The 71,907-nt window shown below is 45.1% G+C and overlaps 1 protein-coding gene and 1 long non-coding RNA gene across 3 annotated transcripts; both read right to left on the bottom strand.

The window, feature by feature from the left end:
- Nucleotides 1–40,459: 40,459 nt before the first annotated feature.
- Nucleotides 40,460–43,039, bottom strand: LOC116784429 (cystatin-like). Its single transcript, XM_032683038.1, has 3 exons — nucleotides 42,537–43,039; nucleotides 41,935–42,048; nucleotides 40,460–40,860 (listed from the first exon to the last, which is right to left on the bottom strand). The coding sequence occupies exons 1-3, from the start codon at nucleotides 42,768–42,770 to the stop codon at nucleotides 40,783–40,785; spliced, it is 426 nt and encodes a 141-aa protein (XP_032538929.1). The 5' UTR covers nucleotides 42,771–43,039; the 3' UTR covers nucleotides 40,460–40,782.
- On the bottom strand, nucleotides 43,038–70,280 carry LOC116784430. Of its 2 annotated transcripts, XR_004356072.1 has the most exons (5): nucleotides 70,026–70,280; nucleotides 69,087–69,539; nucleotides 68,873–68,971; nucleotides 51,291–51,352; nucleotides 43,038–44,542 (listed from the first exon to the last, which is right to left on the bottom strand). It is a non-coding gene; the product is annotated as an uncharacterized LOC116784430 (long non-coding RNA). The 2 variants fall into 2 exon arrangements; XR_004356071.1 differs by having other exon boundaries at nucleotides 69,087–70,280.
- Nucleotides 70,281–71,907: the final 1,627 nt, after the last annotated feature.

Here is a 71,907-nt window from a genome sequence, read left to right as displayed (position 1 = left end):
CTTCAGAGACTCTGCCCAAGTTGTGCCTAGAGGTGGATTCCCCAAATGGAGGATGAAAAGGACGACATCATAAACTTAGTGCAGTTGCTTCCTCTTGGAGGAAGGTCCCCTGGCTTTCCCAGACAAAAATTCCACTGTACAGCCCAAGCTACACAGCCACTTGTTTCTGGACTTCCAGGTTGGTGCCAACATCATCACACTCCACAACCTGTCACGAGTGTCCCTAGGTCCCCAGCTTTCCAATGATAGATTAGAGCAGTAACATCCTTTAGGTCTTTAATCTCAGTACATGCATCACCACAGGCACATCCTTGGAGGTTCACTCCAACATAAGTCAGATGACAACTTGATCCATTGCAAAATTATGGCTGAGTTAGATGATCATTCCCCCCTTCACTTGGGTACATTCATTGTTCCTTGTAGGATGCCTTCTTATTTATCAGTTTTGCAATTTCTTTGTCAAAATCCTCCTCTACCATTTCAAGGTCAAATGTTTCCTAGTATCATGGAAGGTTTTTGGGTTCAATTAGAGATGAATTGTTCATCAGAAAGATGTCAGAAAAACTTATTGTTTCCAATGGCAAGATAAGTCTAACCAGTCCTAATTGAAATCCATTTGCTCTATATCCCAGTTATGCTCACAATTGGTGTTACAAATATGTGCAGCCTGACAGATGCGTTTCTATTAGGCTCTGTGCAACCTCCATTTGCATGGTAATGAAGCCTTCCAATGGCACTCTCCCAGGTGAGATGGGAGATGAAGTCCTTTCATCAGCACCATTGCTCGTATCTCATGATCAGCAGTGTTTGTCAGGAATGAAAAAGCTCCAGGTGAGCCATGCCTCAGCACAGAGCTAGGACCTGCCACCACCACTGACAGAACAAGCTGCTGCCAAGTCTGCTTGTGAATTAACCACCCCAAAATTATTTTAGGATATACTAATTTAACTCCTGTTACTGTAATATTAGACAATTTTGCCATCCTCTGTGCTTTTATGTCCCAGCATGCTGAGTTTTCTGTAAATGGCTCTAGACTTTGATTTCTGTAAAATAAGAATTATCCTGGTGCCACATATCAATGTTAAAGGCTTTGTAGCAGGGCCTCTAGCTGCATGGAAAACATCTCTAGCATCACTGTGAAGGGGACTATTTTAAGAAAAAGACCAAACCAATAATAATACACTTCTGCATTAACCTCCACCTCCCAGGTGTGGGCTTTTTTTTTAAAAAAAAAAAAAACAAAGAAAGCAACACAGGCATCTCATTAAGTCTCTATTTCAAACCTAAATTGGCTTCTCAGTTGATTCCTGGTTAACTGATACAATCAGGGACACAGATGAGACATATTAAACACTTAGAAGTTGTCAGACAAGTAGTTCTGACAGTACTTCAGTAAGGGTGGAAAGAGTAAATCCTGCATCCTGGGAAAGGTCTTACATTTTGGGAAAGCCTTTCACTTTCATTGTGACAGCTCCTGCCGGGTTCAAGTTGCTAATAGCTACACTGTCTATCCAGCTGTCTGCAGCAGGGGCTGGGGAGTGACCTTAACCTTTCTGATTATGTGCACGTATGAACATGGGGGAGCCCCTCAAATCCCCTTGAGTCAGCATCACTTCCAACCTCTGCTTCTGAATTTTTTCCCAGGTTTGCCTGTAGCAGATAGTCCAGCACATATCTCCTAGGGCAGGACTCAGCTGTTGCCTTTTGACACAGTCACATTTATCTGTTGTGTGTAACTATGACCTCCATGTCCCTGACAGCACTACCTACAACCTGGTGCTTTTCATTATGGGGCTAGATATTCCAGTTATTTGTGACTTTTCCCAGTGTTCTGTAACCTGGGTAAGTTTTGCTTGGTGAGCCTTCTTCAGAAAGTTGTCTTGCAGAGGCCTTCAGCCAAAATGGTTTTGTTGGTTTGTGATGGGGTTAATAGCGGGTCTATTAGCTCCCAGGATGGAGATATCGACTGGGAAAACTTTCGAGTGTATCCTTGATGATAAGGAAGTCAGTACGCAGCCCTGATGGAGAAAACAAAGGCAGGCTGTAAAGTTGGTAGGCCTAGGATGTGGGAACTGCAATAAGGCCTTGAGCTTTGCCAAATGTATCGCCCATAGATCCTAGCCAATGAAAACGCTGTTGCTTGCTTACCTAAAATAAGGATACTGCTTGCTGCTAACAAAGGGTATAAAAAGCAGATGAAAGAATAAAGAAGAGGACATCTTTCCTGCACATAACTGACTCCTTGTATCCTTATCGGCCGTCACGACTCTACACTGACATATGGTGACCCTCGACGTGATACTGCAATAGTGACCATCGGGCGACGGATGGTGGTGACGGAGCTTGGCGTAGCTGAGAGCAGTGAGGGAACTGCCTGGTCCAGACCTGAGAACTACTGACACCTGGAAAAGGTGAGCCGCCAAGAACAAAGACTGTGATAATGGGGAATCAGATGTCTAAAGAGGAAAAGTTGGTGCTGTCCACTTGGAAGCACTTCCTAAAGTGTAAAGGTGTAACTGTTGAAGATTATGATTTGCAACGTTTGCTGCTATGGTGTCGAAAGCAAGGTTTTGAAGCTAACACATCAGTTGCATTTAGAGTAAAGACTTGGGAGAATGTGGGGGATAAACTGTGGAAAGAGGTTTATAAGGGTGCTAAGAGTGCTAAGGAAGTAGGTTTGCCTGCCACCTGGCATATATTAGTTGAAACTTTAAAAGACTGGCTTAGTGAACAAGTTTCGGAAGGTATTCAGTTGCCTGAAACAGAGCCTCTGTCAGATACAGAAGGACTCAAAAGGGAGGAGGGAACTTCAGTTGCTGCAGCATCGCTGCCTGCTACCTCCCTCTCTGACAATGAACTGCTTGCTTTAGCAGATAAAAAAGAAACAGTGTGGCGTTTGGATACACATACAAAAAAATCTACCAAGAGTCCGGCTCTAAAAACCCCAAAAGGTTCGAAAGTTCACTATCCTGCACCCCCCAAGCCAGTTAAAACTCCTTGTAAATACAAATCCCCTACTGCGATAGTCCCTTACCGGTATAAGACACCTATGGAACTTGTAGAGGAATTTAAAGCTAAGCAAAGGCAAGTGTCCTCTGTTCCTCTGCCAGAGGAGGAGGAGGACAAGGACACTGATGAAAACAATGAGGATGCCCCCCCAGCAGATGATGCAGACAGGGAGGAAGCTGAAAATGCCTCCGTCCGTAGTCGAGCCTTACAACCTGTACATAAGGGGTCTCAGAGCCGAAAGACACGAACGCTATCTGATCCATGGACTTTGCCGGCAGTCACCACTGTCACAGTCATGCCACGTCATCCTAGAAGGTTTTGGGAGATGGTGCGTGTACAAGCTGCAAAAAGGGGGGAATGGGAGTTGCTAGACAAGATCGGACACCCCTCACAAGCTATGAAGGATGTTGCCTTTGTTCCAGAAATAGAGCCAGGAGTAGAAGCTTATCCTGTTTTTAAGGCAGCTCCTAACTCTGGCAAGCAAGATGAACATTATGTATTTGCTTGGAAAGCTATTCAGGATTTGCAAATGTATGTGGCAAAATATGGTGTGAATTCTTCTGAAGTTATGCGTGTGATTTGTGCAATTAATGCTGATTTGCTCGCTCCTTATGATATTGACCATCTAGCTCAAGTTTTATTTGAACCTGTATAATACGAAGTGTTTAGTTCTAACTGGCAAAAACAGGCAGAAAGAGCAGCTACGGAGAATATGAGACTCCCTCCAGGGGACCCCAGACTAGGTGTAGGAGTGGAAGCCTTATTGGGAAAAAATTGTTTTAGTAGCCCTGATTTACAGGCCCAGTGGGATCCTATTGTGTTACAACAATGTCAGCAGGTGGGAATGTTAGCTCTGACTAAAACTATGGAGCTTGCTTCCCCTCGTCCTAGATATACAACAGTGAAACAGGAACCAAGGGAACCTTTTTTACAGTTTGTTGAACGTATTGCAGTTTCATTGGAAAAGCAAGTGGATGATGAAGTCCTGTGTCAGGCTCTCCTAAAGCAGTTAGCAAAAGATAATGCAAACAAAAATTGTCAGAAAATTATAGATGCATTGCCAGGAGACACGTCTGTGGCTGATATGGTATCTGCATGTTCCAAAGTGGGTAATATACATCACCAGATGACTGCCCTTGCTGCAATTTTGCATCCTACCCCGCGATGCTATAACTGTAATAGAGAAGGACACCTTAAGGCTAACTGCCCTGATAAAAGCAACAGGGAAAAGCCAAAGGTTTTACCTAATCCTCCTGTTATTCATTTTAACTGTTGTGGGAAGCTAGGACACTTTGCTAAACAATGTCGCTCTAAGTTTCATGCCAATGGACAGCCTCTTCAGGGAAACGGGAAAGCCAGTGCAAGGAGGAGGCGCGCTCAGACACAAGTACCTTCACTGCCACAGTACAACCCGTATGCACCCCCCCTGAGGCTCCCCCCTGCTACCAGCTCACGGGGAAAACCACCAGAGCAGCCAGTATGGATGTATCCACCTCTGCAACAGTAACAATTTCTTCTACAGATATTGTCAAGGTTCCCTTAGTTGTTAAGGGACCTATCCGACGTGGACTGAGTGCTTTGTTAATCGGGTGCTCAAGTAGCACAATTTCTGGGATAATTGTACATGTTGGGGTAATTGATGCAAACTATACAGGACAAATCTATGCCATGGTCTCTACCCCCTACCCTCCTGTTACTATTCCAAAAGGAACTCGAATTGCTCAACTTGTGCCTTTTGTGAGTTGTGTTCCCAGGACAGAGAACCGGGAGAGACATGCTGGAGGATTTAGATCAACAAGACCTCTGCAAGTATTTTGGTCACAGACTATCTCACACAAACATCCACAGATGACTTGCGAACTGCGTAATGGGAAAGTCTCGACTTCTGCTGTTAAGGTGACTGGATTACTCGATACCGGTGCTGATATAAGCATCATCTCCATGTATAATTGGCCAAGCTCTTGGCCTCTGGTGTCCTCTGATTCAGGTGTTGTGGGGTTGAGGGGAACTACACAGTGTTACATTGCAGTTCATTTCATCCTGATTTGTAATCCTGAAGGGCAGACTGTGACTGTAAGACCATATGTCACTCCCGTCCCTCTAACTCTGTGGGGAAGGGATTGTCTGGCTCAATGGGGAGTCAAAATTACCATGGATTTTTAACTGGGGCCACTGTGCTTTTGCAGGGCGATAAACAGCCTACCTTGGCACTTACATGGTTAACTGACACTCCAGTGTGGGTACCTCAGTGGCCCCTGTCCAGAGAAAAGTTACAGGCCCTGCAGGATCTGGTCCAAGAGCAATTGGCTGCTGGCCACATTGAGCCATCATTCAGTCCCTGGAACACACCTGTTTTTGTTATACAAAAGAAATCTGGGAAATGGAGATTTTTACAGGATTTAAGAAAAGTCAATGCTATCATGGCACCGATGGGAGCTCTGCAGACAGGACTCCCATCACCCACAATGATACCCCTCGACTGGCCGATAATAGTAATTGATCTAAAAGATTGTTTTTTCACAATTCCTCTAGCTGAGGCTGACAAAGAAAAATTTGCTTTTACAGTACCCTCTGTCAATAATGCAGAACCTGCAAAGCAATATCAGTGGAAGGTTTTGCCTCAGGGGATGAAAAATTCACACACTATTTGCCAGTGGTATGTTGCAAAGGCTTTAACTTCTGTGAGAATCCAGTTCCCAAAATGTTACTGTTTCCATTTTATGGATGATATTCTGTTCTCCACCGAGCAAAAAGAAACATTGTCTGCGGTTGCAAATGCAGCTAAAGAATCGCTTCAGTCTTTTGGCCTTGTCGTTGCACCAGAGAAAATACAAACTGCAGAACCTTGGAAATATCTGGGCTTTCTTGTCACTAAAAGAACAGTAAGGCCTCAGCCTATTCAGTTACAATTGCCTATCAATACCCTAACTGATGTTCAAAAATTAGCAGGTTCGTTAAATTGGTTACGCCCTTATTTGGGGTTGACAAATTCGCAACTGCAACCTCTTTTTGCACTGCTCAAATATTCCACAGATCCATTGGAACCACGATCCTTAACTCAGGAAGCAGTTCAAATCATTCGGCAGGTAGAAACATTGTTAACAGAACGATTTGTTTCTCGCATTGATTTGTCTCAAGTTGTTCAGTTTTTTGTTCTCATAGATCAGAACTTCCCCTGTGGGATCCTTGTTCAGTGGAACGAGGCCTGGGACGATCCTCTACACATTCTTGAGTGGTTGTTTTTACCCTCAAGATCTCAGAAAACAGCACCTGGCCTGTTTGAGCTTCTTGCTGAGATTATCATGAAAGCACGAAAATGGTGCATTGAATTAATTGGCAGAGATCCTCGTTGTATTGTTTTACCTGTACAATCTTGGTATTTTGAGTGGTGTTTGAATCACAAATATGAATTGCAAGCTGCTATGGCAGATTTTCAGGGACAAATTGCTTATCATTTACCTTCACACCCTTTACTGAAATTTTTTAGTGAAGTACCTGTTGGACAAAAGCTGCTGTCATCTACGGAACCAGTGGAAGGACTCACTCTTTTTACAGATGGTTCGGGGAAAACAGGAAAAGCTGCTGTGGTCTGGTATACATCCACAGGATGGCAACGTGAACTTGTTCAACAAGCTGGGTCTCCACAAGTTGTGGAACTCCATGCTGTTCCTTTGGCATTTCAACTTTTTCCTCAGCCTTTTAATCTTGTTACAGATTCGGCTTATGTGGCGGGACTTGTACAGCGTTTAGATCAAGTAGTTCTTTCTGATTGTGATGATCATCTTCTCTTTCAGGTTTTGTTAACATTGTGTCTCATACTGCTCCTTACTTTGTTTTTCATATTCGCAGTCACACCTCACTGCCTGGATTTTTTACTGAGGGTAATGCTCGAGCAGACTCTCTTGTAGCACCTGCGCAGATCGGGCCTGTTCCAGAGAAGTGACAACAGGCTCTCCTCTCACATCAATTTTTTCACCAAGGCAGTACTGCTCTTAAGTGACAGTTTGGCATTACACAATCCCTTGCTCGTTCTGTTGTGGCTGCCTGTCCTGATTGCCAGGGTCAGAATGTCCCTGTCTATTATGGAACCAATCCTAGAGGATTGCAAGCTTTACAGGTATGGCAAAGTGATGTTACTCATGTCCCAGAATTCGGACGTCTCAAATTTGTGCACGTTTCTGTTGATACATATTCTCATGCTGTTTGTGCTCATACAGGTGAGCATGCTCTTGATGTGATTCGTCATTTTCAATGAGCTTTTGCTACCCTTGGTGTCCCATTGCAGCTGAAGACTGACAATGGCCCTGCCTATAGCTCTCAGAAATTTCAAACCTTTTTGAATGACTGGGGAGTGTCTCATGTTACTGGCATCCCTCACTCTCCTACGGGGCAAGCTATTGTAGAACGCATGCATGGCTCTCTGAAGCGTCTGCTTCAGAAACAGAAAGGGGGAATGCATGGTGAGCCCCCTCAAGCCCGTTTAGATAAAGCTGTTTATGTTTTAAATTTTTTGAGTTTTCCCCTGGATTCTCATTTTCCTGCTCTCTTTTTGCATTTTTCCTCATTAGTGTCATGTCAACCCGTGACCGCTCCTGCTCCCATTCAGGTATGGGACCTGGTGTCTGGACAGTGGTCCGGCCCTCATCAACTGATAACCTGGGGAAAGGGTTATGTTTGTATCTCTGCAGATGATGGACCGCAGTGGGTTCCTGCTCAGTGCGTGCGTCCTTTTTTGCCTCGGGGGAACCGGCAGTGATGATTCCTACATGGAACAGCTCAAACGACTCAGCCCGTGGAACAGCCACAACGTCTGGGTGACCCTGATGAAAGCATTGAACCAGACTACCTTCTGTGCCTCCTTGGCGAAACCAGAGCTACCTTTTCACACATGCCTTGTTGGGACACCTGTAAATAACTCTGATGCAGTGAAACTTGTTTCTAATGTTACACGATTACCTGATGTAGCAACAAAGGCTTGTAATGCTTCTGCACGGAGCTGCATCGCAAATGTAAATGATTGGCTTGTTAAGCTACCAGTAGGCATTGCACCACAAGAGCTAGATATTTTGGATACCTTAACTGCTGCTACTTGCTTTTATTTTGATTATACAGGTGCGACACTGCTGGTTAATAAGTACAGTAAGGGCGATGATGCTTCTGCTACCACAGAAACTCTTTCACAAGACTTGCCTCCAGATATGCCCTTTTACCAGAATGCATCTGCTTGGTGTTTATATACGCACAAGCAACCCTCACCTAGTGTAACAGTTGCTCGACAACTCCCTAAAGGATACTTTTTGATTTGTGGCAATCGGGCATGGCCAAGTATTCCGGCGAAAGCCACTGGGGGGCCCTGTACCTTTAGTAAATTAGGCTTGCTTACCCCCACAGAAAAGCTTTTGTTGAATCATTCCCATCTCTACAGTCATGTTTTGACCAAACGGTCACTGGTCCTTGACTCTAAATGTCGGGACAAGTTAACTTTGTGGGGTCAGGTGTCTATTGTGTCTGCCTCTCTGTTTTTGCCACAAGTTGCCTCAGCAAAAGCGTTAAAGCAAATCAACGCCTTGGCGTGCTGGGTGACCAAACAAGCAAATTTGACCTCAGATACTTTGTATAAGCTTGCCAGGGATGTAGATAGTGCACAACATGCTACACTGCAGAATCGTGCTGCTATTGATTTTTTGCTATTAGCAAACGGACATGGTTGTCAGGAATTTGAAGGCATGTGTTGTTTAAATATCTCAGATCACTCTGAATCCATCTACAGACAAATTGCCATGCTTCAGGACAAACGAAGAAGATCACACGGGAAACTGGGTTCTTCGGCCTGGAAGGCTGGTTGTCTAATGGGAGCATTTCAGGTTGGTTACTGTCCTTACTCAAGACGGGAGTCTTAGTTTTGATAATAGTCGTGGTTGTGCTGGTAATGTTACCATGTACTGTGTTGTGTTTGCAAAGGGCCCTGAAAAAGACGACACAGGGAATATTTCTTGCACAATTACAGAAAGGGGGAATTGATGGGGTTAATAGCGGGTCTATTAGCTCCCAGGATGGAGATATCGACTGGGAAAAGTTTCGGGTGTATCCTTGATGATAAGGAAGTCAGCACACAGCCCTAATGGAGAAAACAAAGACAGGCTGTAAAGTTGGTAGGCCTAGGATGTGGGAACTGCAATAAAGCCTTGAGTTTTGCCAAATGTATCGCCCATAGGTCCTAGCCAATGAAAACGCTGTTGCTTGCTTACCTAAAATAAGGATACTGCTTGCTGCTAACAAAGGGTATAAAAAGCAGATGAAAGAATAAAGAAGAGGACATCTTTCCTGCACATAACTGACTCCTTGTATCCTTATCGGCCGTCACGACTCTACACTGACAGATTTGGATAAAAAGATGAAACTACTTTTTTTAAAAGGCTCCTAGATCTTCTTTGGGCAGTTCTCATGAATGCATGGTGGCAACTATCAGGGTGGGCTCAGGGGGAATACTTGAAATTGATCTTACTCCCACTGAACTCCTGGGTCATCCAGAGTATGCTGAAGCTGCATGAACAGGATTGCTGGGTCAAGAGGCAGTCATGCCATCTCTGGGAACAGTACCTTAAACCACACAGGCAGCTGGGACATGGGCTTTCCTTCTGAGAATATCCCATTAAAAATGTTCTTTTTTTCCTGTGAGTAATTTTATTTTAAATATGTAACCACAATACAAATAATGATGTTGTAGATATTTTTGTGCTACCTGTAACCCTCCTCCTTCAGTGTTTTGGGATGGTTCCTGTATCACCAAGGGGGCAATTTGCATGCTAAGCTAGGTCTTAACATATCTAAAAATACATGTAGCATTTATCTTGGGTAAAATATTTCATCATTTCTGGTTCTAGCCTGTTTTTTCAGCATCCCAGCAAAACAAACATGTCATAATGGTAATTAGAAGAGTGGGCAGAAGACTAGAAATAATAATGTGCCTATTTAACCAAGCTCTGGTGGGCTCTAACCCCAGTGTCCCAGTAAGCAGGGTTTTGACACTGCACAGCACCGTTCATCTGCCTGTCTACCTTCTTATGACTCATAATGAAGCTCCTGCCCAATTTAAAGCTCATCAGACATGATTTGAACTCCAAAAGGTAATTAAATTCCTCCAAGTTGTATTAAAATCACTGGCTGGATAGAGAGATGCAAACAGAGCTCATTCTCTGAGGGGAAACTGCCAGGAAGAGCTCAGCAGTTTTCATGATTGCTGGCAGGTCTGTGGGCACAAGGGTTCCCAAAGGCCCCCAGCACATGTGGAGTGTGGGTCCAGCCTCTTGTCAGCAGGGGAGGTTATTGCTGAGGTTATTGCTGAGGTGATGTTCAAGCCAGTGGGAAACCAGGCTATGTTTCTTGTGCTGCTGCATTGGATGGGGAGGACATACAATGGTCACAGACAAGGGGCTCTGCCAAGCTGGATATTTCCCTGGGCACTGCTCATGCCTCCAGTTGTTTTTTCCAGGAATATTCTAGGCACAGTTCACCTTGTGCGTTCAGTATCCCATGGTAACCCTCTCTTCTCCAGACCTCCTTTACACCTAAACTATCTCCATCACTATATTTCCAGGCTGATCCCTCCTAACCTGCTTATCCATGGCTTCCTTGCACAAAAAGTGTGATAGACTTGTCCTCATTGGCATTTGTTGAAGCATCTCCTAAAAGATTCTCCTGAGATGAGCACAGAGGAGCTGTACAGCATGACCAAGGGCTAACAGTAACCCCCACCCACAGCCGTAACAATGATGTTCTCCAATAACTTCTTCAGTCCTTCTCTAATGATTCCAAACACCAGATTTGTTTTTCCAGCACAGGTGGTATTTATCCAGTCATCTGTTGTCACAACTTTCATGGCACAGGTGCTGTTAACCTGTGTTTCCTGCATCTGAGATTGTTCAGAAGACCATGTCCCAGCTGTTTGCTTCCCGGTGCCTGGTAGTTCATCTGGGCTCACTATTCCTAAGCATTCTCACTATTTAATTACATTAAGCTAAATAGAGGTAAGGGTGTGCTGAATCCCCTTTCCCCAGACGGTGATTGAATTTTGCTGATGTCATAAAAGGATTTGTTCCTATGTTGTTTTCTGTAACAGCAAGTAGTTCCCATTTAATAGTAAGTAATTGATTTACCATGTTTGTCTGGGGCTTTTTTTTTTTTAAGTGATTGATTTACTTAGTCATTGCAATTACAGTAAATCAGCTAACTAAAAGCAATGCCAAATAATTAATTTATTTAGTATTTAAATATTAGAAATTGCCATGAATCACTGCAAATTACTCACAGACAAGGTAAATCTCCTTATCACTTGCAGGAAATGGGGTGATTAATTTTCAAATGTTATTTATATGTGCTGATTTTGGTGCTTTGCCACTGCTGTTCCACCTACTGAGCAATCCACAAGAAAATCCAGTTACTGAGGCTGATCTCAAAGTACTGAGTCCCCTGGTGTTCCCCTTCCAGACTCTTCTCAGCTGCTCGAGGCTGAGTTATGTCCCCGAAAGGTGTAAAGGGGGGGACAAAAAAAAACCCCTAATGGCCCTTGATGTAGGAGTCTGAACACCTTGCTAACAGGTTTAATCTCTCATTTGAGGATTTTCTGTTGTCTCTGAAGGCTATTTCTGTTGTTTCACCGACATGAAGCATGAATTTTCCAGCAATGTTTCCCCTACGCGACCATTTCTCTGAGGAGAGGAGAAACCCTGTTTGAACATAGGACCTTTGAGATCTCTCACCTACTATTAAATCTGGTGGAAACTGGAAAAATAGTAAAAAAGTGATAAAGAGTAAGGGCAACAGGCACCAACACAAAAAATCACAGTACCCTTGTTTCTATAGGAAACCATGCGAATAAATAGGTTTCATTCCTTTCGTTTACTAAGGTGCTGAAGTATCTCTGTGCTGGTGAGGATGGGATTAACAGTGTGTACTGCTCTGAAAGTGCTTCATTCCTAGCAACCTATCTGTAGTTGCCACACCTGCACAGCCAACATAAAAAATCTTGCACTAGGTTGTGATGAAGCAAAGCTGCGGCGGCATGGGAAGAGGGGTAGCACATAGAGAGCAGACCTTGGGATCCTTTATGTGAGGTGCTTCAAAGTCCAGAGGCACAAGGGATGCTGCCCTGGCCCAGGACATTAAGGCTCTTGAAAGAAAATATGCTGGTTCCATCAACACAATCAATGCAATCAGTGAAAACTCCACCAAGCTGCCCATGGCATGCACCTGCTTGCTATAAGCTGGCTCAGCTTCCCAGTGTCCTTGGTTCCTGCAGCTAGAAAAACAGGATTGAAACCTCCAAAACAGCCTGATTCACAGGAATATCTCTCCCCAGGCAAACAGGACCAACACTATGCACAGCTAGTAGGATCTTCTTGTGCCTCAAGAGAAGCCAGACCTCCTTCAGTCTGTGTTGCAACAGTCTCTTTCCTCTGGAAACTCAGTGCTGAGGATAGTAAAAATTTAACCTAAACTGATTCAACAGGACAAAACAGTGGGCTCTTGGGAGTCCTCCTTCCTCCCTCTCAGTCCTTTCTGTGTTTATTTTGAAGCATTAGTGAAATATCCTTGTCTTCTTGTCACAGCCCCTGTGGGATCAAAGGAAGTAGAGAGGAAAGGGCTCTGGAGAATCACAGCTCAGATTTACAAGCTCAACCCTAAAAAGCACTCAGAAAATTGCTCAACTGTGGGAAACGACTGGATGGTAGGCCTTGAATTTGAGCAGTTGCAACTGTGAAGTTGCAAAGAATGTAAACAATCCAGAATGAGAAAGCAGATAAGGAGGAAAAACTACTGTAAATAACAGGTGCTGGTTTTGAGATTTGCCAGAATACGAAGTGTGAACCACCTATCAAAAGATGAGTCTAGACGCATGAACAGAAGTACCAATGGTAGGTTGACATGTATATGGCCTGATGTATGTGTTCCAATAGTAGGTTGACATGCACATGGTGTGATGTATGTTTACATAAAAGTACCAATAACAGGTTGACATATGTGTTGTATGAAAAGCATAAATATCTGTAACCTGTTGCAATAAAGTTGCCTTGTGCCTTTCCCTGCTTAATTGCTGTCTGAACGCATTCCTGACTGCAGCACTCAACTATAAAGCATGCTTTCAAAGAATCATAGAATCCTAGAATGGTTTGGGTTCAAAGGTGTAGGAGTTGGGTTTCAGGGTGCCGAACAGCGCCCTGGGAGGTGTAGTTTCTATGTACTCCCACATACATGAGCAGTAAGAGAACCCATGGTGATTGGTCAAGAGTCACGTGTTACTTTGAACCCATGCATATATAAGGTGTTGGTTGATTTAAATAAACAGATTTTGCCTCAGCACCCCCCAAGGAGCTGACCAGGTCCGTGATTCGTTCATGTATTACAATAATACACAATACAAAGGGACTTTAAAAGATCTTCTAGTTCCAACCCCCCCATCATGGACAGGGATGCCATTTACTAGATCAGGTTGCTGATCCATCCAGCCTGGCCTTGAACACTTCTTGAGAGAAGATGATACAGCTGACTTTGAACATACACACAGGGATTATAATCCAAGGCAGGAGTCCACAGATGTTCCTTTCGCCAAGATTTGGGTCACACTTCAGAGTGGCTTTGGAGCTTGCAAGACAGATGCTTTTCATACAACACTGGACAGGAATATAACTCATGGTGACAAAGGGGACCTCATTCTGTCAAGGATTTGAAGTTTTCAGTGCCAACCCCTTCACATCACAGGACCAACACCTTTTTTTTGTATCTTATTTTCTGCTTATGTTAGGATTTTTTTTCATCAAGTCAGTGGTTAAACATGAAAATAGAAGTTTAGAGACATGAGATAACTCCATCCTTGGAAATATTAAAAACTTGAACAAATTCAGCCATGAGCAACCTGCTTCTCCTGGTCTTGCTCTGAGCAGTGGGTACAGACAAGAGTCCTCCGGAGGTCCTTTCTAGTCTACGTTATTCAGTGCTTCACTTGCTTGTGTTACATATTAAATCCATTCTGCCTGAAAAGGCCTGTAGTCAGTGTGTCTTAATGATGTCTCTAAAACTTCATATCATACGCAAGACCTACAAAATTTCTTCCTCTTCATTCCATTCCTGGTGTGCTTATGTGGGTGTTGAAAATCCAGACTCATAACTTCACTTCAGAATGTTTAATTAACTCTAACTGAACCATTCTCATTTTCTCACTGGTCTCACTCACTCCATAAATTGGCTGAATGCCATCACAGGAAAGATGCTCAAGACAGGACATTGTGTGCCTGAAAAAATTCTAGTAGAAATGCTGCCTGGATCCCTTGTTTTTCCCCACCTTCTCCCCAGCCTTTAAAAGCTAGAGGGAACTTGTTTTCTCTGTCTTCACCAAAGCTTAAGACTGTAATGGAAAGAGTGACCTCACATTTAGCCCAAAAACATGTCTAATCCAGCACTGGGAATACAGATGACTCAGAAAAAGTATAAAAATAAGACAAACATGCAGCAATACTCCCCACAAACCTCTCTCAACCTCCAGAGCCAGAAGTATCATTTTTGTGCTCGACCACCCACAGGGAACTTCGCTTCCCTCTATTCATCCAATACCGATTCAAACCCATGTGTACCACATTTTATCCAGGACACTATCAGCCCCCAAAGCCCTATCCCAGAAGTTTTGCTCTCAGGCACAGTCTCAGGATAGAGGGAGATTTCCTGAGCAGTAACACATAACCAATAATGCCGTAACATTTATTTTTGCATTGCTTGCAATGCCTACATCCAAAATTAAGAAGAGTATTCAGATCCCTCCCTATCCAGAATAATCTTAATATTTCCAACAAATACCAAAATGTTTCTCTAAGTTCAGTGAAACACTGAAGGAATGGGGAATAGATTATTTACTTTGCACAATCATTTTTTCTCATTTTTTTTTAAAAAAAGGGAAGATGTTTGGAATGAATGTTTCATTTCCAAATACCAAGAGGGAAATTTTCTTCGTATCTTACTTATTTTGCTTCTGATATGGTATCATAGGTTTACTTGTTCTAAAAATCCAAGCAGGAATTTCTCTTTCCCCTGCTTCACTGTAAAAGAAAGACGTTAAACAAGGGAGGGGGAAGGGGTGATTCACACCCACAAAAGAACTGTCCGACAGAGAGCATTCCAAGCTGATGCCCCTCTCTAAGGCCGGGGGGGGGGGGGGGGAGGGGGGGAGAGGGGGGGCGTCTGATGAGGTTTTTTTTCCTCCTCTCCTTTGAAATGGGGGCACTTCACTTTCGCCTTGGCTCGGGCGAGATGTGTGTTGGACAGCCTCTGGGGTCGTTTGGTTCTCGGCTTGGTCATCTGGCTGTTTTCTGGCCCCAGCTTCTCTGCACCCTGTTCTGCCCCAGCCTGGACCTGCTTGGACTTCATCAGAGAGGTCTGACCCATCTACAGAGGAACTTTTTGGGGAGGAGCTCGGCCTTTTCCCTCCTCCGCTCCCGTGTTTGGCAGTGGTTTGTGCTCATCGACGAAGGGGGGGAAAATCCCGGCCACAGCCAGCCGCAGACAGCGTGAGTTTCATGGGAAGAATCTGTCTTCTTTTCCCTTTTCCCCTTCCCCTTCTCAGTGTGGGAGAATCTCCATTTCGGCTCCTCCCGCGCTCCGGGGCCTTCACGCATGACCGCCAGAGCCCAACAGCGCCCCCTTACGGCCACCAGAGAGCAACTGCAGGCTCTGCTCCTTCAGTGATCCAACAGCGCCCCCTACTGGCCCTGGTTAAGAATTGTGCCAAAAGGTGGAAAGTATTTTCCCCTTTTGAGGGGGATATTTTTTGGGTACAGGATTATTGTTTTAGTTGTTTTTGTGGTTTTTTTGTTGTTCTGCCAATAGACATATATCCTTTAATAAAGGGCTGTTATTTTTTCCTTTTTCCATACTTCCTCGATTGGAGCCTCTTAACTTTGGATCTACAATTGCTTAGAGGGAGGAGTTTGGTCTTCCTCATAACTCATCCTCCTTAGCAAAACACTTCAGTCTCATTAAACATAGACATATGGTAAGCTTGGCAGAACCAAAAGAAGTTCACCAAGTGTGGTAGTATTGATGAATTTACTTTTCACCTGGGGAAAAAAGTTCTATCTGCAAAACTGTGGCAGAGCTTTGCTCCAAGAAGCCCCCACTGGCTTCTGTTACCTTTGCTCCATGCATAGCTCCCCTTTCTCCCTCTACTTCATTTATAATCCACAAGACACTCCTTCAAAAGCTTTCCAGACCATCTTCCATCTGCCTTCTCACCAGGTGGTCATAAATCAGCTGCTTCCTTGACATTCCCTGCTCTGGTGGGTCTTTCTTCCACCATGCTTGCCTTGTTTTTCTGCTCCTCCTCAGCTTACCTTCAAGTAAATTTCCCTTCATCATAGTCCAATTTTCAGTCCTGTAGGACAGAAGAAGAAAAAACACAAGGTGAAAAAAAATTCAATGACCTGTACATATTTTCCAGGGTAGATGAGGAATGGGTTGTTAATGAAAATGAGGGGTAAAATTGTAACAAACGCAGGGTAAGTTTTGCCTTTCTTTTTTTTTTTTTTTTTAGTTGGAAGTCCTTCTAGCTTGAAGGTAAGAATAATAATTTCATTATTTCTGAAAAGACCTGGCAGGGGTCCAGGCCCAGAATTTGATGGTGTTGAGAACTGAGGCAGGCATGAAAGAGTTATTTCTCCCATGAGGAGCTTTTCTTTTCATCACATCCCTGATCATGAAACAAGCTTTTGGGTTTCATTTACAAGACCACTACTGGATTGTGCCAGGCAAAGGAGAAAGCATTTCCAAACTATTGGTACCACTGAGATTCCTTCATCCCCCAGAAATGAAGCAGGATGGCTCTTTTGTCTGTCTCCACAGCATGTGTCCCAGTGTAACTGGGCACTTGGTGCATCTCATGTGCACTTGTTCTCCAGGTATTTCAGTGCCAGTTCTTCAGATGAGGTGAGCAGGACACTGGTTCATGTTTCCCAGCAGCTATGAGGCTTACAGTCCTCTAGGAAATGTCCAGGTATCATATTTGTTTCTTTGCTTCTGTTCGTAACCCTTTCTGCACAGTCCCATGTACAAAGCTGATGGAGAGGGGGGAAGACACATGCCAGCTCTTGAAATTCCACCACCTCTTCCTTCCTGACTTGATGAAACAGTTAACAAAATACATGGGCTGTTACACCCCCACCACTCTCTGACAACACTATTTGATATCCACAATTAATCTCAGGAGGAGCTTGTTGCCCACAGAGATTTCATTTAATGAAGCTTCACTTCTTCCCTGGATACCAAGAGAAGACAACCTTATTGCAAGTATGGTGCAGTTATGGTGGAACCTTCACAGAACCAAGAAATATGAACGCTGAAACTCAGAAATCTTAGCAGGTTTACGGTCCCATGGAGCCCACGAATGTACGAACATATACTAGTTACACCTACAACAGTATCAGCCCAGTCCAGCCCACAACCGTCTCCATCAACAGACTTGAGTTTAGATATACATTCCAGTGATGTGTAGCTGGTGATGCAGACTTGAGCTTAGAAATACATTCCACTGATGTGTAGCTGGTGAGGCAGAGTATCCCTCTGGGATGCCAGCTCAGCCCAATGGAGCTCCAAAGGGCTGAGGCTGAACAGCAGATGAAGCTTGGGATGGGACAGCTGCTGAAGTTTTGTGTCCTTGCTCAAACACCACACTGCAAACCTCCTTGGCTTGACAGCCAACATGCTGTCTGTGCAGCTGGTGTCCTGGCTCCATCCCCGGTCACAGCCAGAACTTTCCAAGTCAGAGAAAGACTCTGTGAAGTCCTATTTCTCTATTGCCTGCTCTAGTCTCTGCTATACCCCTTTGATTCTCTAGCTCAGACCTTTCTGCACTTCTGTCCTTTCATCACAGATATCCCCATGCTTTGTTCATCAGCCCTAGACAGGGAGGGAGGAGGAACACGTTTCACAGACTAACATTTGGGAAATCCTTTCTTCCTTCATCCCACGCTGGACTGAACATTATAATGGGGCATGTTTAGAGTTCTTGTGGAAGGTTTTCATCGTAAGAGACCGTTTGCTCTCTATAGTACTCAGGACCACAGTAAGCATAAGTCACATCTGCATACACTCAAAATCCTTACTAAGCATCAGTTCGCTCTGCAGCAGTCACCCTTGTTCTGTTCATGTCAACTGATCTGTGAAATAAATGTCCTGGGTGCAGAGCTGGTTATACTGCATTTTCAGCCTCAAAACCCAGAGGGCAAGTAAGAGGAACCCAGATTTATCACCTTCTACAAGACAATGAGTTTTGTGCCCATCTTAGAATTTTGGGAATTATCTCCTGCTTCTTGAACTCGCAAGCTTGACAATGCTATGGTAAAACAAAGCAGATTTAAAAAATTCAGTGTTCCAAGTTCTTTCCATCATCTGTCACTCACTGTTACCCCAGAGAGCCGAGAAACTGAGATGAATGTCTTTGCTGGAGTTATCCCACACAGATTAGTAAAGTGGGACTTCTCTCCTGCATGCGGATTGACTTCAATTCACCCCAGCTCTGTTTCAATGAGCCTTGTCCAAAGGCAGCCACCAGCCGTGCTCTGGGAAAAAGGAGGTATGATTAACTGATGCTTTTGGCAACAGTCCTGCAATGAAGGTACAAAGAATGAGCCAAGGGCCAGGAGACACGGTGCTCTCATATATACATATTTGTGTGTGTGTGTTTGGGCAAGCAAACTTCAAACAGTGGCTGCCATTAGGACTTTGCAGAAGAAGAAAGCCTACAGCAATAAACATTTAGGAAACCGCTGTTTGACAATCTGTTTTCAGATAAAGTTCCTTCTAACCTGAGTCCAACCTTGGACTTCCCAAAACCCAGGTTCCCCATCTGTCTAGCATTGACTCTTAAAAATTGTCAAAAACAGAGTAGGAGCTAGAAGAATATGTGGTTTCATTCAGATCCTAAAAGAATGAATTGGCTGTGCTTTTTAAGGGGAAAAAACCCAAACCAGTATCACCAGGGAGGTGATTCTGCCTCCCTATTCCCCAATATATTGTTTGACTGTATTTTCCTCCAGACATCAAGATTATCTGGGACTAGAGCACTTGTCCTTTGAGGAGACACTGAAGGAGCTGGGTTTGTTCAACCTGGTGAAGACATGGCTTAAGGGTACTAACAGCGCACCCCCAGTACCTGCTAGGAGGTTATCAAGGAGACAGAGCCCCACTTCATGTTGGTCCATGGAAACAACAGGAACAAGTTGAAATTATAGATTCTAGCTGGATATAAGGAAAAATACTTTATTATAAGGACAGTCAAGCACTGGAATGGGTTGTCCAGAGAGTTGGTCAACTTTCAGTTTATGGAGAACCTCAAGTCCCAACAGGACAAAGCCCAAAGCACCCTGGTTTGAATTCACTATTGACCCATTCTGGACTACAGACCCCCAGAGGTTTCCACCAATCTGAATGTGTGACATGCTAACTTCACTGCTCTTCCATTTTTTCTGGGGTTTTTTGTGTGTGTGTGCTTGTGTGTGTGCGTGTCTGTGTTTTTCTCTCTGCCTATGGCTAGGTTCCTAGAGGGTGATCATTATAAGTCAAGAGCTGGACCGACAGCTCTGTGAAGAAAGAAAAAGAAGAAATATTTGTTTATTGTTGCTGCAGCTGAAACCACATTGGAACACACTTCTCCTCTCTTGGATAATTTAAGTAGTAAAGAGGCTGCATCAGGTACACAAACTGGTGAGTTAGTGAGCAAGTTGCTGTCATATGGATTTGTACTATTGGTACTCACATTCTCCAATTACCTGCTGCAGGTGGGCACAGTGCTGTTTAAAAAAGACATCACTACAAAGTCAAGCACCGAGAATACCAATTTTGAAGCGCTGAGAGACTTTGTGTTGAATTACAGTGTAAATCCAGATAGGAACACTCCTGAGAGTGCTTACTTCCCCCTAATAAAGTAATTATGGCTGTGATTGATGAGTTGATGAATTCTGCTAATAAGACTGAAACAACTTTTGCTAAGTATGTTCATCTCAGGCATCTCATCATCCTATGTACCGTCCAGAGTGTTATGACCTGGAGCAAAGGCAAGCTGTACACTACTGCTCAGCCAAAGTGCTTGACTTGCACGAAGCCAGGAAAACAGAAAAGAGGGAAAATAATGCTCATTCTACTGGAACAAGACCAGAGAGAACAGGCAGAAAAAAGAGTCCCTTAAAGATGGGGGTGGCCCCAGAAAAGCTTAGAGTGGGTTTGGTTGAGGGTGCCACATTAAAGACATGCCCATGTATTTTCAGCTGAGGGGGCTTTGCCACTCTTCATCCCAGGACGTACGTCCAGGGCCACTACTCAGCCAAGCTCTGCAAGGACAAAGACATGCCTAAGAGGTGGAGAAGTTGCCCACACCAAGCACCTCTCCACCACAGCATGGAAGTCCTGACACACCCACAGTGGCAAAACACAGCCCCAGAGTCATGCTTCCCAGTGTTCATCACCCCTCATGGGCAGGGAGCGCACAGAAGAAGCCTCCCAAGGCTGGCAATGTCATAGAGCACATAATGGTTTTAAACTGAAGCAGGGTCAACTTAGATTAGAAAGAATTAAGTTTTTTATTATTAAGGTCAGGCTGGACAGGGCTCTGAGCAACCTGGTTTCATTGAGGATGTCCCTGCTCTTTGCAGGGGTTTTGGGCTAGGTGGTCTTTAGAAGTCCTTTCCAACCCAAACTCTTCCACGATTCCATAATGAAGTGACTTGCTGGGAAAACTTCCCTTGATAAAAATCATCTCTCTTTGCGGCAAGAGTGAAATATCACTAGGAATGAATTCTCACCATTATAAATTATCTGCAAACATCTTCAGTGACACATCCTTTGGTAGTTGGCTGCTTCAGCACAGTCTGCTGTAAACATCCTCCACATGTGCAGCTCAGAGCCTGGCTTCTGCTCTCCGATCAGTGCAATTTCCCAGGCCAACACACACTGCAAATCCTGAAATCAAACAGATCACTTGCAACTGGATTTCTGTGGAATAGTTATGCTTAAATTGGCTTTTTGTGAGTATTCAGCCCAGTCGTATTCCAGCTTTTGCAGGAAATGAGTGAAAAATGATTCCTGATATGTTCAAATGAAATTCAGCTTTTGGACACTTGCAGGAAGAAAGCAGAGACAGCTGAGCCGCTCAGGAGCACCCTAGCACACTTGAATCCAGTGCTGCAGTCCAGTGTTGAAGGGAACTACAGCTCTCTGAAGGACATCAGAGGTAGGACAAAGCAGATCTGCGTAACTGCAGCTATGAGAATAACCATAACGTCACAGATCAGTGATGTTGATCCCCATCCACAGGCAACAAGAACACCATCACTGACTGATGAGGAAAATCAACCAAACCCCAGCCCTTTGGCACGTGGAGCTGCTAAGATTTTAACCTCCACACATGGGTGCCACAGTCGTCGAGGAAAGGAAGATGCAACAGCCAGGTTTCGCACAGAGCAGTAGCTCAAAGCTATCGTGACTTTATTCTGGGGTGCTAGCTCTATTTATAGGGTCATGTGGGAAGGTTCTAGAAATCGGGGAGGAGCATGAGACAGGCAGGAACAACAACCAATCGTGAGAGGAAGGAGGGAACAGAGGATTAGCAGGAGCCAATGAGGGGAACATCTGCAATGCAGCAACTCACAACCAATCAAAAAATCAGGGATAAACGTGAGGGAGAAATTACAATACCATTTGGTATAAACCAGGGTATAATAAATATTTAACTAATATTAACAACTTGAATCAGTCTCCATTAAGTCAACAGTCTCTGTCTTCATAAATCCATGCTGGGCATCTTCAAAGCATGTCCTCCTCGGCTGCTGCCTCAGCCACAACCTCCTGCATCTGCTTCTTCCATTTCACAAACTTCTCCCTTTCTTTGTCCATGCTCTCCACAGATGGGAAGTAGCATATTGTTCACAGTTGCAGCTCCTGGTTTTGGTGTTACACACACATTAGACGGTGTGAATATGGGTAATGCCGCATACATGAAAAGAGGAACCTGTCAGACATATGTTGTGCAGCCAGCTGTGGGAGGTGAGTTTATAATTCAAAACCCTAGATAGCTCAGGCAATAAAATACCCAGGGTTTGTTTTTTTTAATCTGAAGATTCATATGTAATCTTAAATGGAAGAAAGCCTTTTTTATCTTCACAGAGGATGACTGCACAGCAAAGGGGCTACAGCAAGAAAGAGTTTGGGGCTGAAAAACAGAAAGATGACCTGCACTACTTACAGCTTTTTTATCTGCACCCATGCTTCCCCTCCTTCTCCAGCCTTGGGGTTTTCCTGCTGAGCTCTGCAGGAGCAAAAGCTTGGGTCTGAGCTTTATTGTTACTGCCCTATTCTCCCCTGAGGAGGCGATCAAAATGCACATCTCCGGCTTGACTTTTGGACTTCTCCTTATGGCAAGCTCAAGGGAAGTCACACTGTTCTCAACTTAGCAGTGCTGCAGGAAGGATGCACCATGGAGGCACCCATGAAAGCGAGTGGTGCAAAAAGCTGAAGCAGCACTCAGTTGGAAACATTGTACAGGGACAGAAACCACCAGGCTGGATGTGGGTACATGAGGGATGAGCAATGGCAGAGGAGCAAGGAAAGGTGCAAAAGTGTGGTACTGTGGGAGGAAAGCCAGAAGAAGCTCAGGGCTGTATGACAAGCTGCAAGAGCAGAACAACACATGCCTTTATTTGGCTGTGGAAGGTCCCCATGCACATGCACATCCATGACCTGCTATTGGGAGGCTGGATGATACAATTTGCAGTGAAAATGTAATTCATCAGGTGCAGGAAAGAAAAAGTACACGCAATAAATTTGATGGAATGGGGGTTTGAAGGTGCTGCCATGAATCACAAATTGTATTAAATTTGTTCAGTAGAAATGGGTAGCTCAGAGTAGTTCAGATGTTTCATTTCGCCTTTTCTTTATGCATATGCATCCATTCTTCTCTTTAAATGGAGACTTTTATTTCATATTTTAAAGGAATAATAGAAGGAATTTAATGACTTGAAGGTTATATGAACTATTTTATAATGAGCCAGGTGTTGCAAAAAGAGAGAAGCAGGATTTTCTTTCCTTATGGCTGTTAATTTTATCTGTGAACACAGGCACTTTTTCAAACCCAGATATCGTACGTCCAGGGATACCCTTAGCTGACTGCTGCAGGACTCTCCTCTTTTAACACCAGAGTAAGAACAGAAAACCATCCCTCATGAGGTCAATGGCAGACATTTCCCAGGGACACTGAAGAAGCCAAAACTGTTCCTCAAAACATAAAGCACTTATTTAATCTCAGCAGTGACCTCAGCACACTAGATTCCCCACAGCAACAGGGACCACAGCCATGAAGGACTCTGTCTTACAAAAAAAATGTCTGGTTTGTGACAGTAAGCACTGGTGCATGAAGCTTTTAAAGACAGAGCAGCAATCCCTCAGAAGGAGGAATGCTGCATGACAGCCAGAGGCAGAACAAAATCTCATTGCCTGCTCATCAGTATGGGTCTACTTTCTATGAGCTAATGCTGGTTCAGGTAATAATTGAAGGAAGTTGGAACGACAGCAAAGCCTTTCTGCCTCTTCCTCCCCTCACAAAGTAAAAAAGTTTATGAATTATGGGATGTCTGTTTGTAACAAAAATGGCACTCGAGGTTTGTGATCATCTCAACAGAACTTTCATTTTAAAATGTAATTAAACAGAAAAGTTTTATGATTGCTAATAATTTATTTGCAATTAAAATATCAAAGATGTTTTTCATTTCAATGTCTCACTTCAGAACAAAAAGCAATTGCAAACCATCTGACTTCTCCAAAGGCCTGGAAGGAACAATGCTTTCAAACCCATCTCAGCTGATACCCTGACTACATTCTGCAATGGGGGGAATTCAGAACACCATCATCCAAAGGCTGAATGTTTTTATTAAGATGATAATTAAATAACATGAAATCAATACTGAACCATTAAACTTCTGCCTCCAAGAAGACTTTTGTCAGATCCAACCTACAGGTGGCTGGGAGTTCACTCCTCAAACACATCTGCACTCAACTGTGCTATGGTATTTCCACATCGGCTACAGAGACAACCTTCCCACTGAGAGATACAAGGAAGTACATAGAAGCAGTGCATTTTCCCTTTGTTGCACTGCCAATGCTCCTGGGCTTGCAATAATCTGCCGTCTGCTACAGCTCCCTCCTCTGGGATGTGAGTCACTCAGTGTCAGTTCGACACTTGCATATAGCATTACTCAACTTCCCTCCTGAACAACATGAGAGGAACATCTAGGTTTTCCCCAAGCCAGTGATTCACAATCACATCTCTCCTGCTGGAGCTGCTCAGGAGCGACACGGAGCCAAAAAGGAGCAGAGAGGGAAAATCAAGAGGTGTGAATGTTGTGAATTCCCGATGGGTTGTGTTTTCCAGGGGTCCAGATTGCAAAGTAATTTCTCCCCATAAGCTAGAAGCACAGTTGAGATAAGGAGGATGTGTTCAGGAGAAAAAGCCAATGTCAGAGAGCTTGAACTACACTGCCATTTTTCAACAACTTCATCTGATAGTCTCCAGAATCCATCAGAAAAAACATATCAACTCCAGATCTCCTCTGCACAAACCTCTTTAAGATTTCTGCCAACTGTCAGCATGTCTGGCTCATGAAGGAGAAGCAGAAAAACTTTGAAGCAAAGAGATCAAGCGATCCAACTCCCTAAACATTTAACTTCTCTGATTAAACACTCAAGGCTGAGGCTCTGAGGGTGAAGCAGCCAATTAAACATCCAATCCCAGCAGCCTGTCAGGGAGGTGTCACTCCCAGTTGGTCTTGATTGCCAGTATTTGGAGCCAACAAAAGGAAAGAAAGGCCTCTGAAAAGCAAGGCAGAAAATAATAGTCAGATGGGGAGGAAGCAAGGAGGATATAGGCAGGAAATGGCATGCTGGCAGCAGCCTGTCCTCTCTACCTGTCTGCACAGGGATGTAAAAAATGGGGGTAGAGTAATACTGGCTCCTGCTGTAAGGGGATCGCCAGCCCTCTCAAGCAGCAGGAGATGTGGCAGGAGATGCCAGTGCTTGGCTTGCCCTGATTTTCATTCCTGCTTTCACCCCCAAAGTAGTCAGGCTTGTGGCACTTGTTGCCACTGCCCCTGTCACTTTGTCAGGCTGCAGCCTTAAGCCCTGAACCCCCAGCTCCCAGCACCCCCGAGACTCGGCTGTGCAGCAGAGAGCAGATCTGCATCCCTGGCCAAAGACCTGCAACAACTGAGAGACATCCATCCTGGTATTACCCTCACACTCACATGGCTCTGCCCCAAAATATTTGCGTGGATGCATTTTGTGTACATCTTCTACAGGTGCCAAGAGGATGGAACCAAGCTCTTCTCGGTGATGCTGAAGAATCGGATGAGAGGCAACAGGCAGAAACTGGAACTCAGGAAGTTCCACGTGAACATGGGGAAGAACTTTGTTACTGTGCAGGTGACCAAGCACTGGAACAGACTGCCCAGAGAGGTTGTGGAATCTCCCTCACTGAAATATTCAAGAACTGTCTGGACACAATCATGTGCAATTGTTAGAGGATGACCCTGCTCGAGCAAGGAGACTGGACCAAATGACCCACTGCTGGCCCCTTCCAACCTGACCCATTCTGTGATTTCATATGTTTGCCCTTCTAAGATATGCCTGGGTCCTGGTAGCTCTGGCCAGTCTACCAGAGATCCGTGTGTGCCTCACACCCCTCGTGGTGCTGCTGAACTTACATGATCCAAGCCATCTGCATGCACAGCAAAAACAGTGTGGCCAAGCCTTGCTTTGCTGTCCTTATAATCTCTTCAACAGCATCTCCTGACTGGAGGGACCTCCACAAAACCATACTAGTATCCAAGCCAGGTCAGAAGGAAGGTGAATCCTCACTGGCTCTTATTGGTTCCTCACTATTCAAACTTCCTTAGAGCAAATTTTCAAAAAGCACAAAAGAGGTAACAAATTTGGGCAATGAATTGCACACTCGCATGTGCACAGCAGATGCTGGTAATTTGTTGAGTGGAAAACTTTTAAGTAAAACAAAACTGCAAATGAAAAAAATACATTCCTGCATCTGTTTATGGAAAATAAAGGTCCTATCCTGCCTGAAATGATTATTTATTTTAAGAGGAATGAATAAAGCCTATCTTACAATCATTTTTTAACTCACTGAGAGTTAAGAAAGTTTAAACAGGGAAATAAGGGAAGCATCTCAGCATTGTATCATCAGATATTCATTGAAAATTGCCCAGGCATCAGCAGCACTGTCTTGGTTTTATAGACAATGTGTACTAGGAGGCGAGACCTCTGATGGAAGAGAAAACCCCTCCCTCAAAGTTACTGTAAATTTCAAATTATGAGATGTTCGAGTAAAGTGTAGAAACGAATAACAGTTTACTAAAATGGAGAACAAAACAAAACAACCAAACAAGAACAGAGAAAATGTCACCCAAAAATCACTCTCTCACTTCTGTGCCGCCGAGGCAGCAACCGCAGGCAGTCTTGATGTGGTCACGTCCTGGTGGTGAGGTGGCCCCCATGCGGAAGCAACAACAATGGTGGCAGGCGGTGGGAAGCCGGCAGGGCCCCCATGGTGGTTGGTGGCGGCAGGCAGCACCAAAGCACTGGCAGCCAAGCAAGGTCCCCCCCCGTGGCAGCTGGTCGCGGCAGATGGCGGGAAGCCAGCAGGTCAGAGCAGCGGGTGGTGTTTGGGGACCTCCTGGGTTCCACGGCAGGAGCGAGAGAGAGCAAACCAGAAGTGCTGGGGCTCTTTTATTCCTCTCAGTTCTTGCAGGAGCCCTGCTCCAGGGATCCCGCCCCAGTTCCCGCGGTGTTTTCGCTTCAGAGGTCCCATCTCCTCTGCCACCCGCCGGTGCCCCTCTGTGGCTGATACCTTAGCGCCAGCCCCCCCAAAGCCATGTGGTGGCATGCAGAAATTCAACAAGAAAAATCTAAACCACAAGCACTACCTAACAAAAAGAATCCTAAAATTTCAACTCTACAGGTGTGTTTGTTTCAAGGAAACTTAATGTCATTATATTTCAATGTTTCTTTCAAGAACTTCATACATAAACATAGCATTTTGTACACTACCATGGAGATACATAGGCAGAAAGACACTGATGCTGTACAGCACAATTAATTTTTCCAAGCAATAAAATGACCCATGTGTCATAAGGGTCAGATTGTCAGATCGAGAGAGTTAGGAAATGTTCCTCTGCAAAAACTGAAAATTGCTTGTATTATTAGGATGAGGCAGTTTATTCTCCAGTTGCTAGAACAAATTTAAAAGTTACATACTGACAAAATTGCCACAACAAATAAGAGTTCAGCTCCTGTGTAACCACAGCAGTGAACATTTATATCCACCAGTAGGTCTCAAATGGGTTTAGTATTGTTACTTTGTGTAGGCCATCTAGTCCAACTCCCTGCAATGAGCAGAGACATTTCCAACTAGACCAGGTTGCTCAGAGCCCCATCCAGCCCGACTTCAAATTATTATCACAATTTTATAGACTAGGGAAACTGAGGCACAGAAAGATGAAGGAACTTGCCCAAGATCACCCAAAAGGCCAGCAGCAGAGACAGAAAATGAAACTAAGTCGTTTAAGATCCAACCCTGGTTTCTGTTTCTGGGACACTGTTCCCTAGGAAGCAGCTTGGCTCCCTGTTGCCTCCACAAAGGCTCTCTGCCAAGCTGAGAATACCCACAGGACAACCTTGCCAAGGGGTAGACCTAAGCACCAACAAGTGACCTCATAAAACCTGCAGTGGACCCAACCGTTCCACCTGCAGCAGATGGAGATGCATGGACCTGCATTCTTGCCTTCTGGGTGAATGAGAAGTAGTTGAATGTTGGTGTCCAGAATTTCATCCTGACGGTGACAAATTCTGAACAACCACTAGGACTCTGAGAGAGCAGAAGAACATGGCAGTCGCACAACAGCCTGAAGCCTGCAACAGAAAAACCACAGCATCAACTATCACATCTTTAAAACGTGGCATTCACAGTTAGAGACATAGATGGATGCAGGCTGCCAGACTTCTTTGGAGTTCTCTGGTGCCACACCATGCTCCAAGCACAGCCAGCTTGAGTAGGTTTCTCATGGACCTGCCTGGTTGGGTTCTGAATATCTCCAAGGATGGAGATCTCCCAGCCTCTACAGGCAAGCTGTTGCAGTGGTTGGCCAACCTCATGGGGAAATCCAGTCTCATTGCACTCCAGTCTATGCCATATCTCTCTCATCTTCTCACCATGCATTGCTGTGAAGAGCCCAGACCCATGCTCTATGTGACCTCTTTGTAGTACTCGGAGTCTGCTCTTAGGTCCTCTTGTACCATCCATTCTTCAGGCTAGGCCTCACAGGGGAAGTGCTCCAGCCCCACTACCTCTCCTGTGTGCATGGCCTGGGGCACCCAGGAAACATGCAGAAGACACACAATTCTTCCTCTGCACAAAAGGGGTGAGCCAGGATTTGTCCTGCTCCATGAACACCGCTGTGCATGCAATCAATTTCCTCCTGACCCATCCACCACCCCACTGTCCCAGTTACTCTGCAGCAGCCAGATTAATGTGGAACATGTTTCCCTCTAGGATCAGCAATTCATCTTTCCTTGGTAGCCTCTAAGCTCCTGCCAAAATGCTTTGTTCAAGCCTGCAGGGCTGGGAGTTTAGAGAGATGTTGCTTCAGCTCTAGCACAGCTCAGTAAATGTGATTTTTGCAATTGCCAGTAAAAGGCCACAAGCTTTCTACTGCCCTTTCTATTGCCCTGTGCAAGGAGTCAGGGCATGCTAATACAAGAAGAAATGCACTAATAATAATAATAATACCATTTTGTGACATTTGGGTTACTAAGGTTTTATGAAGGACTATAAACAAATACAGTTCAGACAACAGTTTGTGCATCCTTGCAAGAGTGGCTGCAGTCAGTCAGGGAGAAAAAGTGGTACTGCCACCCCTGCTTCAACCTGTGCCAAGTTTGTATAAACATCCCCAGAACCTCCTTTTTCATCCCTCACAGCACAATGGCAGGGTCTAAATCTTAGTCACCCATGGTGGCTGGGAGCATCCCAGGTTGAAAAAGCAAATTCTCACATAAAATACCTGAAACGTCCCTCCAGATAAGGTGTTATCTTAATACACAGATGGCTTCTGCCTTGAAAGTTACTGGTACCTGTGTTTGGCTCTGCTTTGCAAGGGAAAGGCAAGAGCTTAGGAGAACCAAGTAACCAGAGACCATCTGTAGGAGTAGGTACCCTTTCGGAAGAATTTGTAACAAGAAGGTAGAACTTGTTTTTTGCTTAAGGAAGCTTTCCTGCCTGGAATGAGGCATCTTTCCCAGAGACAGTTTTAGATGTTTCTCCTCCTACATTCCAGAGAAGTTGACTCCCCAGGTACAAGAGAAGGTAAGTTCTTGCAGATATGTCTGAAGGCCCCACAGTGGGGGAGACTGGGGACGACAAACCCCTGAGAAGAACAGGGGGTGTGTCTTTTCTCCGGCCCAGCGCTTGTCGCTGGTGCAGGGGTTTTTTTCCTTTGTAAGTTTTTTAGTGTTCTGGTCTCCAAAATAAACATTTTTGAATTCTTTCCACTGCCTTGGCATTTTTGGGGGATACCTGCATATATCTTACTTTACACCATCCTTTGACATCTTTCATTCTCAAAACCGTTAGGTTTTGGTGCAGTCTGAAGGTCTTACCCACTTTTTATGGTACTTTATAATAATAAAAATTGAACATACCAGCAAAACTGACCTACACTAACACTAAACTCATTAAAAGTAAGACATATGGTAAAAGTTAAGTTACTTCTGAGATTAACTCCAGTTAGTGAATTAAATGTTCTCTCAGATCTCAAAATCCTCCAAAAATGGCAGCTGGTAAACAAATTCAAAAAAGGACAAAAACTCTCACATGGGTGTGAAAAAAACACTTCTCTGCTTTGGCAATGGTCTTAGAGCACAGAATTAGCTCTGACTGTGTTAAGCCATTCTGATCTTAAGCACAGTCGTGACCAACTCAGTCACTAAGCACAGAAACCATGAGGTTTTTTTCAATCTCACTGTTGTTTTCTCCTTAAATCAAAGAATAGAAAAAAATAATCATGAGTTTGTCTGCTCATTGAAGCTTTCTTTCCAAACCCAGTAACTGAGGGTTGAGATGCAGCTGGTGACAAGACCACCCTCAGTATAAACTTTCAGCTGTTTAGTAGCTGTTTAGTAGCTGTTTTCCTTCCAGGGAAATAAGAGATTTAGCCTTTCACCTCCCAAGGAGGTGTTGAAGAGAGAGGACCTTGTGCAGAGCTCTCTGGGGACTCCAAAACCAGTTTTCCAAAAAGCCCACAGGAGTGCTTGGAGGGGACATCCTGGCTCCCCCAGACACTGCCCTTGTAGCACCTTGTAGCACAGCTGGCACTGTGTCATCAAGAGCCCTTCATCCCTTACTCAACATCTTGCATTCACTCACATGCCACTTCATTAAATTTTGTCTGGCTGTTAGCAGAAAAGTAGGAATTTAGCCATGCCTGACCTGGACACAGCCAGGACCATCCCCAGGACACTGAGCCAAGCACTCCCAATTACTATTTGCACTTTTGTAATCTTTACCATTTGATACAAGACAATTTGCAGTCTTCCCAGTCTTGCCTCAAAGAGGGGACTTTCACCCTCAAAGGGAAGAAATGAGCTCTTAATTGATGGCACAATATCCCAGGAGTAAGTAAGCAAGCAGCAAGCAAACAAAAAGCAATCTCGATTTTCATTTCTTCTGCACACTGATACCAATTATACCATATATCACATCATATGCATTGCCACAACATAGCCTTTTATATCTGCTTGAGTTGCCAGCTATTTAATCTCAGCCTACCTTTAAAAAAAGGCCTGTAGAAAATGAGATGCTTGCTTTATGTTGAGGTAGTTAAGGGAGCTAATTTCAATTCCAAAGAAAAGAAGATTCATGCAGGTTAATAAACTGAGGGGTCCAGGAGCTAACTAGAGTAACACTCTTGTTCTGTTTTAATAATTCAGGGGATAGTCCCAGGTATTTACATAAATTGAATTCTCCAGACCTTATCTAATTTCTGGGCAATAATTTCTGGTGGTGGGGAGGACATTTACCACTAATTTATGAAATGCACTTACAACTTTTGGTGGCTTTGCACACGGCCCTGAAACATATTTGGGGCAGCATAAAGACAGTTCGCACTTGGTGCTTGTTTGCCAGGAATAAATGCCACTGTGATCAAAAAAGGGTGGTTTCAGTATCTGTAGAGCAAATGGTTTACCTTCACATTGTAGGGTCTGCCTGTGTTCAGGAGCTCCAGTATTTACAAGCAATACAGTGGCACGTGTCAGCAGCTGTTCTTGGGAAAGCCATGCAAAGTTCTACAAAATACAATAGACTGCATTTCAATTAGGCCAGAGATCTGAAAAATCACTAAATTATGATAACATCCAGTTTCTGCTTCTGTTTTTATGGCATTATATTGAAAAATCGCTGATTATTTCATCAGCAGAAGTTAGTATTTTCCTATCTGATCCTGGTTTTCCTGAGGAGCTAAATATAATGAGATATCTTCAGTGTAACATATTGAGCAGAGCTCAGGAAAGTTCATAGCCCTTCTCTACAAATATTTATGTTGGTATGTGTATAAAATTCGTAGCAGCCACAAATACAATTCATCAGTCTTTTTATTAGACTGCTTCTCCAAGCACCTGCCAGGTATGAGGGTGGTGGAGGATCAGTGGTCGAGCATGTTCATATTTCAATATCCCAGTTCCCACACTTTGCTTACACAGCCCAGGACCTCTGCTGGCAGGGACACAGCCAGAAGCTCTGCAACTATTTTCATCACAACTGGGCTATTTAGAAAAACACATTTTCTATTACAAAATGAATAGAAATCACATAGCAACAATCTTTACCATGATCTCAAAGAACACTCCCCACCTAAGGGCAGATAGGTTTGGGTTTGCTCTTCACACCTACGGAAACAGCTTTATTATTCTCAGGAGGACAAGAAGATGGGATAAAATTAGAGTTAACTTCCTTCAGTTTACAGACCACTGGACACAAAATACTGAGAAGATATCTGTTGGCAACAAAAATACCCAGGCAAAGAGCTGCAAAAATGTGCTGATCCTGCAGGAGAGCATCTGTTTGGGACATCCAGGATTCTGAGGGATTGACAGAGGTAATCCCCTCAGTCCCCCTTACTGACTAGGGGACACTGATCTGTCCCTCTAGTGTCCTTCTGCCTGGGTGATCAAAGCAACATGTGGCTCCAAGCGGGCTGTGTCAGATCTTCCTCCAGCAGACACCTAAAAGGAGATGGACCTGCTTGGATAAGGAACAGGGCTGTGGCAGATGTCTGGCTCTGCCTTGCTTTTGCTTAGGATAAGAAGCCAGTCTGTCTTCCATCCATAGCCCCGTCTTGTATCTCCTTGTGAGACGGTGACCCCCTGTGGAAAGCTTTTAGGTTACACGTTACACATATGAGGCTACAAGAGTTGAGAAAGGAAGACTTTACTTAGCCTCAGGTATCCGGGGGACCCAGGGACCACTTCTCCCTGCTGGAAATTCATCCAATACTTTTGCTTGCCCTGCTTCTCCCTGCTAACTCTGCCACATGCAGCACATCTTCTCTTCCAGTCCTGGGAGACACAAGTGCAATGGTCAGACAACATCTGTGTTTCAGGAGGGCTTGTGAAACAGTATCTTCCACAAGAAGACACAAATGCCTCAGTAAAATGCAGATGGTAAAGATCAAGGCCAAGAAAGAGCAGCCCAGTGTCAGAATTGGGGTCACATGTGCAGCTTATGTGCTGGTTTCAGACACCATCATGCAGGACCTTCTCCAATGGTAGGTGTTCCCCCAACATTCCCTATAAAAACAAAATTTAAAAGAATAAAACTAAATATATAAACCTTGTTTGCCTGTGTCAAGGTCCAGTCTATGCTTCTCTGTTGGCTAAAGCAGGGTTTTGCAGTACTCTGCTCCCCTTGCAGCAGGTATTTTGGCTCCACAGGGAAGTTCCAAAGGAGCTTGGACAAAGCACTGAGGGGCACTACACCAGGAGTATATACAGACCTTTATATGGGGCATGCCCTCTCCCAGCAGTGGATACCAAACTCAGGATTCAAAGAAAGGCCCAGAAATCTTCTGTGACTTCAGGGGGATTTGGGAGCCCATCACAGTGCAAGCATTTGCAGACAGCATTTGCTGCATGTGCTTTGGGCAGTGTCAAGGTAAAGGAACAGTGTGTCTGTGCATTGGATTCACTGACAGGCATCATCTCTGAGACTGGCCCCTGCTCTCCAGCTCAACATGGTCTTGCTGGCACCAGGAGGGGACAGGATACTCACCAGGTGCTGCAGCCCTTTCACGGGACTCCTCTCTGCAGCACCTGGGCAAACACTGCTCCTTTAAAGTGCTTAAAGGACAATTGGAGTGTTACAAATTTCTCCAATCCTCTTCTAAAAAAGAATAAAAAATTAAAAATTAAAAAAACAAAACAAAGAAAAAACCAACCAAACAAAAAAACCCCAAACACACCAAACAAAACCACTAAGGCTGGCATATAGCTTACAGCCAGGCCCAGAGGCAGGCTTGTTCCCAGGCAAGTCACTTTAGCACACAGTATTGCCTCAGACTGAAAATTGTCTTCCATACCAGGTTCTGCCATGAGCATTGCGCCCAGGATGGGCAAGGATGCCATAGAGTCACAGCTTTGCACCATCCCAGCACAACACAGTGCTGACTGGAAGCGCTCTGGTGTGGGGAGGCGATGTCCTCACCTTCCTTTCTCCCCTCCTAGCCCAGACACAGTGAAGCACTGAGTGCTTTGCCCCTTCTGAGGACAAAAAGGCTAATTTCAGTGCACTCAGTATAAAATGTAGTAGGTATCTGAAATGTGACCAAAACATGTCAGTCTGGGGCCAGTGTTTAATTTCTCACTCACTACTCACTCTCATTACTTCCTGATCAAGCTGGTTCTGCTGATAGCCAGAGGATGTTCAGTGGAGCATCTGAAAACCTGTTGGGCATTTCTGCTCCCACCTTGTCCCCCCATTATCAGTTGAGAAGCTCTGTGGTTAGTACTGAGGTGGAAAAAATTGGTTTGCAGTAGCCACAGCTCTTCCCTGGTGAATACTACCCTGTCAGACCCAAGTACAGACCAGCCCCTCTTCCTACAAGTCCTGACTGCATATCAGCCTGTCCCACAGTGGGTAAACACCATGCTGGCTCCCCCCATGCAGGCCCAGGCACAGTGGGCCCCAATGACATCTGCGTGGAGAATTAAGTATTTAGCTCTGCCCTCCTGTGCTACAGACTGAGTTTATCTACAGCAGCTGCTTCCACCAGTGGGTGCAGACTATGGGCTTTCTTTATTCTCATTAAAGGTGGTAATCAGAGGGCCCAAATGAGATTTTTCTCAGATTTGTGCTGGATTGATCAAACAGTGCCTGTGCTCCTTTTCCTCTAGCTGAACTCTGCTGCTCCTTGCTTTACTAGCATAAACATCTGCAAGAAGCATTTCCTACATTTGGGACAGAGTAGTTTAAACAGCACAGAGCAAAAAAGCTTCTTACTGGTTCTCCAATTTCCTAGCAAACTGAGATCTCAGAGAGTTATGTCCAAAAGCCTCTGAGCAAGCCAGCTGGACAAAAAGCATGTCAGAGCTGTAGAAACATCATGTTTCATTATTCTCTCAATATTTCACAGAAGAAATCATTTTCACTGAACCATCTGTGCAGGAGACACACAAAATGTCAGGTTGAATAGGAAAAACATTTCCATCTATGTTCTCTTCCTAACACAGAAAACAGTGAAAAGACCTGCTGTTCGGCAAGGAAAAACAGGTAATTAAAAATCTACAGTCATCTTAAAAAGTCCCATGAGTTTTATCAAGGGAAGGTCAGTGTAATTAGCCAACCTGTCCAATGAAGCCATGCTCATAGGCCCAAAACTAATTTCATTGTATAGGCTATTGTGTGAGGGAAGGTTGTTCCTGAAGAGTTCCCACACATTCCCTCTGGAACCAGCCCTGTGATGTCCAAGCTCACCAAATTGTACCTCTGCACAGGCAGAGCTTGGTACATCCAGCTTCATCTGCATAAGCTGCAACATGGTATGTGAAGAGCATCTTTCCCAATGGCTCTGGTGCCCCCTCTCCTCTGGATGTACTCAGAACTGCATGACTGCATTTGGAAACCAAAGTCACCCAGAAAGCCAAGCCAATATTTTCTTCAGCCTCTTCCTCTTTAGCACAGTTTGTTCTTCCAGATTGTCTGGCCATCAGCAAGCTAAGGCCAGGTTCACTAACCATAGAAGTCTCCTAGTGCTCCTGTGTGGGAAAATCACTGTGCTTTTGGCCTTTGGCACCCAGAAGGAGGAAATTCCCCGTGTAGCTGCTTGGGATGAATCCTGGCACAGCTTGTCTTGCACCTTGATAAACCCAGGACTACAACAGCGATGGAGAAAACAGCAGTGAAGAGACATGATCCCCAGCCCTGCAACTGTTGCAGCTGCCATGTGACAGAGGGTGGTGCTTCATTTTCCTCTCTGCCATGTAGCAACCTGCAGCTTGGCAGAACTCATCACTGCACCAACTCAATCAGGAGAAGACAGAGGGTTGAAAACATTCAGAGAGAAGTGGTCCATGCTTCCCTCATCACTAATGAAGGCATGGGAGTCCTCTAAGAACAACACCAGTAACCTCACTGCCCACCCCACAATCAAGGGTGGGCAATGTTACTGGGAACACTGGAGGATGGAGTTTCACTGATGTTAACACCACAGGCTTTAAGCCATTTTTAGCCACTTCTGGCACGTGGAGACAGTAACTTTCTTCCAGGGATGCCTGGGATTCTCTCCTTGGCCCCACAAGAAGGGAAGAAACTAGTACTCACTGGACAAATGGAGGGACTTCACCTAGGACAAGGGAGACGGGAACTTCACCTGATAGAACTCTTTTCTTGCTAACTTTTATATTCAAGATATAAAATCAATCCCTGACCAGGCCTGAGTCCCAGTTTCTTCTGCAGCTGGATGCTTAGAAAAAAAAAAATGGTGGAGATGGCACAGCACAAGGTATAATGTTTCTCAGCTAGTGAGGAGAGACAGTGTCTCTCAACGAGGCATGGTATGATGAGGGCATCATGAGTCACTGGTGTTTTTTCTCCAGCTGGAAGCAGAGAAAGGTTTCCCCATCATCAGCCCTAGGCTCACATATGCCCACATCCACCTCCAGGAAGGTTAGAAATAGCCCAGCACATACCCCAAGATCATCCACCAGCTTATCATGGGGACAAGCAGCTGAGCTTCTCCTTTTCTTCCCTGCTGCAAAATCTTACAGCAGGAGCCCACCAGCTCACAGATGTTGAGCAATGCCATACAAGTGAGTGACACAGAAGAGAGGCTTTAGCATGTGTCACCTCAAAGCCCCTGGTCCAGCCCCAGGGTCTGCTGTCCCAATGAGCCATGACCCATGCCAGAGGGGAACATCAGGGAGCGATTTGCATTGTGGAGCCTGGAGGTTGGCTACTCTCCTCACTCCAGAAGAATCCTCCTCACTCTTTCTTGCTAAGCCTGGGTCTGTGATGCCTGGAGAGAAGAACCAGGCACCTTCCCTTTCACCTTCTCATCCACAGGCCACCACTAGGAATAATGGAAGGGCTCAGCACTGCCAGCAGTGACCTAACTTAGGACACTTTTCTGCTCAAATGATCTCCAGATGACCATTACATCTCACAAGGAAAGATATGAAGCCTTACCTCTCCAGTGTCAAGACATAAAGCACCAAGACTCAAAACAGGACGTGAGTTTGATTGGTAAATCCAATCTCCTGATCACTACAGTGATTCTAAGGTATTGCATGTTAAAAATGAATACAAGCAACCAAGCATCTTTAAACACTCACTAAGAGATGTCTATGCAAGATTGTACATCTTGAGCACATGCACATGCGCAACAGCACTGGGTGACCCAGACTGAGGGCTGCAGCATGACCTGGACCCTTACATGGTTACTTCCTTTCATAATTGCAGGAAATTGCAATTTAGGCTGTGTGCAGAGGGAAGTGTTCATACCTGCCAGGAGTGCAGCTTCAAGAATCTCAGAAAAACCCTGCTGGGCCATTCCCAGGTAGCTGCATGAGCAGGGAATGACCCAAGGAGCTGGGGGGACTCCAGTGCTGACCATACCCTCCCCAACAGGGCACAGACCCATAGGATGTCAGCATGGCTGACAGAGCTGGGGCAGGTTCCATAAACAGCCCCAGACACAGTAAGAGGATGAACCAGGAACAGGGTCCCTCCAAGATGCCCACTCCAGAGCAGGAGAAGGGCCTGCAGACAAAGATATAAGGCAGGTCCAAAACCCATGCACACCCAGGGCAAGAGATAAGGACATATTTAATGCAGCTCTGACAGGGACAGAGGACCCAGGCTTGAGTTTAAATGAGGTCCTGGACCATGGGAAAAGAGGTGTGTGGGTGTTCACTGCTTTTTCACACTGAGGATATAATCCTGCTGTCTTCAACTGAGCATGCCAAAGCCATGGCACACCGGTAATGTCCAGAGGCTCCAAAAACATTGTGACTTCCATAGCATGTCTTAGCTGTGTTTTGCTGGAGCTGGGAGCCACAAATTCATTTGAGCACAGATCTGCAAGTGCAAGCACTGCTAACGAGAGCCAGACTTCTCACATAGTTGGCCCTAAATCTCTCCCTGAGAACCAGAGCCAGGAAAAAGCCTTAGGTTCATGACCTGTAACAGCAGCAAAGCTCTGATCTCCCTAAGTTTCAGGAAGAATGACCCCAAAATTGATCCATCAGATGCAAGCAAAGTATAACAAGACAACATAAAACAAGCACTTCTCTAGTCACTTGTTCATATTTGACACCAACATTTGAAAAAGTTAGGCAGGGAAAGCAGCTAAAAATGAGAGCTCAGTGTTCAGCTGACTGAGCCATCGCCAGCCAGCCAAGCAAAATGCTCTTGGCACAGGAACTTCCACTAATGCTCTTAGCCTGTTGCAAATGCAAAGTAACACAGCCCACAGTGTTTAAATTAGGTCAGGCTTTTTTGGCACTTCTGAGTAGAGAGCATGGAGAGATAATCACCAAGGCTGACACTCAGCAGTTTGTGAGTATGGGGTAATCTGTGCCATTCACTCATGCCGTGAGTCATTGGCATTTCAACATAAAATGCAATACCTTCAGATTCGGGAGCTTATGACACTCAAACTCATTTTCTCTGGCACAGCCACTCTTTTGCCCACATGCTATTCTGAGCTGCTGGTTAATACATACAGCAAAGTGGTAGAAATGCCTAGTTAGGTCCATCTACATCCTCATTTACCCAACCAGGCCTCAAATCAAGACAACATAAGGGAAACAGAGATAAACCCACCAAAAGCAAGAGGGAACCCCTTCATCACTGCCTAATGTTTGTATAGACAGATTGGAAGACAGGGAATAAGCATGTATGAATGGAGTAGTTAGAAGAGGACAAGCGAGGGCACCTGAGCATCTTGTCACCCCAGGGTCATCAGGGTCATGCACAGTTACTGACATGGCTGGCAATAAAAAAAATACAGAGCACTCAGAGATGGGGGTGATGATGGTGAGGAAGCAGGGGGATTTATTCCTATTGGCTCTCAACACAACTCAGATGCAGATTCTTAGTGTTGGGCAACCAGTTCATTCTCCTGACAACATGAATCAAGATCTGGCCTTATGTTCAGTGCAAGCTTGTCAAACCCCAGCAATGATGGGAAGTGCCATTTCCATTAGGCAGAAGAGCAACCCACAGAAGATGGACTCCCAGGGAGCTGGACTCACTTTATCCATAGGTGATATTTACACCAAAAGGAATATGTTTACTTCAAAATACAGAAAAACAAAGACACAAGATGAAGCAGGAAATGTACTATCAGGACTGTGCAAAACCAGAAGCATCCCCATTGTTCACCTCAGCACCTTCACCCATTCCCAAGACTATTTCTCTTGACCTGGCACCTTCCCCTGAAAAGGAATTTCTTTCAAGGGGATCCTGCTTCTTCCTTCCAGTATTCCACCAAGAATAAAAACCTAAAGACCCCTCCTACACATGATCTCAAGCTCCAGTCTCACTTGCCTTCTGCTCTGCTCAGAGAAGCCTGTCTCTCTTGCTTGGGATTTGGGACATCACATCTCTTTTTTACCTCCAGCTAGATCTGGAGCTGTCTTTCCCTGTGATGCTCACACCAACATCAAATATGGTGCCACACTTTTAGAAACTAGCAGCAATGAGTTGACCGAGTGAAAGGTACCTCTAAACTTGGACACACCCTCAGATTTAGAGGGTCTCTTCCAGGGAATATTCAGGCTCACAGAACAAAGCCAGGTTTTGTGTACAATACCCATTTGCTATAAAACTACACTGGCTGATGACACTTCTTTCATATCAGGTATCCACTTGAGACCAATTACTAACTTTCCTTTCCCCCCCCCCCTCATTCTCCACTGGGCTGTTCTCAGGCTATATAGGTTATGGGTTTCAGGGTCATCTGTCCTTCCCCATGCAGGCACGGTATTCCCAGTTTCCTTTCAATATAAATTCATCATAGTTTCAAGGAAATACCTCAACCAGTTCTCATAAGAGTTCTTGGGTGCTGATCCTCTCTTCCTATGGATTTAAAGGCATTTGCCCAGATCAGACATCATTCAAATTACCCACAGGCAATACACAGCCAGATATAGCTCAGTCTCCCCAGAGACAGGCTCATCACCGATCTACTCCAAGGATTTCTGCACCCATCTCTGCTTGCAAATGGGAGCTGTCACGGGTCAGGTACATATGCCAAAGAAGCTGTTTCCCCAGCAGTCACAGTTTAAGCTATAAATGAAATGAGCCATGCTACTGCTTGGACTGGAAGGAAAGCACCAAGAATTCCTGCTCAGAAAAAGCTAAGGATACAGCTTGCAAAGATCAGATACCATAGGAAGCAAGAGTTTCTAAAACCTAGGGGAAAAAAAAAAAAAAAAGGGTAGTGCAGAAAGACACTAGAATGGTTAACTCCTACAAAGCACAGCTGCACATGCAGCCTTATAACACAACAGTACTGCAACCAGGATCCAAAACAATTACAGCCTCAGTACCAGCTTTGGCTAATCTTCCCAAGATAAAGTGTTTTCAAAAGCAGTGTTCCTTCGGTGAAAACAGCTAAGACTTCCATCACTTACTCAAAACTAGAGGCTAGGTTAAGGGACAAGGAGGCATGTTTTGTCTCTGTGATCAGGACCCTCTATTCCTTCTCATCCCATTCTTTGGACAGGATAGATTAGGTGACAAATAAAAGCAAACCCTCCCTCCGAGACAGTAGAAGATCAAAGAAAACCACACATCACAGCAATTATTAATTAAGTTTTTATGTTTACAGTAATCACTTAACAGGGATACCAAGGGGTTTTAATCAGAATTCTGATCGTGGAGTGACTTCATTGGGAAAGCTGCAGAAAGATCAGAACAGTTGCTCTAAAATAATAATTCCAAAGAAGAAAAAGTTGAGATCATACTGTGCTTTAAAAGTAAAGTTACATGGTTTAATTTGCATAGCACAAGCATACATAAGTAGCTGAGTTACAGGCGTTGATAAAGCCCATCTCTATTTGTGTTATTGCCGTTTTCTTTTAAATCTGAGCAACTGGTTGCTGGTTTCTGCTGGAATCAAGGTAGGTTTACTGGCACTTACTGTCCAGTAGTTCAATTTGGTTTCGCCAAGGAACATTCAGTACTACGAAGTTGCAAATGGTGTGCTAAGGAGAGAAAGAAAGAAGTAGTTACCAGATTAAGAGCATAAAACAGTGTCATTTACCCTTGTTCTGCATTTCTGTGGCTCTCTAGATTTGCCCTGTCCAGACAAGTACTTTGAAGCAGCACTCTTGTTAGTACCTGCTCAGGATGAGAGTCATGTCTCTCAAATAAGCCCTAACAAGTAAAGCTGAGCAGTCAGCACTGCTAAGAATCAGGTTACCTCCTTTATCCATTCAGAGGAAAGCTTTCACCACGGGTAATACTCAAACATAAGATTCCAGGCACAGCTAAGCACACCTGGACAGCTAATCCATACGTACCTATGTCAAATCATTGCAGCTGCCATAGTGGTACACATCAGATTCTAGCAAGGTGCTTTGTGGATCATTTGTGTGCAGCTACACTTCTCATACACACACAGGTAACAAAGGGTACATACACATACAGCCTGTGACTGCCATTAACAGAAGAAATAAAATGCTATGGAAGAACTAGACACAGATCAGATAAAGGCAGACATATTTGGTGCTCCCATCCAAAAAGCTCAGTTACTCCTTACAGAGCATTGCTATTGGACAAAATGCTGGTGTAACACCTTGGCGGGCACAGAGAACAGGAATAATCTGCCTCTTTTGGGCAGGGCTTTGCCCAAACCTCTATTCACAGCAGTACAGGTCCTACAGGAAAGCATGCCAAGTCAAGCATGTTTACATCACCATGGGAAAGAAGAGCTGAGATATGGGGATTGAGAGCCAGGAGACCTGTAGGCTTGGCAGAGTTTCCTCCACATATCCTTCTGATCCAGACCACAAGCACTTGCTAATAGAACTGAGACAAATGCAGTGCTCCAGCCTCAGTGCCCCACTTATGAAACTGGCAAAAGGCCCTGTCTTCTCTGACATCACCTGGCAAGACAAGTTCTGCAAGAGGAGTACCCTGTTAAGTGTACAGGCATAAGGTCTCTGTTCTTGGCTGGGGCAGACAGAGGACACTGCCTATAGCCATCTGTACTAAGTCAGCCAGTGGGATGAGGCTGGAAATCAGGGAGTCAGTAAGCTGTGTACCCTAGAGCTTACCTTAGCCATCTGCGGCTCGTCACGGAAAGCACAGCGCTGGAGATCAGCTGCTGGCTTTGTGCAAGTTGTCCGGGCAATCTCAACTTTCATTATGTACTTGACTCCAGCCACAATCTGTAACAAGACAAATCAGAGGCAACTTTATTCGCAGCAGAGAGAGAAGGGCTCTCTGATGAGACAAGCCTAGCAAAGAGGCAGGCAGTGTTCCTATTACATGATGGAAAACAGATTCCGAGAGTAAAGAAGGGAGTGTATGAGGCAACCTCCACGAAAGTGGCACTTGGCACCCTCTCAGAAACAGAAAACAAAATCCAAGTAAACACGTCTCACATAGCAGCTTCCTTAACAATAAACAGACCCGTGTTAACTCATCAGCAACACAGGGAGGCCACTGGCTTCTTCGATAATACACAGCACTCAAGGTCATTCAGAGGAACCAAGCTATATAAAAAAGGGCTTTTATTCACCTTTCGTGGGGAAAAAAAATCGAACAACTTGCAGACGCCTTCGGGCACGGGGCCTGCCCTGTCTCCAAAGGAATCCCACAGGCACCATTCCTAGGTGCCCTCCGGACGGTGCCAGCCCTTCCCCCCGCCGCTCACCTGCCTCTTGGCGCTGATGACCCGCACCACCCGGCTGGAGTACATGTCGTTGCTGGCCCTGTTGTACGCCGTCATGGCGAACTGCAAGGCCCGCTGCAGCCCCTCGTCGTTCTCAGGGTTGTCAATGACCTCTGGGGCCCCCACGAGCCCTGGGCGGTATTCGCCGGCCCGCACAACGCCGGCGGAGAACAGGGCCACGACCAACAAGGCCAGACACCCAGTCGCCCCCGCCATGGCTACGCGCTCTGCCGGCCTCTTACGGCCACCGACGTTTTAAAGCCGCCGGGGAGGGGCGGGCCGAGCCGGGGCGGTCTATTTTGGGCCGGGCCTCGGCCCCCTCCTCCCTAGTCCGGAGCCTCCGGCGCCGGGGGCGCTGCTCGAGGACCTCCCCGGGAGGGGGAGGGGGAGGGGGAGGGGGAGGGGGATGAGGATGAGGATGAGGATGAGGATGAGGATGAGGGGGCAGAGGATGAGGGGGCAGAGGCGGAGGCGGAAGAGGCGGAGGCGGAAGAGGGGGAGCGGGGGGAAGAAGGGTGGTTTCCCGCACGGGCATCGGAAGTTGGAGACTTTTTCCAGGATCTGCCTCCTCCTGGGTTATTCTTGCACTTATTTCCCTCTACTGTGGAGGGAAAATAAAAAACATAGGGCATTTTAAGCTGCTGGTGTGGCTCCCAGCACAAAACACCGTGTGTCATTTCCTGCCTCTGCCTCCGCAGCACTGGTTTTGCCTCATCTACACTCCGGGGCCGTCAGAGGAGAGGCGGCTTCCCAAATGGGTCGTTTCGCCTCCTGTCGGCTCTCATGAACACCAGCCAATCTCCCCCATCCCGTCAGGAACCCAACGTTTGGAAAGATGAGGCCTCATATAGAACGAGGGAGATAGCTCCGGTGAGATTCAAGGCCTCAAGGAGTTGTTAGGCTGAGAGAGGGTGAGGTTTTGCACATGAATATTCGCAGCATGCCTTGTAATGGAAGGGGCTGGTGTGCTGACTGGAAAGGCTGCCTGCATGCCAGCAATACCCAGCAGGGCCGCAGTATCCAACATGAGCGACCCTTGGAAAAATCCCTGCAGTTGCCAACAAGCTGTGTGACTAATTCAGTGGGGACAGGGCATTGGGGTCGTTTTTATAGCTAGAGAAAGAATCACAGACTGGCTTGGGTTGAAAGGGACCTCAAAGATCATCTCGTTCCAACCCCCCTGCCTTGGACAGGGACACCTTCCACTAGACCAGGCTTCTCAAAGCTGCTCAAAGTGCCAGAGAGGGAACCAGGACATGTACTGGAAAGTGAGCCAGAGCTGCTAGCAGCTACAGCAGTCTGTCTCCATTTATCTTTTTCTTAATGGACCTTGGACCTAGACTGGAGCAGTTTAAAACTCAAGGTTAGAGCTTGCCTAGTGTCTTTAGAGGCGAAGGCTCTCTTTTGCACTGTCAGTGACTGCTGCCAGCAGGAACAGCCCGCTCTGATCTAAATCAGTCACCTGCCAGGTCTCTTTGCACTGCCTTCTGCTGGCCCTGCGAGCTCAGGCCTCCACTGCTGGGAGCAGTGCCCCGGCTCCTAGCCTCTAGAGGTGCTCACCAGCCCCACACAGCTCATGGAGGAATCTGTGCCTCACACAATCACACAAGGGAAGCACCGTGAGAGGGAAAAACAGTGCCCTGGGGATTCAGAGAGTTTTGACTTTACAGGCAAACAAGCAAGCAAAGCCTTAGCTCTGCTTGGATCAGCTTACTGGAGTTAAGTGTGGTTTAAACTCACAGTGGCAGGCAGCAAGTCAGCTCTCAGTACAGTCCTAGTGATCGCATAGTAATTTCTGCAAGGGGACATTGTACAAGGTACAGGATGACACAGTTGTGTTCTCCCTCACCTGCTTCAATGCCACAGCATGCCTCTTCAGCCAGCCCTGTTCTGTCTCAGAAACCCAGGGCTTCAGTTTCTTCTCACATGCCAGTCTGTCACTGGTCCAATGAATAACTGATGACATAAAGGCACTCCAGCTGAAAAAACTGAGGAAGGAGAGGAGACTTCTTCAGTAATGTGAGGGGTGGTGACATCTTTTGGGAGGAAATGGTTCATCCTCCTCCTTAGGCAGATAATTATTCACACAGGATGGAAAAGGCTCAGCAAAGAGAGGGATCATCCTCTCCGAAACAGGGACCACCTGCAGACCCCAAACAGAAACAAGCTGCATTTGTTGACTACTGCCAGTCCAAACCCCACAAAATCAGGACTTGAAACAAAGCAATTATGAGAAAAAAAGGCTTGGCAAAAAAATTATGTTCTACAGTTGATGAATGAAAGGCACCTGGTTCATGAAATAAAACCGCAATTTGTCTTTTTGTTTTTGAAAGGTGCAACTATCTTACTCTATCAGAGGTGCTTTTTTTAAAATATTAAGCAGAAATTCCTGAATAACCAGATGACCAAAGAATACAGTAATTGAGGAATTTACCAAACAGCAAGAGACTCATGATAACATTGCAGAAGTTTGTAATACTGTGTGCTATCACTATAACCGTTTTAGTGTCTCCTTACGTGGTTGGTTCAAGCATTTGTGCAACATCCAGTATATTTGTATCTACCTTTTTGTCTATGTTTCAGCTTCACACAGAACTGATGAGCTTTTTATGTTATCAGGCATACTCATTCTCCAGATAACTGCTACATTCATTGTCCTTGCTTTTGACATCCCTCATCTCTCTTTTACCATCCGAAGGACCAAGTATATATGTCTCTACTCAGTAGCTACCTCAAAAGGTCTATAATACTGTGACATGTTTTTCAAAGTACAATTAGTCAAGGATCTTTGAAAAAGCAGCTAGTCCTTTAATGAAGACCAACAGTTTCTTCACAGAGCTGAATTCTGAATGACCCTCAAGGAAGAGTAATTACTGTGTTAGAGACAGGAACACCAGGAAACAATGATCAAACACTAAACATCTATTTCAACTTCTCTTAACTGAGGGACAGCAAGCCAAATCCATGCCAGGGTCAGTCCCTTACATCATGCTAAATGAACCTAGAGCAGTGAAGGGTGGGGTACTGATATGGTTCTCCCTTCTCCTCCCACCACGCTGTGAAGCTAACACAAGGCAATAGAAGGGAAGTGTTTCATAAAAGGACCGATTTTGAAGGCTTAAAGCCCCTTGAGCAAAATAGTCAGCAGTTTCTGCTGGGACAAAGCAATAGCCTTCCTTCCATGCAATTTATTGGGGAGTCAAGTCCCTGACTCCTGTAGGAAGAGTTGCAGAGATATGCTGCAGGATTCCTCCACTGTCTCTGGCTTGTTGCTGGGTTTATGACTATTAAGTCATACAAGCACTCAGTCATAAATTATGTAACATTTTCATCAGTCTCAGTCAAAGAATATATTTCTCAAATATGAAAGCTTTGCATTTAAAAGTCTAGCCATTACAATATGTGCTTATTTGCAGAAAATCCTTCAAATAAATGTTTTGCAGCCTCCAGCCAAAGCCTCTTTCCATCTGTATGGGCACAGAAATCCTGTGAAATACAGTCAGCCAGGCAGGCCAGTGTCCAGTTACACAGTTATATGGGCAGCTCTGTCTCCATGAGACTGAAAGACAAAATGCCTCATTTAATTCATCAGTAAGATTTGTAGGATCAAGACCATAAAGACAGGACCAGAAGTGGCAGGTGAAAGTATAATGGCTCACATTTTACTGGGTAGTGTTGCTGTGGGCCATGTCCCCAAGTTTGTTAGTTTGTTTTCATCGTATGAAAATTAACTCAGGGCCGTGTGTTCTTAAGGGAAAGAATATCTCAAAGGGTGGGAGATTTTGTCACCTGCTCTCCACTTTGACAATTCCTAACATGTACACAGAGCTATTCTCTGAACATAGTTTCAGAGTTTGGTTGCACTTCCCAGAAAAATCTCCATAGTGGCAGCCTCTTGCACATTATCTGAGTACCTCCACTCTGGGCCTGCTATCTGCATTTACCTAAAGATAACTGCATTTAGCTGGTTCCTGCAGGGCTTGAAAGCCAGCCAGCAGAGCTCTAATCTCTGCATGGCACTCAGGACGGAAACCAGAGCCTGCAGGAGGGACAACAGCTTTTGCTGTCGCTGAGTAATGAGATAGCAAACCTCAGATATTGAAAAATAGTCACGCTTCCTAAAGGTAAGAGATTACCTTTGAAATATCTCAAAACTGATACACTCTTAAATGCTTTTTTAACCTGCTTTCTGATTCCTTTTAAAATACATCAATCATAAAGCAGGGTTAGATTTCCCAGTTTTCCTCTGTCAAACCGGCAGCCAGCGCCAAATGCAGTGTAACAAATAGCATGGTTTGCATATGTTCATGTGAGTCCCAGGGGCTCACGAAGGAAGTGCCCCTTGAGCATGACAGCATTTTATGAGACAGGGCTGAGAGTGATTCCATACCAAAGGCAAAGCCATTTCACTGCTGTGGAAGAGTGTCCTCTGCTTATGGAAACAACCCATCCCATATCAGCTTATTCAATGATGGTGGGAGAAACGGGGAACCTACCTTCCTTTGAGGCTCATGGCCACCACTCCTTGCTCTGATATGGAGAAGCATTTTTTTTAGGACAGGAATGGAGGCAATGCCATGACTTGTCCACACAAGGAAAACCAGGGCCCTATCTTGGCCCTCAGCTTCAAAAGGGTGGCCTCTAAAAGCTAGACAGCTGATTTGAAAATATCCAGTGAAACAGGACTGCAGCCACATCTGCCTGTACATAGGCATGTACAAATGCTGGCAAGCTCTCACCACAATCCAAAAGCCAGTAGTGGCTTTTCTGGATAGACTGCAAGGTAATTGTTCAGCTGAAAAACACTATGTGCCATGACAGGATTCAAAAGCACCAAAGGGCTGCTCTAAACATATTTCAGTCCTGGCAGTACAACCAGATTAGTAAAACCGCCGCCACCTCCCCAACCTGCTCTCAAGTTCAATGACTGCCTAAATAAGCTTAGCATTTAGTGCTGAGTGCACCTTTCAGGCAATTCCATGGGAACAGGGCTATCAGGAAACACAAGTCCTCAGTCTAGGTGTTGAGTTCTCTTGAAAGCACAGCCTAAGATTTCTTGGGAACAGCAAAAAAAAATGAACAGAAAGCAAGTGCAAGTAGCACTGAGCCCTGTTCACTCACTGGCTGTTACTTTTAGGAATTAAATGACAAACAACTCAGGACTGATCTCAAGTAGGTCAGTGATTATCACTCTGCATACAGCACTTCTGGGAGCTACCCAGCTCTCTGCTGAGTCCCACGCTGCTCAAATCATTTGTGGGATGACAGCATCACCCGCTTTAAATTCCTTTCCCTTACAGCAATGCAGAAGATTATCTGCCTCTAAAAAATGGGTATTCTCATACAGACATCTGCTTAATAATTACTGATGTTAATCTGCCTTTGTGCTCAGGAGGGAAGGCATTATTATTTTATATACAAGCAGTAAATAAAGTAACTGACAGCAGAAAAGCTGCATTTCAAATAACTGCAAGCAACCAGTTATCCTCAGACTGTGCAACTGAAGCAATGAAGCCACTGTATTGATAGTGAGTGCTGATTTAAGTGAAGTACTGGTGCATTTGGGATGTTAGCAAAAAACCCCTTTGCACCAGCATCCATTTTACTCTAAGAAATATAAATGCTGGCACAGCAATAGCATATATTCAAAATTATCACCAGAGATTTTATGCAATCTGGTGCCTTTGACTGCTGCATTAGCTTCTATTTGGCTATTCTCTTTTCTTCTGTATACTTCTTTCTTCTTATGTATTTGTTTGCCTCAGCCTTCAGGAGAAATAACTTTGCTGCATAAGATTTGTATTCGTTAGTTCTTACTAGATGGTTTTTTTCTTCCCTGGGAATCGTTTGGTTCAGAGCTGACAAAAGAATGAGTTCTGTCCTTGGTCTCTGATCCCATCTGAAGCACAAAGCGTATGTTTAAGCTTAACTTCTGAGAAATACTGGTGACTTCACATGACTAAGAATAAGCCTAAAATGAAGCGTATGTTTGTGTGCTGTGTAACCGTCCAGCAGCCTGCTGATTTAGATGAGGGGATTGAGTCCACCATTAGCAAATTTGCAGATGACACTAAGTTGGGGGGGAGTGTCGATCAGCTGGAAGGCAGGAGGAGTCTGCAGAGGGACCTGGACAGACTGGAGAGTTGGGCTGATTCCAGCGGGATGAGGTTCAACAAGGCCAAGTGCCGGGTCCTGCACTTTGGCTACAACAACCCCCTGCAGCACTACAGGCTGGGCATAGAGTGGCTGGAGAGCAGTCAGGCAGAAAGGGACCTGGGAGTTTGGATTGACAGGAAGCTGAACACGAGCCAGCAGTGTGCCCAGGTGGCCAAGAAGGCCAATGGCATCCTGGCCTGTATCAGGAACACTGTGGCCAGCAGGACCAGGGAAGTGATTCTTCCCCTGTACTCAGTGCTGGTGAGGCCACACCTCGAGTACTGTGTCCAGTTCTGGGGCCCTTAGTTCAGGAAGGATATTGAGGTGCTGGAGCAGGTCCAGAGAAGAGCAACAAGGTTGGTGAAGGGACTGGAGCACAAGTCCTATGAGGAGAGGCTGAGGGAGCTGGGGTTGCTTAGCCTGGAGAAGAGGAGGCTCAGGGGAGACCTCATCACTGTCTACAACTCCCTGAAAGGAGGTGGTAGCCAGGTGGGGGTTGGTCTCTTCTCCCAGGCACCTATCAGTAAGACAAGAGGGCATGGTCTTAAGCTCTCCCAGGGGAGGTTTAGGTTAGATATTAGGAAGAAATTCTTTACAGAGAGGGTAATCAGGCATTGGAATGGGCTGCCCAGGGAAGTGGTGGATTCTCCATCCCCAGAGGTTTTTAAGATGAGACTGGATGTGGCACTTAGTGCCATGGTCTAGTAACCACAGTGGTGTTGGATCAAGGGCGATGGACTTGATGATCTCAGAGGTCCCTTCCAACCTGGCTGATTCTATGATTCTATGGAATATTGTTCATTCCTGTCTCTTCCAGCAGCAAGCTCTAAACTAGGAATGAAATGGTCAGATGTTTCAATAGAAGTTAGTTTAGTGTAAAAGAAAAGCCAGACAATAACAAAAGATACTTCTTGAAGTTTGGGCCACAGCCTGCACATGGCAGAGAAACAAAGTATAACAGAGAAGCCTGCAAAGATTAGAGCTCATACTCTAAGGCTTCGCAGGTCCCAGAAAGCCCAGAGGAGAAAGAGCTTCCTCTGCAATAGCATGGTGTCTGTGCAGAGTTCCCCCAAGAGGATCCCCAGAAGATGGTTCACCGGTCACATCACTTTTGTTCACTCTACAAATCGAATCACTCCTGTCCTCCCTTGGCAACAGCTTGTAGCGTAACTTCTTTACTTCAAAGTCCAAGCAAGGGCTCTGGCATACAGCACAAATTTGTGTTCACTAAGTATGCATATACATATACATATTTAGGCTTAGCTATACATATTTAGGCTGCTTCATACACATTGTGCTCAAGAGCACAACTACAAATCCATAATCTCTGCAAGAACATACAATTAAAGGGCCATCCAGAACCTCGAGTTTTTGTTAGTTGAAGTGAGCTCTTCTGCTACGATTCCAGCAGAGCCAAACCAGATGCCAGAGTATGCTGGATTGCATGGCACTGCACAAAGAGACACAATCTGTTTGTTTTTTTCTTTTATTCTGGTGGGGGGGTTTTGTTGTTGTTTTTGTTTGGGGATTTTTTATTGTTTGGTGGTTTTTTATTGTTTGGTTTTGCTGTTTTGTTTTTTAAGAGACAAATGCTGTGCTCTCAAGTAACTGCATTGATTTCTCATTGGAAGACAAACCAATGGTGCACAGCCTGGATATTTTCACAACCCCCACATAGGTACAACCTCTGTGCTGAGTTTTGAAGTGGCTATGGTTCCTGTCTGCTCCAAATTTCAGAGCAGAAAGCTCTGCCTAGTTAAGGCTTTTTTGCAGGGGAAGGGGAAGCAAAACTCTTGTCTATGAACTGTCTGAGTGAAGAGAACAGCCTGTTCCCAAGGGTTGACTTGTCAGCATGATTCCTCCCTGCTTCTCATTAGGAAAGGCTTAAGCTCTTTTCTACATTGTGTTTGTTGAATCTGAAGCATTGGGAAAGGGGCAGGGATACTTATTGTGTATAACAATTGCAAGAGAGAAATTGTTGGAAGTCAAGGTAGCTTGCAAACAAAACCAGTCACCTGTACCAAACTGGGATACTAGTCCACTAAGATTTTTTCCCCTCAAGAAGGAAGTAAAATTGTGAATAACCCCAAAATTCACCCTGTCAGCTGTTCACTCGCTGCTCTATACATGTACATTTGGCAAAAAAACGTGGCCACTCCAAAACATGAAAGGGCCTTCCAGAAGAGTATGTATGTTATACATAAATAAGATTACTGCATCTATAATCATTATTTAATTAATACACTGTTAATCCATGGGCCATGCTGCATCCCCCATTTATAGCTAGCCATCCTTCAGGTTTCAGTAAGCTCAAGTGCACAAGTGAAAACTCACTTTCAGAGCACTTCTTTTACTCAAAGAAGTGTGTGGTTATGTGTGAGTTAGGTGACTGCTTCATATCCAGTGTCTGGCAGACAGTTTGCTCCAGTTGGTAACTTTCAGGTCATGCAAGCAAGGAGAGAGAAAGCCAGATCACAGCATGCAACACAGCTGATGTCACCAGCATGAACCCTAAAAAGGAATCTTAAGAAGACAGAATAGCAAAAAATGGGTCTCAGCACCTAGGAGGCCAACACTTACCCTTTGAGCTGTCCACAAAGACTTGCACAACATTCTTCCAGCAATCTATGTAACACATACTTCTGTAAAAAACAGATCAAATGCACTGGCTTAATTTGAGCGGGAATAATTAAATTCTGTAAACATGAGAAGGAAAAAATAACATTGTGTGAACATATCTCTTCTCAGATTCCCAGATGGATAATAAGTAGCCTTTTATGAACATGACAGCAGAGCAGGGACAAGGAAGCTTTAGTTTCACTGTAATTTATTGGGGAGTCAAGTGTCCAGCTCCTGTAGGAAAAGCTGCATGGATCAGGCCTTTCACTCTTAAAGAGCTCAGCCACAGTGCTATAGTGTTGATGGAGCCCAGTTCAGAATCACAGAATCGGTAAGGTTCGACAGGACCAGTGGGTCATCTGGTCCAATCTCCCTGCTCAAATAGGGTCATCCTAGAGCATATTGCACAGGATTGCATCCAGACAGGTCTTGAATTTCTCCAGTAAGGGAGACTCCACAACCTCTGAGGGCAATCTGTTCCAGTGCATGGTCACCCACACAGTAAGCAGTATTATAGCACAATAAGTGCCAGATTCTGCAACTGGGATGGGGCAACCAGGGATGTAGGTACAGCCTGGGGAGTGAGATGCTGGAAAGCAGTGCCTTGGAAAGGGACCTGGGGGTCTTGGTTGACAGCAAGTTGAATATGAGTCAGCAGTGCCCTGGCAGCCAGGGGGCCAACCATGTCCTGGGGACCATCGAGCAAAGCATCACCAGCTTGTCAAGGGAGAGGATTGTCCTGCTCTCCTCTGCATTGGGGCAGCCTCACCTTGAATATTGTGTGCAGTTTTAGGCACTGCAATATAAGAATTATATTAAGCTATTAGAGAGCATCTGAAGGAGGGCAACAGAGATAGTGAAGGGCCTTAAGGGGAAGATGTGTGAAGAGTAGCTGAGGTCACTCAGTCTGTTTAGTCTGGAGGAGAGAAAACTGAGGGGAGACTTCATTGCAGTTACAACTTCCTCATGAGGGGAAAGGTAAGGGCAGGCACTGATCTCTTCTCTGTGGTGACCAGTGACAGGACACAAGGGAATGGCCTGAATTTGTGTCAGGGGAGGTTTAAGTTGGATATTAGAAAAAGGGTCTTCACCCAGAGGGTGGTTGGGTGCTGGAACAGGCTCCCCAGGGAAGTGGTCACAGCACCAAGCCTGACAGAGTTCAAGAAGTGTTTGGACAATACTCTGAGGCACATGGTGTAACTCTTGGGGATGGTCCTGTGCAGGGCGAAGGATTGGACTTGATGATCCTTGGATCCCTTCTAAATCCACATATTCTGTGACATTCTGTGAACATCCAATCTTTGTTGGAAATTGCATGTCTGATTTTTTTTTTTAATAAAACTGGATTGAAATTGTTATATTTCATATGGTGGTGCTTTCTGTAGATTTCCATGGCTATTTTACAACATAATTAATCCTTACTGTATATGTATTATTTTAATGGCAAGATTGATAATTGCTCTTCTGGTAAAAATTAAAATATAAAATATCCTCAGGCCAGAAAGTCCTGTTCAATACAATTTATTTACTATTGGTCATCTAATGTATCACATTACTACATCTAATACAAAGAAGTAAAGTTCTAAAATAAAGAGTTAAAGCAGTTCTCATCCCAAGGATCTCCAGCCAAGGGAGAAGCTGCTGGCTCTGCCTCTTCTTCTTTTAACAAGGCAAGTGATGTGCTCTGTACATTGGTGTCCCCCTCTCTTGCAGCTTCTTTGTCAGGGATCTCTTTCTTCTCCCCCTTTATAAGAAAGTCTGAGGACAGCAAGTCATCAGAGGCAGACTGCTGGTCTCCAAACAAGGCAGGAGACAGAAGGTCTGAGTGTCTGTCTCTCCTGCGAAGTCACTGGTCGGACCAGGAGCGCTGGACACCATCTGGGGGCCTGCATCTGGCTCCTGTCCATAAAGACAGGACCAGAAGTGGCAGGTGAAAGTATAATGGCTCACATCAGTGGGTAGTGTTGCTGTGGGCCATGTCCCCAAGTTTGTTAGTTTGTTTTCATTGTATGAAAATTAACTCAGGGCCGTGTGTTCTTAAGGGAAAGAATATCTCAAAGGGTGGGAGATTTTGTCACCTGCTCTCCACTTTGACAATTCCTAACATGTACACAGAGCTATTCTCTGAACATAGTTTCAGAGTTTGGTTGCACTTCCCAGAAAAATCTCCATAGTGGCAGCCTCTTGCACATTATCTGAGTACCTCCACTTTGGGCCTGCTATCTGCATTTACCTAAAGATAACTGCATTTAGCTGGTTCCTGCAGGGCTTGAAAGCCAGCCAGCAGAGCTCTAATCTCTGCATGGCACTCAGGACGGAAACCAGAGCCTGCAGGAGGGACAACAGCTTTTGCTGTCGCTGAGTAATGAGATAGCAAACCTCAGATATTGAAAAATAGTCACGCTTCCTAAAGGTAAGAGATTACCTTTGAAATATCTCAAAACTGATACACTCTTAAATGCTTTTTTAACCTGCTTTCTGATTCCTTTTAAAATACATCAATCATAAAGCAGGGTTAGATTTCCCAGTTTTCCTCTGTCAAACCGGCAGCCAGCGCCAAATGCAGTGTAACAAATAGCATGGTTTGCATATGTTCATGTGAATCCCAAGGGCTGGAACCTGCAAATTATTGTGAGATGTCTGAAGGGAAACAAAATCCTTAAGGGTTAGCAAGGCTGTGATGATACATCACTGCACCAGCCCAGCAGCAACATGTAATACTTAGAGATATTTATTATGCAAGAGATATTTATTATGCAACATACATTTCTTACTAGACTGAGTAAAATAAAAAAAACATGCCCATATGAACACACACAGACACACCTCTCCAATAAACAAAGCACTACCTGAGTGAGAGCAGCAAGGGGAATAGAAATTATGCATGATCTTGTATTCTTGAGAGATTTTTAAAGGCCAAAATGCCTCTCAGCTCTTTGAGCGTTACTCTTTAATCAGGTAGGCAGTCTCACTTGGAAAATGCATTGGCATTGTGCATTCAACCCTTCCTCTTTTCTAGTGCTAGGGGCCTGAAAATCAGAGGACAGAATAAAGAGAAGTTGGGCAGCTGGACGTGGAATTAATAAAATACATTGACACTTGGTATTTTCTTTCCAGTTATTCTGAATAATTTTGTGTCAGGTTTAAGTATTCCATTGGGCTCTTAGATACTTACAGTTAAACTCCAGGACCCTAGCTGATTAGTTTTTTGCCTAGTAGGAAATCACTCAACAACAAAAAGGCCTGATTACCATGGCTGCACTTCACTAGGAAAATGGAAAGCAGCTAAGCATGCCTTGAGGCAGTCATTACAAGTATGCCACAGCCACTTCAGCATCAAGCAGCTTTATCTACCTAGAAGTCCTGCTGTGCTGAGCAAAGCAGAAGTCCCACTGTGCCGAGTGGGTACAAAGGAAGAAGCCTGGAGGGTTTACAGTCCAGCACTTCAATTCTGAACTTGAAAACACACAGGCAACCACATAGCTGTCACTCTGTCATTCTCTCACATGGGGTAATGCTTTCTTGATGCGAACAACAGTCAGGAATAATATCTTAGCTATCCTTACTGTCAAATATGAGGACATGTCTCCTGAACCCTTTGCTGGCTTTCCATGACAAAATTCTATTCATCTAAACCACTCACAAAGCTACCTTGTCTTTTTCCTTCAAATTCCAGAATAAAACTTTGGTTTGATGAGAAACTAGAGCAGTGGACAGGAAGATAGTGCATTAAAACCATGTTTTTCAACTGATTGCCAATGTGTCCAGTTCTTGCTATACAATAAGTTGAAGCTCTGCATGGTAAGAGCTGCTTGCTTCTATGCTGGCGCATTTGCAAGGAGTTCAGTGCTTAAGTGCCACAATACCAGAAATCATTTGCAGTTCACAGGACTGAAGTCAGCATATGCTGGGTGAAGATCTTTCCTGAATGATCTTTCTACATCTGTCTTGAAACTCAGATCCTTCCTGAAGAAGTAAAGTGTGAATGTGGGGAGCTGTCAATATGGTTCTCAACTGAACTTCTAGTACAACCCACGGCTTGTAAAACCAGCACAAGCAAGGCTATTGTCCAACAACACACAACGTAGTTGAGTACATTGAATCAGATTTGAATCAAGGCCCAGAATCAGGAGAGAGAGATGGAATCCATGCCTTAATACATCTCATTTAATCACATTATTATTTATTTATTTCTTCCCTCAGCATATTTCCTTTCAACCACAGGGGAAAGTCCCTCCAGGAGGTCATTGTTAATAAAGCAAAAGGTGTATTTCATCTACTTCTGATTGATTAATTTTAAGAACTCACTGCATGCCATACAGTAATCCAACCTCACATGTAATTAACAATGTCCACTTCAATAACGTCAAAAATGCAAGCGTCCCCCACCCCAAAGGATTTTGGCTGTAAAATGGTCCAATATTTCAAGGACAGCTCAGCAGTCTCAGGTTTGGATATAATTCACCCCTTCACTTACACAGCCTTGAACAAGATTAAAGGCTGTTCTAATTCAGGTGAAAACCACCTGCTCTCTCCCCGCAGCTAGATGAAGGCACCTGCTAGGGCCCTAGTTTCCAGGATCACTGGGGAAACAAAAATAGTCTTACCTTTCCTATTATGAATGCTAGTTTGCAGGTGCTTTAGGAGAGAAAAAGAAGGTTGCAGACAGTGATAGAATTTATAGCAGAAAACATGCAGAGAACATCTACACAATACCTCAGCTGCCTGAAACCCAAGGGCTCTAACACCTGCATCTACAAGTCCTTAAAGAGACATCTTAAGCTGCTTAGAAACCCCATCTGCTTCATCATGAACATGATGAAGTGGGGCCATCATGAAGTGGGGCCCTTCTAAGGGGGTTTGCATAGCCAAGTGGGTGAGGGAACTTCATGTCAAGGGCGGGTGAAATGATGTGGATGATCAGTGAATCAGTCTCCTTAAGACATAGTGTCTGTGCAACTGGACATTCCCTAGCAGAGGATATGGGGAAGAAAGAGCACAAGGGTTTTCACTGTGAGAGAAACAATACCAGGGAAAGCACAGCCCTTTGCATGAGACAGAAGCTGGGTTTGCAGGGAATCCACAGAAAAGAGGAGGCTGAGAAAGTGGCCAAAGAATCATGGGAGACCTCTAAGCTGCCCCTGTTTTGCTCCCCTTCTGACTCCAGCCTGGGGATCAGGCAGGTCCAGAGATTCCTCCATCTCTGATCCCTTGCTGTTTTCCCTTCTTTGCCTGGGCTTAACCAGCTTAGTCACCATGTGACTCATTGCTGGGGTGAGTCGAAGCCTGTGGCAGCAAGGAAGGGAGATCTCACTGCAGAAGAGGCCTCTGCAGTCCTCTCTGATCCTGACCCCACATGAAAGGCACTTTCTCTAAAACCCTCTTACTCATGCTCAAGAGAACAGTCCAACCAGTCCCCTCAACAAGCCATCCTCTGTTGTGAAGCCCACGCTGCTGAATTTGAATGGTAAAAGTGTCCTGCTAGTTTAGGAGTCATGCAGTCACCAAACAGTTGAGATTAGAGATTCTGGAAAGAAAAAACCCAAGTAGAAGTAAGCAAACAGTTTGTCTCAGGACCACAGAAGAGTCCCAGGCCGGGAAGAAAGAAATTCATTTACATAGGGCTCTCAGGCAACCATTAGCAGGGCTGAGACCTGGGACCCAACCACTGAATCCCAGCCTCATGCATTTTTTCCTCTTGGATGTACCACAGTCTTGATAAACAAATAGTGCTTGATTCTGCAGCTGCTGCTTTTAGGCTGGAAGCAGTGCTCATGTATCTCTTCCCATATGTCTATTCTCATTAATACCAATTTTAAAAGAGCTTTGCTGTTTTTTTCATTGACATCCTTGCTACCAGTCATACACAATTAAACAGAAGAAATAAGAGGCTTTAGCTGCAATTACAGTTTTGCCTATTTTGTAGAGAATGCATCCCATGAAGACTGACACAGCTAAATTGACACACCTGCCCAACCACACCGATTTTCCCAGTGGAAGTTTTCAGAGGGAAAAATTAAATTGTAGCTGTATATATTGAATGCTCAGAGGCAGGCAGTGCCAGTAATTATCCAGCAAAATGACACCAAAAAGCACAGACACCAACAGTGGTAACTTCCAAGGGGGCATAAAGTATTCTGAAATATTACCTTGCAAAGGATGATAAGGCCCTTCAAGAACATAGTCCAAATCCAGCCACCATCCTTATGACAGACAGCAAAACCTGCTAAGCCCCTCAAACAAAGTAATACCTAGCACAAGCTCTGTGCTTCATATGTAGGAGCACTGCCCTTTCAGTAAAAAAAAAGATGCAAGGGTGTGCACAGAACCACACATATATTTAATCTCTTTTACTCTTTGGCTTCTCTGTGAAGCCTATAGGACCAGTCCAGTCTGTAAAACTTTGCAGACACCTCACATCTGTTTGCAGATACACATACTCCACATAAGCTGGCAAGTCCCTCCTTTCCCCCTTTCCCTTGCCATGAAAACACACTGGCCAACCTCCCAGTTCAGTCCCTGCCTTAAATCTGTTCACCCCAGTGCTGGGGTATCAATCCTACTCTTCCTCTGACTGCATGACAAGGGAGCACTCCTTGGAACTCCACTGCCCAAGTGCCGCTGAATGAAGTCTGTCATCCTTCCTTCCCCCAAACCCACATATGTATCTTTTCTCTAAAATTCACAGCATGGCCAGGAAATTCCCTTCTTTCCCTTCTTGCCCACCCTAGCAATCAGACAATCCTCCTAGCTGTTGCAAGCCACCACTTACAATATAACATGTAAGCCCTGTGGCTCAGTCAAGCTCAGCACACTGCCTGGGATCAGGCAGAGGAAGCCCACTCCACAGACAGTCCCAGAGAGGCCTCTTATTTATATGGAGCTGCAAGTCCACAGTGAAGAGTGTGGCATCAACCAAGGCTCAAAGCAAGCACTGGATCTGCAGCAATAAACACAAACCAGGTCTGGTAACCAGCCACACCCTGACTTGAGGCATGACTACGAGGAAGTGCAGAAATGTTCTCCATTGACATATTTTTGCAACACAGTATCCCTAATGCCAAGTACAGAGGAGTCAAGATGAACCAGGCACAGAAGAGGAGATAGTACAGGGATATGCCAGATTTTGTAAAGGCATCTGGGGTCACGGATGAGGTCACATTGCTTGCAAACCCCCACAACCACAGTTCAGTCTGCAGCTGTGCCAAGGCCAGTGTTTTCCAAGTGTCTCCTTGACACCTATTGGAAAACTAGGGAACATAGGACCCACATGATTATCCTATGGCAGAAATCCAGGCACAATTCTTCATGCCAGGTGACACAGTCTCCAGATCTATAGCAATCCAAAAATGCAGTTTTCCAGATCATCAGCCTCCTGATGTTTCAGTGTCAAAATTAGTCCCCACCTGCTGTCCCCAGGACAAAGTCAACACCTAGCTTCAAAAGCCTGAAACTTCCAATGCACAAAGCCTACTGGTTAGGACTCACTTCTTGGGCCCAGGAGGTACAGGGGCAACCTCTAAGCTTAATGAACTGAAAAGGAGCTTGTAGACAGCTGAGGGGTTGCAGGGGACAGGTGGAAGGAAGGGTGGTGAAGCCATCATGAAGAACCTTAGCCACGTGTATACAGGAAGGCATCTCCTAGCCTTAGGAAACAGAGGGTTAACCTTCTCTCCTTTTTCACAGTACAAAACTGGCAAACTAGGGCTTCAAAAAGCAATCCAGGCAAGGAATGGAGACATAGATGTAAATTTTCCCAGCATTATACTGGGAAGATACATCATTACTTTTCACCAGAGCATCTTTGCAGTAAAAACACCCTACCAAACCATTCAGTAGCTCTCAAAAAATATTCTGCAGCTCTTATCAGATTCCCAGTGTTAAGGAAACCTTCCTGTCTGATCATTCAGGACCACTCTGACAAATTCTTACCATCTCAGATTTTCACTGCTGGGACCAAAGCCCTTTCGCAGCAGTGCCCCACTTATCACACACCACACTCACAGTCAGTTCCCTCACCGGCTCAGCCCCAGGTTTTCCATAGCAGAGTCCCACACAACTAGTTCCTTTAACACCAAAACACCTCGAGCTGGTGCCACCCAGGGAGGGACCCCCAACAAAGGAATTCCTTGGATATTGTACCCTTACAGTCTGTGCATCCATTCCAGTGGTGATATTTAGTCTGGGGTCTCTGTTCACTGGCTCCTGCAGAGTCTCTGGGTGACCAGCTACCCCCCGGCCGCGCCGCAGGGCCCCATGCCCTTTGTCAGGGAAAGGGTCAGTGCCAGGTCATAGCCCCTTGCCAAGGGCTCCAGCCATTTCCCCCCATCCCAGACATAACCTGCAGCTCGCACCTCAGGTGCACACCAGCTATTTGCACTAGTGTGTTCCTCAACACCCAGGTCAGACAAACTTTCTCTCAGCTCTTTAGGACAGAGATACAGTGCCCCAAAAAACAACTGTTCACAAACCCAAAACATCTGGTAACACAGAGAGAGGAAGGCAGCAGCACCCTAAGGCACTCAGACAAGGGTTTGAAGCACAAACATGCACACAAGTAAAGTAGATGCATGCTGGGTTTATTCTGGAATGAATTCATGCCTTTCAGCATGCAATGAAACACTGGATCCAGATTTCCAACAACCATTGCAGGAATAGGCACATCTAGTTTATTCTGTTCAGATGTGAAATTTGCCGGGAGAGGGGATAGAATTCATGACACTGGATAAACAGCTATTATTAAGTTTTACTTAGGCTAATCCTGTATGCTGGCAGGAAAATGGACAGTCAGGGTCTCTTCCACCTCTGATAACTAGGAATTGTATTTTATTTGCTCTGTCCTATTCACATTCTAACAAGAAACTAGACATTTTAGTAGATCACTTATATCCAATGCTTAAAAATTGTGTTACTACACTGTACAACAGAACTTTGCGCTCTCTGTTGATACTTTCAAGAATATTTACAGGACTAGCCAATTTCAAGCAAATATTACAGAACAAGGCCAAAATACAAATTTCCTGCATGCTCTTACACAGCAAACCTGATTTTTTAAAAAAAAGGAAAAACCAAACTCCATACAGGGAACAAATATCTCACAGGAGACATTACTCAGGTAAGAGTCTTCCATCAAGCCAAACCCAAACATACTCAGCAACCAGGCACAGCGATCACTGGCAAATATCAAGAGCAATGGTGAGAAACATCAGAGTCACCTTGCAATGACACCCCGGCTGGGTGAGGAGAAGGAAGTAGAAATAAAGACCAAAGGCATCACATCTGTCAGGAACTACTTCTCTCAGATCTACTACAGCTCATGGATTTGGGCTTTGATGGTCAAACTCCAACACACTTTGGAGTTTGAGGAGAGGCTGAGAAAGCCTGTAATGAAAAATAAAAACTGGCATTTTTCACTCATTCTGTTACTGCATCTTGCTCCAGCAAGAATGCTGAGTCCCACCAGCCCCATTCTAAGGTCATGCTTTCTACAAAGTTCCCACTCAGGAATTTTAAGTAGCAATTTGGAAATTAGTGCTTTGAAAAGGGGTAAACTAGTTGCTCCGGAGACCAGCAGTGCCACAGTATCTTTATAGATCTGGCCATGCCACTTCTAACTTTCTCTAACTGCCTGCTCAAGTGCTTCTAATCGCTATATACCACCCAACAGCTTCCTCTGAAATGTGTGTACACACCACTTATTAAAGGCTGGCAAACACAGGTAAGTCAGTTCATGCTTTGAGGTATGGCTCAAAGGAATGTTGGTTTAAAATGGGAGTAAAGCTACCCCTGCCCCTACCTTCCGGCAGCCTGACGTACATTGCTTAATGTATGGATTGGCCCTTGCCTTGCATCCAGCATAAACAGGGCCACATGAGGTTAATAATACTGGGAAAGACATGAATTAGATGGAATGTAAGAGCTTGACTGCTAATTATCCACGTGACCTCGAAGCCCTGGACAGCCAGGGGTCTACTACATGATAAGCTACAAGCTGACAGATACAAATGCTTAGGCTCTGAAGACAAGGACTCTGACAAATAAATCTACCAAGCCTGACTATGATTAAGATACTTCTGTCTTATATATTTGATGCTCAGAGCTGCAGATCTTACTCTGTGAAGTAACAAAGTAACAAAAAACATCTGGAAAAGAAAAATCACACTAGGGATAGTACTTTGTATATCCTAAACAATGTAAAGTCCAGGTTAAAATCATTTCACTTACATGAAATTTCCCCAGGGAAGAAATGGTCCTATATGCTGGGAGTCTTGCTATAGGAGAAGCTGAGAGATGGCAGCCTGTAGGGACAGTTGCAGAATTCAGTCCTGTGTGGAAGTACTAACTTGTGGTTTCTCCCCTAAAAACAATCTGCCTCCCACAGTCTAGGACAGAAACTATATGCTTTCCAAAACAGTGCAGGACAGGTTTAGAGAGGATGACTCTCTTTGGATAAGAGCTGCTAGTTGTACTGCCTCCAAAGAAACAATTTCACCTGCAGTTGGTCTGTACAGAAACAAACTTAACTTCACACCATCATTTGATTCATGCACCCACAGCTGTCATATATACTTCAGGATCCTCTTCAGATGGGCTGACAGCCTGGGACAGTACTGTATGCTGGTTCCTAACTTTCTCTGGACCAGGACTTCCCCAACAAAATTCTCCTGCTGTGAGCTTCCTGTGTAGGTCATACTCATCCCACTCCTGACCCTTCAGACTCCAATAACCAGGGTTTTGCAGGCTGTTTATTTTCATTCTGCAAATGTGGAATACAGTTCACAATATAAAGCCTAGAGGCAGGAAAGGGAACTCTTCTGCAAGTCAAAGGGCAGGCTTAAGGCCTGGGATACAACAGGGTTTCTGTTCTCATTTGCTGGCTGGTAGCTTGACCTCTAAATATTCATGATGTAGGGACTAAGTTCAGGTTCACTGCTGTGGATGGACCCTGCCCAATTTTTCCAGCTCCTAAGAACAAGATCTTAGGCCCACAGAAAGTGTGTTTAGACATCTGTCTTCCAGCTTTCAGAAGGTGCCACAGTTTGGGCTAAGGCAAAGTCTGAGCTTCAATTTGCCTATGAGCTCCAGAAGCAGAATGCAAGAACAAGCTTATCTGAAGGCTGCAGCATGGATGAAGTTACACAGTCACCATTCACACAATGGGGTATAGGAGAGAGAAGGAGCTCTTTGTTTTTCATCTTCCAACTTCTCTCACAGCACCCAACAACTTCACTAACAGCACAGCCACGAAGTTGGCCACTACAGACCCTCAGGGCTAGTTCTGCTTGGAAAATCAGAATTCCCTCTCCATGAATTCCTGCATCGTGCATGTCTTTCGTGAAAAATTCATTCAGCTCCTCTGGAAAAACAAAACAAGCCAACAACTCCCCCAGTCACAAGAAGATGAGCTCGAATGTGACTTTGAGTATCTGCACTGAGCCACTTGGAAACATCACGCACTGAGATGACAAAAGGCAATGTCCAGGTAGAACATCACCCATCACCCAAGGTGGAATTTTACAGCACTAGCTCAAAACAAAGCTGAAAAGCAAAGAACAGGATGAAACAGCCAAAATGAGGAAGGGAAGATAACACCAAATCTGTGGTCAACATCAAAACCTAACCAAATGGAAATCTCCAGACAGAAATCTTAAAGTCGAGAAGCATGAACCAAAAGAGATTCAAGATGGAATTCTCAAATCAGAGCAGAACAAGATTAGTTGAGAAACAAAACAAGAGACAAAATGGGACTCAAGCAATGTTGAAGAAAGTTTTAAAAAAGAAGTGTTCTCACCAGAGAAATACTTTTTAAAAAATCTTTTATTTGGCAGAAATATTTACATTTTATAAATTTATAAATTTGTCAATCTAGTCTAACAAAAGAGCCTAAATTCTGATTCCAAAATCACATGTGCCGTCATGCCAGCAGTCAGATTCCAAAAGTCAGAGATTGATACATTTCCAAACTGCAAAATTTCTAAGCCAATCTAAGCCTGTTTACTTGCTGTCTGGAGTATAAAGCTATGAACAAAGTTTCCATTGTGTTTGGTTTTGATTTCAACATCCTATCTGGAACATTCAGCTCATGTTTTCAAGCTTTTCTATGCAATCATGAAGGTTAGAAACTTACTTTTTTTAAATGATAAAATGGAGATTCTTATTCAATATCTTCCTTCCAGCAGCTGGGATTTTAAGAAAAAAAAATATACAACATCCTGAGACTGCTGACAAAACCACAAGGCTTGGTAGCCACTGCAATATGCCATAAAAAAATAATGCTTTCCATTTCACCTTCACACATAACTCTCTTATTTGTGTAATTCAGACTCTATTCCAAAGAGTTTACGCAATGTTTGCTGAATCAGTCTACTAAAATGAACTATTTGCAACTTCTTTAAAGAATTTCCATTAAAGCATGACTTGGATAGCTCAACAACAAGCATATATCATTGATACTACAGCTGTCACAGATAAACATCTGTGCTTGGATAGGATCAAGACATTGTTTTATGGAGAAGCAGCGCTCCCAAGACCATCACAAATTCACATAGTGCCAGATTTTATATTCACATTTCAAAGTAAACTCAAGAAAGTGGAAAATCACAAGTAGACATAAAGCTCCTTAATTATTCTATCAAGAGCTTAGAAGAGTCCCCTCCTGTGTTTGTTCTGGCAAATACATGAGATATCTAAGCCTCATGAAAATGCAAGTGTTAAGAGTGTGTAAATAAATGATGAAGCAAGTTCTTCCACTCTAGGAGAGCCCTGGCTTTTTTGCCTGTGGATATTCACACACAGATCATGCCAGCATATGCTGGTCTTCCAATATATGTCCCCAAATTTACCCTGTCTCGAAACATTTCCCCTGACCTGCGCTAGGTTTACTATTGCAGGAGTCTTGCTGCTTTGATGCACCCTCACAGGTTAGACAGCTTTCCAGGACATGCCTTCTCCACCCAGAGTTTTGGTCCTGTGACGCAGTTGTATTGCAAATCAGGATTCCTTCAGGCTAAGAAGCTGTTCTGATGGTCAATGATATACAAGATATACATTCTTTAGATATAAATTTCTAGTGAAAATCTGGAGAGGAAAAATTCTTCAGTCAAAATGCAGCCTATTTCAGCTAAAAGTGGAACTCATTTCACAGTTGCTGCAGCACTGAAGACAAATCATTAATGTTAAAGAGCCCTTACATGGTTCAGGAGAAAGAGAGGACACTTCATTTGGCACCAGCATGAGTTCACACTCCACTTAAAATTCCCGCATGCCGGAGTGAGAATCAGGTTCTGCACCCAGAGCAGGGAGCTCACCAAGAGGTAGTGTTTTGCAGATGATGTCTGTCTCTGAGGTGGCTGTTCAGTTCAACTGGTTTGATTTTCAGCAAGACGGAGCTCACAGCATGTCAGACAGCACAAAGCTTCTGCCTTGCTTGGCAATCCTGCCTAACCCAGCACTCCCAAGAAAAAAACAATACCCTGGGGGCCTCCTACAAACTCCCTAGAGCTGCTGCAGTCTCTTATTTCAAACAGGGACATACATGGCCAAGCTGTACTTAAGACTGCAACAATTTTCTATTTCTAGCTTGGGGAGATCCTGCTTGATGTAATGCTACTGCCCTGTGCAGCCAGAGATGGCCATGACCAGAAAAGGGTGAATCTGCAACCAGATTCTGTGTTGCAGAACAGGCTTGTCTCCAGGACTAGGATAGTATTTCCAGACAGCTAACTCCAACCAAAATCAGAAAGAAGCCATATCAAACTGAAAAGTGCCAGAGCTGTGTCCTTGGTTTCCTGGAGAAAAATCTTGCCTGGCGAGTCTCTTGAGGTGTGCTTCAACTCTTCTCTTTGTATACTACAGGAACATTTGCTGAGAACGTCCTTTGCTCTGACAGACCAGCTGAGGACATGGATAGGAGTTACACCATTTTTGATGCTGCTTTTTAAGAATCTCTAAGAAAGGACACTAATTTCTTTCCCAAGGAACTTGGTCTTCTGGTTTGCTATCCTCATCCTTGGAAACATTTTTCTGATTTCAAACTCTGATGTCCCTTGCTATGATCTAATACTAAGAGCTAGCAGGAACACAAAAACACATTATTCTTCCACAGCTGATTTCACATATTTTTGGAGATTGTTATAACCTCTGAAGTCCTCTCTTCCTTGAATTAAACAACCTTCCAGTTCCCTCCATCTTCCCTTGAACATCACGCTTTCTAGACTAACCAAGCTTTTCTGATTACCTCTGGCCCCACTTCCCCTGCATTATGACTGCCCATCAGTGGTCAGCATAATGAAACTTGCAGGCAACCCACCTCCCAAGACAACCTGCAGGACTCCAAGCAAGAAGCAAAAGGAACAGAGAAAAACAAGCCTAGGTTTGCACCAGACAATTTTCAGAGCACAGTAAGTTGCAATAAAAATTCCCACAGCACTGAGCTGTGGATTTTCTCTTGGCTACAGCCAAGTGTGGCCCTCACTCATCATCTCCAGCCAGCAAAGCAAAGAGAGGAAGGAACCAGTCTTTGGGGCATAGTCACACAGCTTACATCCACTGGTTGGAGGCTCTAGAGGAAAGGGCTGTTGTAAATATACAGCTACTGCTGCTTTTTTGAGGTACGTTTGCTACTGTTGGCAGCCAGGTCCTTTGTTGAAGAGGTTCTAACACAGGACAAGGGAGAGTAGATCTGATGAGCTGTGACTGTTGTGAATTCTAGTGCTTTATTCTCCTCAGCCCTCAGTTCCTTTCAGATTTCTGTCAGGCACAGGGCACCACAGAAAAGGGGTGTCTAAACAAAAATGGAGGAGATGGAGCAAACTGAGAGCAGTTGCAAGGATGGACCCTTCAACCTCTGCTGGAGCCAGGAGCTGAGGGCATTAGTTTGCTCATTCATCTCTGCCAAGATGCCATGGGGGTGGCCACTGCTCCTTGGCCAATGTCTCACAAGCTCCAGGTGAGCCAGGGCTTCCTCACACTCTCAGCATGGGTAACGGGCTGGGAGGAAAGACGCAGAAGGAAAGTGTCTCAGTTTAAAGAGACTGGAGTGTTTTGCTAAGGAGGATGAGTTATGAGGTAGACCAAACTCTTCTCTCTCAGCAATTGTAAAGCCAAAATTAAGAGGCTCCAACCCAGGAAGTATGGAAAAAGGAAGAAATAACAACCCTTTATTAAAGGATATATGTATATTGGCAAAAACAGTAACAGAACACAAAAACAACTAAGTAATAATTCTGTATCCAGAAAATCCCCTTCAAAAAGGAGACAGTCTGATACTTCTATCCTCTAGCGCAATTCTAAACACGGTTGGCAGGGGGCGCTGTTGGATCACTGGAGGTACAATGCCTGCAGTGCTCTGTGGTGGCCTGCAGGGGGCGCTGTTGGATCACTGGTGCTTGCCGCGTGGAGGCCCCGGATCACGGGAGAAGCCGAAATGGAGATCTCCGCCCCCACCAAGGAGGGGAAGGGGAAGAAAGGGGAAAGAAACGCAGTTTCTTTCCCACCAAACTAACGCTGTCTGCGGCTGGCTGTAGACAGGACTCCCCCTTTGTTCGTCGGTGGGCACAAACTCTACGATGAAATCTGAGCAGATTCGGCTGGCAAGAGAGCAGACCGTAGACAAACCGAGGCCGGAGAACAGACATGACCAGGTCGAGAGCAAAACGGCCTCCAAGCTTTATCAACACACCTTGCTCCCATCAAGGCACAAAGTGAAGCGCTGCTTTCCAAGGAGAGGAGGGGAGAAAAACTCCCCACCCCCTACCCAGCCCCAGAGAGGGCTATCAGGCTGGAATGTAGTTCTGCCAGCCAGCTCCTTTGTGTAGATAATCACCCAAGGCAGAAAACTGTCCTCTCCATTCAACATCCCTCCCCCACATGCAGCAGGGGAAAGAAAAATTCCCGTTTGTTTTTTTTAGAACAAGTAAACCCATGACAGAAAGCAAGACATCAATCACATCAGCTTCAAAAAATGGAATGCAGTCATTTTTCCAAACTCACGATAGTGTTCAGACTACTAATTTTTCAGTTATGAGTTTCACATATTGAATGAACTATACCAATTATCTTTTCCTCCAGGTGTGAAAGACTTTTCTCGTCAGCAAAGCAGAAATGTGGGAGGATGAAATATGTGTTTGCAAAAATGCCAGGTAAGAGCAGGAAAGAAACTAGGCACTGGAAGGGAGGAGAATGGATGGAAAAAGCCAGAATTACATTGTCTGGGGGAGTAAATGCTTCAACCCTGCAATCAAACAGAAAAAGTGGTATCACTGGTGATTACAAACCCGAATTAGCACAAAACTAAACTTACTGGATGTGCCAACACTCTTTCCAGAAGCTCAAGTGCCACAGTCTTCTGTAGGTCAACTAGCAGTGGGGGTGTGCTGCAGGCAGACCCTCTCAAGTGCTGCTATTCTATCAGCAAGACTGTCCAAAATCACCAGAGTGAGAAAAAATGCACTGCTGCTATCAGCTTTCCACCTGCTCACTGTGTTTTCTCTCATTAGGCAGCATCAATATTCCCAGCCTCTCTCTCCCTCTTCTAAGAAGTCTGCAATGAAGGGGCAAAACTCATCCAAACACTAAAAAAATATTTTTTTTTTAAGGCAGAGCAAGCACCAGAGTCCAGTCAATACTACAAGAGCTGGGATGTAGTGGAGACTGAGGGACTTTTTTGCCGTGTTGGTCTATTTCCTTACGTTGGTGTAGAGAATGGGAGCTCTCTGGTGGCAAAACGTGAATCTGCAAAGATGGACTTTCAGTGGCCCCATACTTTTCTCTGCTCATGTGGAAGTCTCAAGAGGTAACAGGAAAACAGTCCCATGCTGCCCTCTCCTAGGGCACTGAGAGCAGTCAGACCTAAACAATGGACACCGTGATTTCTAGTGCAGGGGTGCCTGTTTCAAAGCCCGACACAACTCCTAGCTCACAAGCTCTTGCTCATGACCCTGCATCCCTTTCTCCAGCCCAGGCATGCAAGCTGTGCTGGGACACACATTCAGAGGCCAGGAGGTACCTGTATTTGACTAAAGACAAAATCCACAGCAAACAGCCAAATAAGTGGTTTTTTAGGGGCTGCTGTGGCTCCAGCTCAAAGTAAACGGGGGACAGTACTGCTATGGGAATCTGAGTTCCTAATGAGACAACAGGAAAGCTGATGGGATGTCTCATGAGAAGCCAACAGCAAAATCAAAGGGAAATGCATGAAATTGGTCTGCTTGGAGAAATGCTAGCATCTGTGTAATCTGCCAGCCCAGGGGAGAAACACCTCAATCCTCATCATCCAGGTTTCACAAAATGCCAAAACAGAAGCAAAACCCAGCCAAAAAAACAACAGATTTTGGGTTAAAAAGAGCTTGGACTGCCATGATTTTCACAAAACAAGAGGCCTCCACTTTTCCCTACCTGATTTTTGGCACTGCCTTCTTAGGCAACAGTCAAGATTAAGTGTCCCGTAGCCCTCAAACAGTTTGGAGTCTCGTGGGATCTGGAGGACCCAAACCACTCCATGTCATACAGAGAGCTCATGTACAAGGTTTCCCCTTAAGGCCCACCTTGACACCTGGTTCTCAGTTGTGTGCCACTGCTCCTGTCTCAAGAACAGCAGATTCACAGTCTGGATACATCTGGCATATCTGGCCCTTCCAAGGGACCTGGAAAAGAGAGGCAACAGTGAAATATCACCAATCCTTTCTGGCAAGTGCTCTGACTTGCAGCCCTAGCACGCAGATGAACTGTGTCCATGCAACCTTGGACAGCTGTTTATACCTCCTAGCCCAGGGCAGAGGTCTCCCATCCAGCTGCACCTCCAGAAGGTGTAGCAACACCAGGAGTCTTCATGGGCTCAGATGGTGATGAGTCAAAATCAGAAAGGATGAAATCCACAGAAGGTTATTAAAAATAGAGGCACAGTGCCAAACTCAAGACATTCCTGCCTGCACACTAGATTCTGCCAGCTGACTTTGTCCATCCTTCCTCAGGCATGTCCTGCCAGGAAGAAGATATCAGGCTAGACAGATCTCTGATCTGATCCAGGACATGTCTAATGGGAGCAGAGCTGTCACATCTCAGGCCATAGCAGAGAATCTGTCCTTCGGCAATGCCCTCTGCAGCTCTGTAACGCTTCTTCCCAGTCTGAGAAATTGTACCATGCTCCAGGAATGACCCAGAGTTGGACACATTTGTCAGCTTAAGCCTCTCTGTAAGAAGTAATCGCAGCAGCTGGGGAGAAACAAGAACATCAGGCAGGTAGGCAAAGCCACAGAGGGGCCTAAGGCCTTAGAAGAGGAAAAAACAAAAAAGGGAGAAAAAAGTAGTTGGAGACTACTAGTTTGCATCTGTCTGAGAAAGTCAGGGCTGCTCTCCGACAGACATGCAGACAAATTCCTTTCAGGCCACCAGATGGAGCCGTGCCTTCAGTCACCAGCAGGCAGCTGGTCTGGCAGGGGACAACAGCCCTCTGCTCCCTCCTCCACCTGCGTTCGATGGGCATGTCCTCAAACTGCAAGGAGAGGGCAACGGCAGCCTTGCTCTACCCCAGGGCCTGGCCTCCCCAGCGGGGCAGCTCACAGCTGCAGGGCCACCTCCACCCTGAGCCAGTGTGAGGCTGAATCTGGGACTGAGTCAGGTGGGATCCAGGAGAGGAGGGTAAATGAACTGCCTGCCCACAGCTGAGGCCCCTGGAGCTAGAGAGAAGGTCAGAAGTACCTTTTTGAGCACGGCAACAGCAAAGCATCGTATCTTGGGAGTAAGACTTGTGTGATGGGCAATCTGACAGGGGAAGCACTGTCCAGGAGTTGTGTGCAGTTTTGGTCACTGCAATGTAAGAAAGATATTATTAGAGTCCAAAGGAGGGCAATGGAGATGGTGAAGGGCCTTGAGAGGAAGCCATGTGAAGAGCGGCTGACGTCACTTGGTCTGTTCAGCCTGGAGGAGACTGAGGGGAGACCTCATTGCAGTTACAACTTCCTCATGAGGGGAAAAGGAAGGGCAGGCACTGATCCCTTCTCTGTGGTGACCAGTGACAGGACCCGAGGGAATGGCCTGAATTTGTGTCGGGGAGGTTTAGGTTGGATATCAGAAAAAAGGTCTTCACCCAGAGGGTGGTTGGGTGCTGGAACAGGCTCCCCTAGGAAGTGGTCACAGCACCAAGCCTGACAGAGTTCAAGAAGTGTTTGGACAATACTCTGAGGCACATGGTGTGACTCTTGGGAATGGCCCTTTGCAGGGCAAAGGATTGGACTTTATGATCCTTGTGGGTCCCTTCCAACTCAGCATATTCTGTGACTGGCAACCTGTGGTTCCTGGCCTCCTTCAGAAATGCAGCTGCAGTCATGCTTCTTGCCAGCATCCACAATACAGCGTGTTGGGTGACAACCCATCAGGAATGCTAAGCTGTGCCACTCAAGCAATGCAAATGCTCAGAAAGAGATCAGTTGTTGCTGAAGACTGGAAATATGCAGGCTCACCAAACTGGTTCATCCTACCACACCAGCCAGCCTTTCTTCACTCAGCATGCCAGAAAAGAGCTGGCATGCCAAGCACAGGCCACCAATACAGATTCAGACACAGAGAACAGGTCTAAAGAGGGGGCTGGGAAAGGAATGTTCCACTCACACTACCCGGTTTTTCAGTGGAGACTTCCCCATAGCCATGTCCCTGGATAAGACCAACCACAGCACGTACACATAGCTCACTATGGCCCAGTTGTCAGCCCAGGTGGCAGAGGTATAGCTGTCAAGCCACTTGATTCCATTCATGATCTGTGCACAAAGACCACATCCTGCAGGATGATGGCACCCACAACAGAGACAGGAGAGAGGTCAGGGATGCTGTCAGAGGCTCCCATCCATACCTGTGTGCTGTCTGCCTGCACACTTGCAGGAAACACAGTGAGACCCTCTTCTTTTCCAGTTTGTCTCTGCAGTGTCCTTCTACTCCTACACCTCACCTTGCACAGTCCAAGTGGCAGAAGTGGCAAGGAGTGTTGTCCATTTATGTGTGAGGCAGATTCATCAGGAAAGCAATGCCCTTTTTTAGACTACCTGATATATTGGAAGGCAAACAAACCTAGTATGCTTGCTCTCCCTTGTACCTACCTGGCACATCCAGCTTAGACCCACCCAATCCCAGCCTGTGGGCAGATTTGTCCTGCAGCCTGCCCCAGTTGTGCTCCACAGGCATTGGCAGTGCTGCGGCTTCTCTCCAGCATCACAATGGCCAGGGCTGTGTGCTTTGGAAACGAGTGCTTACCTCTCCATACCTGCCTCTGCAACTCAGGCCTGCAGTAACCACCCTAAATTCTCATAGCACTCCCCTCACACACCACTGCATTCCCAGAAATCACATTCAATGCTACTTCATTATCTTCTGACAGTTTTGATGGGCCTTCGCTATCCTCTAGCAAATCCTCCACAGCTATAAGGCTTCTGATGATGAACATCCTAATCATGGTCTCATTGCTTCCTTTTACATTACCCCATGCGTTTCTTAGGGTTAGAAAGTAAGCAGATTAGGGTGGGGATTTTCCAGTCTGTGCCTGTACCTTGCATGTTTGGTGACACATGGGATAGGGCTAATTCACATGCCA

This window comes from Chiroxiphia lanceolata, chromosome 3, assembly GCF_009829145.1.
Source record: "Chiroxiphia lanceolata isolate bChiLan1 chromosome 3, bChiLan1.pri, whole genome shotgun sequence".
Taxonomy (NCBI): Eukaryota; Metazoa; Chordata; class Aves; order Passeriformes; family Pipridae; genus Chiroxiphia; species Chiroxiphia lanceolata.
The sequence above is the reverse complement of the archived record's forward strand: the minus strand, read 5'-3'. Positions and strand labels throughout refer to the sequence as shown.

What these genes read in the sequence shown, in the direction of transcription:
- LOC116784429 (XM_032683038.1), bottom strand. Translation starts at nt 42,770, where the DNA reads ATGGCGGGGGCGACTGGGTGTCTGGCCTTGTTGGTCGTGGCCCTGTTC. An exon ending in TCATCAGCGCCAAGAGGCAG is followed by an intron (nt 42,049 to 42,536) that starts GTGAGCGGCGGG and finishes GTCTTGTTACAG; the next exon opens with ATTGTGGCTGGAGTCAAGTA. An exon ending in ACGAGCCGCAGATGGCTAAG is followed by an intron (nt 40,861 to 41,934) that starts GTAAGCTCTAGG and finishes TTCTCTCCTTAG; the next exon opens with CACACCATTTGCAACTTCGT.